Source organism: Amaranthus tricolor, chromosome 3, assembly GCF_026212465.1.
Source record: "Amaranthus tricolor cultivar Red isolate AtriRed21 chromosome 3, ASM2621246v1, whole genome shotgun sequence".
In the NCBI taxonomy this organism is placed as follows: Eukaryota; Viridiplantae; Streptophyta; class Magnoliopsida; order Caryophyllales; family Amaranthaceae; genus Amaranthus; species Amaranthus tricolor.
This window is the reverse complement of record NC_080049.1, coordinates 3338637-3410319: the sequence shown is the minus strand read 5'-3', so window position 1 is coordinate 3410319 and position 71683 is coordinate 3338637. Positions and strand designations below refer to the sequence as shown.

The 71683-nt window shown below is 34.9% G+C and overlaps 4 protein-coding genes across 10 annotated transcripts in view; 2 read left to right on the top strand and 2 right to left on the bottom strand.

Moving 5' to 3' along the window:
• Positions 1-22709, top strand: part of LOC130809009 (proteasome activator subunit 4-like) — a 32083-nt gene extending 9374 nt beyond the window's left edge. For both annotated transcript variants that reach the window (XM_057674607.1, XM_057674606.1), the window contains 29 exons: positions 186-302; positions 416-483; positions 585-686; positions 771-987; positions 1141-1374; positions 1478-1605; positions 3215-3332; positions 3404-3610; positions 3700-3855; positions 3988-4064; positions 4177-4394; positions 5684-5900; positions 6058-6137; positions 9172-9289; positions 9373-9543; positions 10568-10736; positions 10834-10877; positions 10961-11003; positions 11098-11243; positions 11355-11449; positions 12927-13819; positions 16502-16780; positions 16981-17076; positions 17585-17763; positions 17850-17931; positions 19046-19167; positions 19944-20030; positions 22291-22444; positions 22545-22709. In XM_057674607.1, the coding sequence (XP_057530590.1) occupies positions 186-302; positions 416-483; positions 585-686; positions 771-987; positions 1141-1374; positions 1478-1605; positions 3215-3332; positions 3404-3610; positions 3700-3855; positions 3988-4064; positions 4177-4394; positions 5684-5900; positions 6058-6137; positions 9172-9289; positions 9373-9543; positions 10568-10736; positions 10834-10877; positions 10961-11003; positions 11098-11243; positions 11355-11449; positions 12927-13819; positions 16502-16780; positions 16981-17076; positions 17585-17763; positions 17850-17931; positions 19046-19167; positions 19944-20030; positions 22291-22444; positions 22545-22586 (4659 nt within the window). In that variant the 3' untranslated portion in view covers positions 22587-22709. The remainder of the gene's footprint in view (positions 1-185; positions 303-415; positions 484-584; positions 687-770; positions 988-1140; positions 1375-1477; positions 1606-3214; positions 3333-3403; positions 3611-3699; positions 3856-3987; positions 4065-4176; positions 4395-5683; positions 5901-6057; positions 6138-9171; positions 9290-9372; positions 9544-10567; positions 10737-10833; positions 10878-10960; positions 11004-11097; positions 11244-11354; positions 11450-12926; positions 13820-16501; positions 16781-16980; positions 17077-17584; positions 17764-17849; positions 17932-19045; positions 19168-19943; positions 20031-22290; positions 22445-22544) is intronic.
• A 5295-nt stretch (positions 22710-28004) lies between these two features.
• Positions 28005-34208, bottom strand: LOC130808727 (uncharacterized). 2 transcript variants are annotated; one of them, XM_057674199.1, is made up of 2 exons: positions 33832-34208; positions 28005-32925 (listed from the first exon to the last, which is right to left on the bottom strand). In XM_057674199.1, the coding sequence occupies exon 2, from the start codon at positions 30650-30652 to the stop codon at positions 28145-28147; it is 2508 nt and encodes an 835-aa protein (XP_057530182.1). In that variant the 5' UTR covers positions 30653-32925; positions 33832-34208; the 3' UTR covers positions 28005-28144. The 2 variants fall into 2 exon arrangements, with proteins under 2 accessions (XP_057530182.1, XP_057530181.1); XM_057674198.1 differs by having other exon boundaries at positions 28005-31871.
• An 8374-nt stretch (positions 34209-42582) lies between these two features.
• LOC130807341 (protein DNA-DAMAGE INDUCIBLE 1-like) lies at positions 42583-66737 on the top strand. Of its 3 annotated transcripts, XM_057672525.1 has the most exons (17): positions 42583-42800; positions 42884-42949; positions 43059-43091; positions 43165-43298; positions 45377-45488; positions 45923-46039; positions 52076-52141; positions 53414-53476; positions 53556-53600; positions 54531-54592; positions 56586-56679; positions 57029-57121; positions 57372-57441; positions 57517-57587; positions 58573-58627; positions 59213-59238; positions 66233-66714. In XM_057672525.1, the coding sequence occupies exons 2-17, from the start codon at positions 42884-42886 to the stop codon at positions 66356-66358; spliced, it is 1233 nt and encodes a 410-aa protein (XP_057528508.1). In that variant the 5' UTR covers positions 42583-42800; the 3' UTR covers positions 66359-66714. The 3 variants fall into 3 exon arrangements, with proteins under 3 accessions (XP_057528508.1, XP_057528510.1, XP_057528509.1); XM_057672527.1 differs by having other exon boundaries at positions 42583-42949; positions 45380-45488; positions 66233-66737; XM_057672526.1 differs by lacking the exon at positions 42583-42800 and having other exon boundaries at positions 66233-66715.
• Positions 66738-68038: 1301 nt separating this feature from the next.
• Positions 68039-70725, bottom strand: LOC130807342 (uncharacterized). Of its 3 annotated transcripts, none has more exons than XR_009040573.1 (3): positions 70220-70725; positions 69263-70146; positions 68039-69155 (listed from the first exon to the last, which is right to left on the bottom strand). XR_009040573.1 is itself a non-coding variant. In XM_057672528.1 (2 exons), the coding sequence occupies exons 1-2, from the start codon at positions 70237-70239 to the stop codon at positions 69387-69389; spliced, it is 780 nt and encodes a 259-aa protein (XP_057528511.1). In that variant the 5' UTR covers positions 70240-70725; the 3' UTR covers positions 68039-69386. The 3 variants fall into 3 exon arrangements, 1 of the variants encoding a protein (XP_057528511.1); XR_009040572.1 differs by having other exon boundaries at positions 68039-69139; XM_057672528.1 differs by having other exon boundaries at positions 68039-70146.
• Between the last annotated feature and the right edge of the window lie 958 nt (positions 70726-71683).

The window sequence follows — 71683 nt, the reverse complement described above, 5'->3', positions numbered from 1 at the left end:
AATTCCTACACATGCAAATGATTTCGTGATGAAGGTAGACATTTGAAGATGGCATATACATGAGTACAAGATGTTTTGAGGCTTGTAGCTTGAATTTCAGGGGCTTTTTTTTAACAAAAGAGGAATATTTCCTTTTCATTATCATTCTTGAAAAGATTCACATGCTAGCTCTTTGATATTTCCAGGTTCCTGTGGCAAATGGGGCTAGTTCGTACCCATACTCTGTTAGTGTTCCAAGAAATACTAGGTTCTTGTTTTCTAACAAGACGTCCACTCCATCAAAGGCCATTGCAAAATCTATTGTAAGATCTTGTCACTCATTTTAAAGTATTCTCATTCTTCATACTATATAAAGAGCCTAGTATGTTTCATATTGATCATACTTGGCTATGCTTTAATGTTTTGTTTGATACAGGTGTATCTACTCAGACCTGGGAGTTCAGCTCAAGAGCATTTTGACAAATTGATCAATCTTTTGGAACAGTGAGTACTCTCATGCTTTCCTCATAGTGTCCAGAGTCCAGACTCTATTAGTTACATTGAACAGAGTGCTTATTCGAGAGTCACTTTTGTTGGTGTTTCAGATATTATCATCCCTCTAATGGTGGTCGCTGGACCTACTCTATGGAGCGTTTTTTGTTGTATCTGGTTATTATGTTTCAGAAGCGCTTACAGTATGAGCAGAAGTAAGAAATCCACCCTTCATTTATATCATTTATGTCAATAGAAAGGTTCTGTTAGCTCTTATTTCTCTAAAATGCTTCATGCAGGATTCTTAATGATTCCAGAAGGCCAGAGCTATATTTGGGAAAATTGGAGAGGGTTTCTTTTGTTAGTACTGTGTTAAAGCTGATTGATCGTGGCCAATACAGCAAAAATGATCATTTATCTGAAACGGTTGCTACAGCAACTTCAATTTTGTCTTTTGTAGAGCCCTCTATTGTCCTTCCCTTCGTAGCTTCTCGATTTCATATGGCTTTGGAGACGGTTAGTAGACTTGCTAGAAATCTTCCATCAGCATGGGATATGATACTTCCCTTTGCATATTTTACATGGAATAATAAATATAATTCTCTTTCTTAGAAAAGGGCAATGAGATAGTGATATGGCGTTCTTTTATTCCTTTATCTTTTTTTCCAGATGACAGCCACCCACCAGTTGAAGACAGCGGTTACATCTGTAGCTTATACAGGCCGGTCTTTGTTCTTCACATCTCTTTCATCTACAGCAGAAAGACCTGATGATTCTGATTATCCAAACTCAATAATTGATCTATTAGTCATCTCATTATCAAATGCATTGCTGGGAATGGATGCCAATGATCCTCCAAAGACTTTAGCAACCATGCAATTGATTGGTTCCATCTTTTCCAATGTAAGTGCAATTTTCAATAAAATTCACTGTTTTTTTTTTTAATTTTTTTAATTTTTATTCTTATTGTAACTGATAGTTTTACATCCATGTTAAATCTTTTCAGATGGCTGTCATCGAAGATAGTATTGATAATAGGACGCCGATCTCAGCTATCCGCTTCTCGGAGTGGCTTGATGAATTTCTCTGTCGCCTGTTCTCATTACTCTTACACTTGGAACCAAATTCTGTCACGTAAGAATGCTTTTGTCGTATTATTTATTCTCATTTGTAACATCCGATCCAGATATTTCATATTGGATCTTGCAGTTATATGTGAGAATATAACACCGCACTAAAGCATGCCAGCTCTCTATATTTTCGTGAAAAAAAATGTGCATACCTTGTTGCTTAAAAACGGAAAAAATCGTAATAGGAGCATCATTGCCATATCTTATCAAGATGTGAACAACTTTAGCTATTCACATCCTTGGGTTCAACTTTGCCTTTTCGTTCTTGGAATGGGAGTTTACATAATGATTACCGGTAGTAGCTAGTCACACTTGCTTGCGAGTTGCATGTGATTTTTGATGTTGAAAATGACTTCTTTTGATAAAGATGAGACTTGCATATTGAATAATATTTGCAACGGAAATTGAATAAAAGATTCTTATTGAAAAAACCTTAATTTTACTGATTTTTTTTAATTTTAAAAAGGGATCTTTTATATGGTCAATGATGGCATTTTTTCTCAAAAACAATTTAAAATTTTAATAAAGAAAAACTGCAAACCACATCTACTCCAATCTTGCATCCTAGCCCACCATTCCATTGCTTACCCCAGCCGCTGGCAGCCCACAACCAACCGCTCTAGCCACCAATTAAATTAGCCTTCCCCCACCTGTGAGACAATCCCTTCCCCTATCCACGGGCACTGCCCGATCTTAAAAACGCCAAGAATACAAGGAATTGACAAAGTTGAGCCCATAACAGAAATATCCAAAGTTAGTTCTATTTTTAGAAGACGCTAGATAGACTCTCATACCATACGGTTTTTAATTTTAACTTTTGTTATAAATTAATTTTATTCGGTGATATATTTGTTTTATTTTTAGCAAATTTTATACTAAAATAATTTATGTCATTACGAAACTAAAACTAAACATTATATTAGAAAATGAACTCAAACAACATATAGCCCAAGAATGACCATCATTCCATTACTATGTAAAATTGCTGTTATCGTCGTTATCATCTGATTGTGACGAATTTGATTACAATCATCCCCTCCAAATGTTTAATACATCGGCCACGTGCATGAATGATGATCATCATCAAAGCTATGCATTACACTGCAAAAATATAGTATAGCTTGTTCATTAGAGCAGATAGTTACTTTGTTATAAAACTAAGTAATCATAATGTTCTTTGTTGTTATCTCTAACCATATCTAGTTTAATCCACGTGAAGGGTGAAATTCCACAAATTTTGATCTTATTTTTGAGTGTTGAATTTGCTTTAAAGTGATATTTCAAAATAAATGTGTAAGAGCATTATAAGGAGTTTGTATATATTTAAAAAAAATATCAATTTCATATGTCCATGATTCGTTTTTGAAAAATTATATAATCTACTTCTCATGTGTTGCTACATTTTCTTTCCGTTTTTAGAATATGATCTTTAAGTATTTTAGATCCGTATAAAAATGAGCACCATAGCTTTGTTTATGCATTGCACGAGATTCAAAACAGCTTTAAATATAATTAAGTTATGAGTCAGCTCATGACCTGTTGTTTCTTTTGTGAAATTCTTTTGCGTGAGAATGTACACTAATTGGGAACAAATAAATCGTTTACGGTACTAGGAATGAAGGACTTAATTCTGTCGCTACCTCCGGTACTTTTCTTGTTGAAGATGGTCCATATTACTTCTGCATGTTGGAAATCTTGTTCGGAAAACTGTCAGAATCACTTTTTACTCAGGTCTTGGCTTTGTATCCTTCAATGTTGTACCCTAAAAAGGACATATTACTCCAATTATTCCATGTTTGCAGGCGTTGAAGAAAATTTCCAAGTTTGTGCAAACGAATATACTTCCTGGGGCTGTTGCAGAGGTTGGTCTTCTTTGCTGTGCATGTGTGCACTCAAATCGAGAAGAGGCTGTTGTCCATCTTGTTGAACCAATGCTCTCATCAGTTATATCATCTATGAACGGGATGCCTCGAACAGGCTTTGTCAGTGGGACTTTTGCTTCCTCTTTTGTAAGCAAGGCTTTTACTCTATTTTCTCAAAAAAAAAAATCTAATTTATAATTGGATCTTTGTTGGCTAATGTGATTTTGATACTTTAGGAAATACCTTCAATTTCTCCAGCTCTTGAAGTTGCGATTGATTATCAGTTGAAAGTACTGTCAGTTTGCATCAGTTATGGGGGTCCTCATCTGTTGCGATGCAAGGATCAGTTCAAAGAAGCTATCAACCTAGCATTCGAATCACCATCTTGGAAGGTTTCTTTTGGCTTCATGCTTTGTATTGGGTGTATTAGTTTTACGTTGAGTAGCTTATTCACAACCATGCTGGTCAAAAGTGTTTTTCTCTTGTTCTCAAATTATGCGGGTTTGTTTTTGTTTGCGGGACAGATTAATGGAGCTGGTGACCATTTACTCCGTTCTCTCCTTGGTAGTTTGGTGCTTTATTATCCTATCGACCAGTACAGGTGTTTCCTTTTTGGCCTTGGACATTCACATACAAATGCACACACTTATGAATTTGCTGATTCCTGCCGCCTATTATTAAGGTAGTTCACTTGACACAAATTGAGTTCATAGGTGTGCTTTGCAACATCCCGATGTCCCTCTCATGGAGAAATGGATGAGCACAAAAGATTTTTCAAGTGACAAACCACTAATCGGCCCAAAATGGCATGTCCCAGTGTTGGAGGAAATTTCATATGCAAACGAGCTTCTATCCCTCCATTTTCAATCTGCGCTTGATGCACTAGATTCACTAGTGAGAATATGCCCAGATAAAATTCATATTAGTGCAGGTGATGACTTTTCTTTCCTTGATAATTTCACTTAATTTCTAAAGGCTTGTTCTTGATAAAGATTTTTAAATATCATTGATTTCTACTTCAGTTTTTCTAGAATTTTTAAAGATAGGTGTAGCCATTGAAAAAATGGACTCTTCTTCAGATGAAGTTGACTCAAGACCCAAACTGGCCCATCAGGAACTTGACTCAAATCAAACACGCCCGAAGTCAACCGAACCCAAAATTACGCAAACTATACCATTAAAATATGCTTTAACTACTAAAAAGCATACCAATTTTTTATTGGTTTCATATTTTGTTAGTCTGTTCATATCTATTCTAATTATTTGTAATTTTTACCTTAAAATTGTTTTCTATGAATTTTAATTTTATTTTAAGATTTATCTATCTAAATCTAATAGTCTTGACTTAAACAGAATAACAATGACAATGGCTAAGCATTAATCTCTACTGAGCTACTCGAACCAAAACAAATCAATGACAATGTCAGCTTGACACACATTTATGTGTCATTTTTTCCAAAACTATATTCACCTCTACTTTGTTTGCCTTGTTTATTCGTCTAATATTAAGTCAATGTCTTTTGTCACCCGTGTTTCATCAAAGTACTCTTTCAATCTATTTATGATCTCTTCATCTTGGATTGTGATGTTGATTAACATACTTCACTGTACTAAGATTCTTTCTAAGCGCTTGTCTCCATTTGGTCATCTTTTAATGATTTGTCTCCTCTTCTCTCAAGTTCAACTTGTCGTTTACCGGTACACTTTGAACTTTGCCTCACGTATCCCATGTTTTGTTTAAATTCTGACTTCCTTGTATTTTTGCAATATTTTACTCACTCCCACATTTTTAGTCTTTTTCTTCATTACAACCTTCTACTTAGCTGTATGAATGATACAATTCATCACCATTATCCAAGTTGAATTTTCATCCTCCTTGCTTTTTCAATTAATTTCTTCAAAGACTATATCAACAATCAACATTCCCCATTTTTTAGGTTCCACCATTTGATTCTTCCACCTTTTGAATATAAGTATTCCAAATGTTATTGCTATGATGATTCAATTGCCGCATTTAGTTGAAGGCTAGCTTTGTCCTTTTCAAAATTATAGGTTTTGAATTAGATTGACAGTTGTTGTCTTTGGTATGACCAAAGTTTTATTTTTGTTTTGATTCCTTTAGTTGTAAATCACGAACGTTTAATTGATTTTCTTAGAAAACAGATTTAGAGGCTCATTCATTTATGAGAGAATATCTGACTAGTAAGTGGCGTTGCGCAGGAAATGAAAAAGACTACCTCAAGGTGACTCTTTTGCGGATTGATTCCTCATTGCAAGGTGTATTGTCTTGCTTGCCGGATTTCAATCCCTCTCTTGTTACCGATAATGTTGAAGACACAGTGCAAGATCTATTCTTGCTCGCAGGCGCTGCTGGAGCTAGAGTTGGCAGCACGGAGATGCGAGTGAGGGCAGCACAAGTTATACATGCAACCTGCCGGTAGTGTCCTAAAACATTTTCGTAAACTTTATGAGATTACTTCTTCCTTTCATAATGGTTAAGAAAAGGAAAATGGATAACTATAAATAAACCCAAAAAGGAAACTTGCATAAGTCATTGAGTTATTGTGCTAAACCTAATTGATGGTGTTGCTCAGATACTTGTTGGAGAAAAAACCGGATGATAGCATATTACTAATTCTCATTATCCGTGTTATGGATGCTCTAATCAATTATGGTAAGTGTTTAGATATGTTGAAGGAGGGTATATGATGTTATTATTAGTCTTTTGTTTACTGACCTTTTGATGGCTAAACTGCATTTCAATGAGCTAAAATGAATTTCTATGAGCTAAATTGGATTTAATAATGATTCTGTGAGAGATTTGATTCGCGAAGTAATTTGTGATTTGTGGGTTTCTCTTAAATATCTAGTATCTTATTTATGATTGCATTCCTTTTGTTTCTTTTGTTCTTGGGGAATCAGGAGGCAACTATTCCTAATCAAGAGGGAATTAATTTTAAAAGAAATGACCAAAATGGTATTGAAATAGGTTCACCCATGAGTTTGCCTACAAAGTGATTACGGGGGGGGCCTGTAGCACCTCTGATTTACTTAGAAAAAAAATAAAGAATAAAAAATAAAGAATAAAGAAAATAGGAAAAAAAAAAGTACAACCCTTAATTATAGTGGTGGAAGCTAATACCTAAATAAAGAGTATTACTGTCATACTCAACTGCAAAGTCAAGTGTTAACGGCTTGTGAAAGTCCTTAGCTATAAACATAAATTTGATTGATATAAGTCGTAAAATTAATTTCGAATAACCAATTACATGACATTGCATAGTTTTAAAACCTACTATAAATAACAACAACAATGCCAAAGTCGTAAATCATCAAAAGACCATCATGGTTGAAAAATTGATTGCAAACACTTGTAAAATAATAATTAATATAGGAAAGTATCCCCAAGTAAATCACATTCTTTAAATGTTTGGTGTTCCCTTTAGATATAACTCAACAAATATCCTAATTTGTACTAAATGTAGTCTTTTATATACAAAGCTTAATTAAACAAAATATTGTGGCGTACTCATTGTCATTGTCACCTAGCCCTCACCACAAGTAATTAACATCAATAAATCAACAATACCTGAATATTAATACATAATTACCAATAAAAAGCATAACTATAACTATAACTATAAGGCCCAATCACCAATAAATGCCAAAGTAAATTAGTCATAATTCTATCTAATATTGAAAGGGGTTAGCGCTAAAAACATATTTAAGTTAACCTACAAATTAAACTGATAATAAATGAATTAAGTTATAAATGAGGCACAAACCTAGTTGTATGAAGAGGGAAAGTAACAAGGGTTTCAACAACTCGACACCATACTGGAATAACATGAAGGTTTGTATTTGCAAAGTTACAGAACAACCACTGTTCATGTCAAAACTGCTTAACTCCTATGCTACAACACACTCTGAGTAATCTTGCTTCAATAAATCTGCAATTTTACTTTTTATAGATTGTCCAAGCTATATTTATTTTTCTTTTCTAGCTAAACCTGAATCACACAGCAAATTCCAGACAAAGCTCTTAGTAGTCACTGCACCTAAGAAAACACTATACGGGAAAGTTGGAATATGTGCTTAGGTCGCTAACTTTTTATCATGTTGGCAAACATCCCATCTACTTGTAAGGCTGACTCTCCATTTGAACTCGTATTTTCTAAGAGTTGCCTAGAGAAAGAAATGTACTTAAGAAGAAGCCTCGGGTAGGATAGTTACGAGTTGTATATTGTTGGTCTTTTCCCAAACTAAAGACCTCTATCTTGGAGATATGCTGTCAGATCTTCTCTGTTGCTCCTGTGGGCTTAATAATGCTGTTAGACCTAACTATTCAGAGCATAGAGTGCTACTTCTTTCCAATCATTAAGTGATCTACAGAAGGATGAGTTCCTCTACATTGAAATACCAGCTCCTTCATCCACATTCTAGTGTAACATATCTAATTGATTCTACCCTATAAAGAGTTCAGAACAGAGCGCTTAAGGTTGCTCGGTGCTATGCAACACATATTAACCAGATTTTTTTCATTCCATTCTATATCTCAAAACCAACAGAACTAAAATTATCCAAACCCATTAAGAATGTAAATGATCAAGGGGATAAATTTTTTTTTTACTCCACCAACCTAATCTCTCTATGGTTGTAATTTTTTTGAATGAAAAGACTCTTGATGACCGAAAAATCTAAAGTTATATTGTTTGTGCATCAAATTGCTAAGATCCCAAAAGGTCTAATGCCAAGTTCTATGATTGGCGCTGAATTGTTGACTTGAAAACCATCAATTAGACACATGCTAGTAACCTCAACCTTTCAAGTTGGTGTAACGTTATCACCACATTATAAACAATATAACAACTTTTGAGAAATAGTGTCAACAAGCACCTATAATATTGTGGCTTGAATTAAGTTAGGGAGAATTTATAATTATGTTTAACTGAGAAAAAGGAGGTCAATAGAAGAGAAGTAGAAAACCTGATTGCACTAATTAGTAGGGCTTACATGTTGGATATTTGGCCAGAAAAATGACTAATGTTCAGTTACAAATTTATAATTTCAAATATTTAAATTTAACTTATAAGGGGGTTGTTGAAAATATGGTGGTTGGTCACAAAACTTGATATGCATAAGGTGCTTGTTGACAAAGTTTTTAAAATTTTTTGTTACTTTACTGTTCAGAGTATTGTGACATATGTTTAGAAAATTTGCGTATTTCTAAATAACCCTTTTAAGGAAGATTTGAGTCTAGACTTGCCCCATATATCATTCTCATCCTATGCCACAATGAGGGAATGCGAATTTTCAATGTGTTTTTATATGTTAATTATACTAAACTTTGCTGAATAAAATTAATTTTCCTTAACAAAGTTAAACTAACTTTGCTTTATTTTTACAATCATAACCTCTTTATCCAATCTAGATGGGGGCTTGAAGACTCTTATAGTTCTTTTTCATATTATAATGGATTTTGTAATATGACTCATTTTATCACTTATTAGTTATGTGGAATTGCATTTACAATTAAAGTTTAATTGGAAACAACCTCTTTGTTATCACAAGGGTAAGATTGTGCATATCCTACCCCCATACTTCATCTAAGTGGGAGTCTAGGTCTCTAGGTGGGAGCAACTCTATAGCATTGGTCAATGAAATGTTGTTTACTATCTTAGGTTCTTTTCTTTATTTTGTTGATGCAGGAAGTCTTGAATTTGATGAATGGTCAAATCATAGACAAGCATGGAAATTGGAATCTGCTGCCATTGTAGAACCTTCTGTTAATTTTGTGACATCCTCTCATTCAAATGGGAAAAGAAGGTTTATCTTTTTCTGAATGCTCTTTTAAATGCCATATGGTCTCAGTTTTCTTCACTCAAATTTTGTTTAATGTTTGAATTCAGGCCACTCTGGGCACTTGCTGACAAGGCATATATGCACAACACATGGAGAGCTTCACAGTCCTCTTTTCATTTGTATCGTACCAGTGGAAACGTCTCTCCATCAAGTCATGCAATACTTCTGATGGATGATCTTCTAGACCTTGCTTTATATAGATATGAAACTGTTCGCTCGTGAGTTCCTTTGGCCTTGTTGTTCCCAATAGTCACATTAATAATTCTTTAGCTAGAAAATTCACAATAGTACAATTCTTGACACTTAACTCTTCATTTGGTACTTCTCAAATATTTGTTTGGATTGAGAAACTGTGGATGAATTCCTGCAAAAAAAGGGTGTTGTATTCTTGGTTGCTTGAAAGTGCTGAGATATGCTATATATTTTTTTGTTTGGAGACATATTCAGTTTGTGTCTTTATGAACCATATAATGTGATTCTTTTTCAAAGAGGTTTTGTTTATTTTTCTTTTGAGGCTTCATGAATATGCAATGACTGTAGAATCGACATCGGTAAGGAGTTAACGACTTTTGGTTGGAGTTTCACATGAATATTATACTCCTTATTAGTCCCTTTTCATTTTGCAGAAATATTAAGAAAGTGGTTGTGACCACTTAAGGAAGGAGAGAGAAATGAGACATTTAGGGAGATTTAGCCAAAAATATCTTACCCCTAACCCAACAATAGGAACCGAGACATTTAAAGGTAAAAAAATAAAAAAATCTAACCCAAAATAGTTATGACATATTTAGGGTGACTTAGCCAAAAAGAGAAGTGGGACTAATACTGAAGGGTTCTCAGTAGTGACTTCTAGCGAATTTAGTTTATTAGAGATTATGTTTGGCAATTTGAAGGGTAATATTTTTCAAAAATTGTGTCAGATCGGCATAACTTTGGCTTGATGTTGGAAAGTTTTTCCGTGTATTAGGTTTAATATCTTGGAGTCTGTTACATTAATTTTGATGTAGTTGACTTTGAGGGATCATTGGCCTACTGATCTTTATTGTTGGGTATATGTTTAAGTTTATGGTAAAGTGTCTAAATGTGGAAGTGTTCATAAAATTTGAGTCTTCTTTTGTTTGTTAGTCAACTAGCTCTCATAAATTTATAAATGTTAGGGAAGAGAATCTTGTCCATTATTATATGTACCAGTTTTTCTCTACTGTGCATATTCTTTTTTTTCTAAAATAATATGGAAATCAGGCTTGCTGCAAGGAGCCTCCTGAAGATGTTAAAGAGATGGCCGTCTATGGTCTCAAAGTGCATGGTTGTCCTGACCGAGAAATTAACAAACCCTAGCTCACCTGAATATGCTGTTCTTGGATCTTGCACCATTCTTTCCGATCGAACGCTTCTTAAGCATTTGACCATGGTAGTTAACTGTTTACTTTGCTATAAAAAAAAAAAAAAAAAAAAAAAAAAACTTTCAAAAGTTTATTTTCTAAAATATTCTTCTGGTAATTTTTCAGGATTCAAAGGCTTTCACTTCCTTCACCATTGGTATTCTGAAAAGGTATTATGGTATATGTAGGTTCATCCATGTGTTTTCAAGTTCAGTATTTGGGTTTTATCTTATTTTTGTGTTCACCTGTTTAGTGCACATCACGAATCCTTGAAAGCTCAAAAAGCAATCACCGAGGTAATCTCGTGCACATTAAATTCTTGGATTTTCTCATCTGCTTTTCTCTAAGTAATGCCTTTCGTTACTGAATCAAATTTCTGATTGACCATAGCTCTTTGTGAAATTCAACATTCTTTTTTCTGGAGTACCCAAAAACCTCTTCAAGGCATCAAATAGCCAGTCAGATGGGCAACTTTTTGTTGATTTGATTTCTCAGATAGGGTCTATGAGTTTCGATACAAATAGCTTGCATTGGAGGTACAATGCATTTATCTTGATTGTCAAAGATATATTGCTGAATTTATGAGAGCTTCATTATCATTATGATCCCACAAACTCACTTCAGCTTTGTTGTTACTGTACCTACAGGTACAATCTAATGGCCAATAGAGTCTTCTTGTTAGTGGTGATGGCGTCTAGGAATAATCCACGCTTCTCTACACAAATTTTAAGCGAAACTGTTGGTGAGTGAGCTTTAGTTAATTTGTTTCCCGTTGTATATGAATGGATAGAAACAACAACAACAACAATGTCAGTGCCTTGAACCTTACAATATGAGGTGGTTGCATGAAACAAAACAAATCAGCTAACAAAGATTATTCAACTGTTTTGAGTATTAATTTAATTATCTAATACTAATATACAACTTTTACATCAATTTTAATTATCATCTACATCTATTCTCCTCTTCATTCCTATTTGTTGTCATGCTCTTGTAGTTTGGGACTTCCAAGTCAATAAGTCATTCTTTACTTAGTTATCCAGGTTATCTTTGGCTTGTCTCTTTCTTTACTTAGCTCCTCAATGTTCCAATGTTCCACTCTTTTGACTTTTGCTTTTTTGTCTTTGCACTTGAGCAAACCAACCAATATAGATAGTCTTCTCTCATTTTTTTTTCTTTATTATTAACAAGTTTTAGACCCTTTTTTCTGTCTTCATTTTGAATTTATCCTTTAGGATATGTCCACTCAACTATCTTATCATACACATTACAACTACCTTTGTCTTTCTACAATGATATCTATTGAAAGCCCATTGCATATAATTTTGTTGGTTTATTGATAAAGAACTTACCCTTTAACCTTGGCGACCCACCTTGATCACATAACTTTTTGATTGTAGTTCTCAAAAAGAATTATGAACACTGAATCTTATGTTTAACATTGATCAATATTTCATTGAAACAAGGTACTTCAAACATTCACTTGGAAAGGGCCCGATTATATTTAACTTTATAACACCTAGGATATGAAAAATGATGATGTTGGCAAATAGGGATGGACCCAACCTAGATTCATGGATTCATATCCGTTTCATAGGGTCTCGATCTCAATTTTTTGACCCCAACTTATCTAGGTCGCATCGGTATCCTTTGATAAAACTGCGGATCTAGGTTTTGATTTTGTATTAAATTTTTAGGAATATCCATAGACCTTTTTTCTTCTTTTTTAAAAACTTTTTTCACTATTATAATCATTTAAATTTTAAATTAATAATAAGACTTGTGTTTTAGTTAAAATGTGACCTTGTTTACTTTTGCATTCAAATGTGACTTACTAACTACGTGAGTTTGTGATCTTTTTGGTTGATTATTAATCATAGATATCCAATGAAAATTTTGCTTTCTAAAATAAATAAATACGATCACTTTTACTTTATTTAATTAGAGCAGTATGCCAGTATATGATATATTAGTATTTGCAATCTGTCAATGGCTAATTGATATTATTTTACTGATGTATGCGGTAATTAGTTCACCCTTATTATATGAGTGGTCTCATGTGTTTTGTTAATTTAGTGGGAGAGAGGGTGCGAATGGGGTTGGGTATTCATGTGTAGTCTTTGTAAATGTTGGTCGCATTTTTTTGAATCATTATTGTTCTATGTTATGTGAAATTCTGGCACATGCTAAGTTGCTAACCACATCTTGTTTCTTTGCAGGACATTTCTTAAAGAACTTAAGAAGTCAACTTCCTCAAACGAGATTTCTTGCAATTTCAGCTCTCAATACATTATTAAAAGAATCGTCTCATAAAATGTTAGCTGAGTCATCCCCAGAAAATGTTGAAGGTGTCATTCAATCTTCCATTGAAGGAGCTTTAGTTGAAATTTTTCAAGAAGAGGGATTCTTTAATGAGACCTTTAATAGCCTTTCCCATGTTCACACAATTAGTGATGGTGATACTACATCTTCTAGGGGGAATTATGGAAATGCTTCCTTTCAGAGCGTAGCAGACAAATCAATTACCTTTTTTTACTTTGACTTCACAGCTTCTTGGCCACGAACTCCTAGTTGGATTTCTTTGTTTGGAAGTGGTACTTTCTATTCAGACTTTGCTCGATTTTTCAAGCGATTGATTCAAGAGTGTGGAATTTCTGTTTTACAAGCTCTAAAGAGCCCTCTGGATCATTTTGCAAGTTCTCAGGATAGATCAAAGCAATGTGTCGCTGCAGAAGCATTTTCTGGTATTTTGCATTCTGATGTGAATGGTCTTCTTGAGGAATGGGATGATTGGGTAATGTCTAAACTGCAGGATATTATCATGGCACCATCAGTGGAATCTATACCTGAGTGGGTATCTTGCATACGATATGCTGTGACCGGTAAAGGAAAGCATGGAACACGAGTTCCACTACTACGACAGAAAATAATGGATTGTCTGCTTAAACCTTTGCCTCAGACTGCAAATACTACTGTTATTGCCAAACGTTATGCTTTTTTGGCAGCTGTATTTATAGAAGTGTCGCCTCCTAATATGCCAGAAGCTGAACTACTGCAGCACCAGAGACTACTAAATGAGTTGTTGCTTAATATGAGTCATTCATCTGCACAAGTAAGTCTTTATCTTCTTTTTACATGTTAGATTTGTCTCTTTGTGCTATCACTTGCATATACTGTAGACGACAGAAAGAGGTGTTTCTATTATGAGCTTTGCGAGGTGCTAAGGTTAAATTAGTTCATCTGTGCTAGGATTCTCTATACCTTGTTTAATTATTATGGACTGCATTTCTATGTTTCTTAATATACATCTTTGTAAATGATGTAATATTTACGTTGGAAATTATCCATCTCATAAGGAAGGGTCTTTTTGATAATTTATGGAGTATTTACTATATTACGAGTTGTCACTGTGATAGTGGCTAATGCAGAAGATAAAGTTGTTGAGCGCAAAACAAATCTAATAACTTATTATTGGGAAGTGGTAACTTTATTTGAACAATCTTTAAAATCTCGACATAGTACTTGTACAAATGCCCAAACTTTCAAAATTGTTAGAGGATGCTGTTACCATTCTCTTCGATGCAAATCTCTTATGGACATCACTTGTCTTGAAAATCTAAATTGACTTTTAAGTATGCTTAGTATCAACCTGAAAGCTATTGTCTTCTGAATTCATTCGTTGTAGATTGCATAGCTTGCAAATTTCTTCTAGGTCTCCCTTGTCTTGAAAATCTAAGTCAGCTTTAAAGTATGCTTACCATCAACCTAAAAGCTACTGTCTTCCGAATCCTTAGCCTCCGCCACTTCATCGTTGTTTGCATAGCTTATTTGATTTTGTCTTCATATTCATTTACTACAGTTCTTCTCTTTTTAATTTTTTAATTTCATCATGGTAGTTCAGTAGTTGTCTTCAGTTTTCAATTTGGTTAACAATTTTTCTTGCAGTGATACTTGTATTGCTCGTCTTATGTTATAAGTCATAACTTTGCAGCCCTAAGATGTGACCAAATCATATATATGTGGATTTTCTTGATAACATGCTTTTACGTCATTCGTAGTGGTGAAGTGAACAATTTTTGTTGTATTCCTTACTCTTTCTTATTTTTCATGTTGTAGATCGAGCAAAATTTTAGTTTTAAAATGCGTCTCTAAGGACATCCACTTTTATGTTTTCGCTTTTGGGGGATAAAAATTTTAAAATTTTGAAAAATGAGACTAAATAATTTGTCTTATTCAAAGAGAGACGAAGAAAAAGAAAAGAGATTTCGAGGTTTTCGAAGAGAGAGAAAAGGGAAAAAAAAAATAAGGACTTGCTTGGAGGCCTTAAATTTCACTCTTGCATCTCTTCAGGCTTTTTTCACTTGGGGAGCTTCCTTTTTTTTCACTGTTGCATCTCTTTAGGCTTTTTCATCTACTTCTTTCTGCTAGTTTTTCTTTAATTTTTCCTCTTTATTCTTTGAAATGAAAGTATTAAGTGGTTCAACAATGGAAAAACAAGATGAGAATTACAAGAAAAGATGAACTCAATTGTTTATGAGGTATCTTGGATACCTCCCCCTCAAATAAAGTTTATTTATAATTAGATTGAACAATACAATATATAAATAACCCTCCCCTATCTTGAGAACAATTTTCTCAAGATCACAATACTAATTCTATGAAGAACACTCAAGTTTCTTACAATGAAATAGCCCTCTCGCAAGTTCGTGTGTTTGTGGTGCTTTTTGTTTTATAAATGGTGTATCCTTTTATAGGCAAGGAGTACATCATTCTAGAACCACACATTAATCACCATTACACCACACAATTTACACCCACTATAAACATAATAATTAAGTATGACAATGAACATGGCAATAAACAGAAAATAAATCACCCTTCAATACCACCCACATAGCTGAAACTGATCAGAAAGCATCCTCGGTGGAGTGCTTGAACGAGCCCACATCATGCTCAACGAGCACTCAAACCAGAATGCTACTGCTTGCCCACTGAAGTGCTGCTCAAATGAGCATAACAGTCGCTCAAACGAGCAGCCTTACTGCTGCCTTCTGTTCATTTCTTCTCACGTTGCCTCGATCGGGCAACCATTCATCCCATGCCTTGACTTGTACAAGGCATGGTTCCTCACCTCAATGGAACCTCTAATGCTCCATGTTAAACACCTCATGAACCGTTCCACACTTCAATTCACTTATACTCGACACATCCTCATCGTTCCTCTCCAAAGTACAAGCTAAGGCATGTTCGATTAAATATTCAAAGTCATGAATTTTGGCACTTACATTAACATTCTTCTTTGAATTTTTGTCTTTGATTTTTCTGTCTTCTTTTTCTTTTTTCTTATTGAACAATGTGATAATAATAAGACATAATGTTTTAGAATGTGGGTTAAAGTACCCTCTTGTGCTATTATGCACTATATTAGTGGCTTAGAGCAAATATAATTATGTTTTCGATCTTATATGCAATTATAATGTGTATTTGATGTTGTTTTATGTATCAAATACGCTTAAGAATTGTTTTATGAGATTTGGTGCAAAAAAAGTGTGCCTCACCAAAACTCTGCTTTCGCCTTGTTCCTTGCATCTATGTTCTGGGACCCTTTTGTGCTTTGATGTGGTTTGCGCCTTGTAAAACTGAGTCAAGGTTTCGTGTTTGTTCAAGTTTATTACTTTTACATGCTGTAAATATTTGACTCATAGTTGGAAGAATCATTTGTCTTTGCATCTTTTCGTAGCATTGTCTCTGCCTAGAAGTTCTGACTATCAAAGTGCAAACTTTTGTCGGACAGGTAAGGGAAGCTGTGGGTGTTATCCTTTGTGTATTATGCTCAAATGTTCAGCTCCATAGATTATATGCCCGTTCTTATCCTGACCTAAGTGGAAGCCGTAGTGTGGGTGAAGAGATAGCTGAGGGTAGTTGGAGTCAGCTTCTGTTGGATCAAGCTACTGAATGTGCCATTAGAATTCAGAAAACAACTCACTCCGACCATATTGATGCAGATGCAGATGTATTCCAGGAAAATAGGATCCCAAATGATTCTGTAGAAGATGTAAAGAGGATGGAAACGGTATATCATTTCTTCTTCGAGAATAAGTATCAGCTTGCTGTAACTCTATGGATAAAGTTGTGTCGTGGTTGGGGGAAATCAAACATTACAACCTCTGACGTGGAAGTCACTGGCTTGGATTTATCTAATTGTGCGATCACATGATTTATTGCAGATTCAAAACTGAGTATAGTCTAATTTATTGTTTTTACAATGTGCAGTTGTTCCATTTTGTCATTGCGTTGCTGAAGTCAGGCAGAGCCTTGTTTTTGATGGAGACAATTGTCGGCATTCTTTACCCTGTGATTTCTTTGCAGGTGTGCTAAGTGATTTCTTGTTCTCGTTGCTTCCTGTCTTGTATGGTTGTCTAGTGTCCTCATTTATTGAATAATTTTAATTCCCTTTTTTCAGTTTGCATCATAGATAACTCTTTCATCAAGACGTTGGTTCTGTTGTAAATAATGACAGGTTGTCAAACATCAGTTACATTGAAAATAGTTTTTGTCTGTCCTGTACTTCTGACTCTTTATCTCCTGTCTTTTCTTTTCTCTTTAAAATCTTCTCATCTTTAGAGAGAGTGAAAAGTAAAGGGACCTTTATCGGACATTTATCAAAAAAAAAAAAATAAAGAGACAGGAAGAATCTTATTTCCTAAATATGTATAAGAAAAGAGTGGGAGGTAGAAAGACCATAATAAAATGTCACTATTCCGTTTTTTATTTTTTTTAAGCATTAAGAAGACATTGGGTGAAGTCTGAACTAGAGTTGTGTATAAAAGCAGAGCATGTAAACTTGTTAAATGAAAACCTGTTTTGGCTTTTGAAGGATATATCAAATAAAGATTTATCAACATTGGCAAAAGCTGCTTTTGAATTGTTAAAATGGACTATCTTTGAAGAACCACATCGTAAAAATGCTGTTGCTGTTATCCATAAGTCAGCTAATGATTCTAATTGGCGGACCAGATCTGCTACATTGACATATCTCCGTTCATTTATGTTTAGGTAATGTTTTAGCAATCTCATGCTTTTTATTTTCTGATCTATATTTTTTTTTGTTGATTTCATCTTTGCTCTTTTGTTCATAACAGGCACAATTTTGTCCTTCCACATGCTGAAAAACTACAAATTTGGACTATTGTTGAAAAGTTACTCATAGATGGCCAAGTAGAGGTAAGTTTCCTTCCATGTACCCATGAATTGCAATATGTAATTTTGTATGGTAGATCGAAGTTGATGCATGTATTCATTTCCTGCGATAAACTTTTGAATAGTTTCAGCAATCTGATGTGTTTTATTACAGATTTGTTTTTAGTTTTCTATGCATTAAGATGCTCAAACAAGGGTTGATTAGTATGCTTCTCTACTTTTTATTAAAAAAACATGGAAAATTCTTTACAAAATGGTTGTTTGGATTCTTTTGTATTTAGGTTCTTAAATGTTTGATCTTAGTGGTGGTTGTTTGTGACAATCACTCTCTGAAATGTGCTGGTTAGTGAACCTATGTGGATAAGACTACGCAAAGAAGGAGACATGAAACACACAAGGAGGGCGGTAAACAACTAGTATATGTTTCAACTTCAAGGTGTGGTATGGGAACATGGATTTGTTTCATCCATACTTTTTAGAAGACCTGCTTCCGAGATATATGTACAAACTGTTGTGCTATATATGCATCTTGTACAAGAGATAGCAAACTTTTCTCGATACATAAGTCAGTGGTTCACAAGGCCTTGATAACATACCAAATAATAACCTAAGCTTAAGCTGATGCAATTTGACTTCTATATTTTCTTTGATTTATGATCTAATGCTTTAACTTCTAATGATCTATAACCCCATTTCATTCTTCATATCTCTACTACTCAGTTTTTAATCTGTTAACCAATGTCAACCCATCATGTTCATCCCACTTAGTATAGTTGTGAGTGGGGACAAGGAAAAAAGTAAATGTGTTTTTGTACTTTTAGTGGGGGAGAAAAAATGTTTAGAAATACCAGAAGGGAATTTAAGAGTGGAAGAACTTTATTGTATGTCTGAAACTGAAAGTGGGAAGAACACTATGTGACGGAGGGATCATACGTCAAGGCAATGGTAGCGATTAGTGACCTTGAAATATATGCCTTTTGTTTAAGTGGCATTTGTATTTATGCTTTGAGCAATCAGTCTTTACATAGAAAAATAATCTAAATTTGTGCTCATGGATCTAGTTTAAAAATTAATTTTTATATAGTACTTTTTGTAGCTTGAATTAAATATCCTTTTTTGGTTCTGCTAATGTTTATAGGTACGAGAACATGCAGCAGCTGTTTTAGCTGGCTTGATGAAAGGTGGGGATGAAATTCTTGCTGAAGACTTCCGTGGAAGGGCATTTAGGGAGGCAACTCTTATTCTTAAGAAAAAACAAAGGTGAGATCTTTGAAAAGCTGCCTTTTCTTTTTAGTGATAGTGTGGTATGCTGTGGGCCTGAGTCTGACCGAATATGAGGCCGCACACTCTAGCTTTGCACAGCACAAAATATGGAAGTTAGGCAGCGCATGACCACTAGCAATTTCAAGCATAAGCCCCACTAGGATCATGGGGTCCTTCATTTTTAATTAAATATAAATTTTAAGAGAATAGAACCTATGATATAGTCTGCTAGCCTGACTTGATCTGCAGCGTGAATGGGCCTTGGCTCAGTTTTCCCTTGCCTGCTATGATTGCTTGAAGAGCCTTGAAGCTCATGGCCGTTTTCAATCCATCTGTTTCTAGCTCTAAATATGTTGTAGTATCTGAATTCTGAATACATTTTTGAGAGCCATCGAAGTTCCAAGTCTGCTGTGTCCTGATGATGGCCATCATCTCTTTGTACACGTCCCATTTTTGGTATGATGTCTTAAGTAGAACCGGCTGGATAGAAAAGAAAAAAGATTCATGCTTCTTTCTTCTTCTATAGGGATTCGAGCATTTGATATATTGTTTTCACAAACTCATGCTCCCCGTCTCCTCTAATATACTGCTACTGCATAAAAATAGTCATGACATTACGGCGTTGCTATTTTATCCTGTACCTTTAACACAATTAATTTTGGATTGCCTATTTTGCACCGATGCTCTGAGCACTTTAGGGTTCAGTGTCTTTGTTTGTTGGATGGGTTATGTGAATTCTCTCAGCCATTTTATTTTTCTATGTGAAATGGCAGAAAAACAGCATATTCTGTTGCTTTTGTTCATGGTGCTGTGCTTGCGCTGACAGCTTGCGTCCTGTCTGTTCCATATGATATGCCAAGGTAAATGTGGAAGTTCCTAATTTTATCTCTTGATTATTGCTACTACCTACCAGACATTATTATCCACTTCTCTATATTTGGTAAACCGGAGATATCTTGTTTCTGGGATATGTTGTTTTCTTACCCTGCATTGGAATGCTTCTTTTTTATCCTTTGGTCTTACTAGATCATGTTTTGTGCGATACAGTGCATTGATAAATCATAAAACCATAAATATTTTTGTGATGGTAAAAGTTGATTATTTAAGGAGGGGGGATATTTGCTGATAGCTGGTCAATTACGTTCAGAACTAGAGGTGCTTAACGGGGCGGGTCGATCCAACGGGTCAAGGATCGGCTCACATTTTGACGGGTCATTAGCAGGTCGGGTCAATAATGGGTCGTGCCATTACGGGCCGTGGTTTAAAGGGTCGAACCAGGTCGGATTATTATAGGAATCGGTAGGAAAAAAAATTTTACCACTTTTTTTTTATATTTTTATATGATATTATTATATACATAGGTGGGTCGACCGAACGGGCCAGAAAGTAGAATAAAAAAAACTATTATATGAACTTAGAAAAAAGGGGTCAAAGTGGGTCGGGTTTAAATGGGATTGGACCCGCCCCGGCTGTTTAAATTTGACATAACCCGGCCCATTTAGATTTTTCTCCGACTCGGCACGTTGAACACCTCTATTCAGAACAATGTTAATGTGTTCCTGAATTTTAGGGCTACATGAGGAGGCCAATCTGAACTTTAAACAAGAAGCAAGATGATTCACAATATAATGCAATTTCATGCAGTTTGGAAACATTCCTTTGCTTTACAGAAAAATCTTTGAGTAATAATTTACATCGTATTCAAATGATTAATAACAATGTCAACGCTCGAAATATAGAATAAGCATTTGACTAAACTATAATTCATTTTAAACCAGAAATCCAAACCTATATAAATAGGCAGGATTAGTATTTACTAATCCTACTATTCGTAAAAAGTCTTTCTGCTTGCTCTTTGCAGTTAGCAGGGAGATTTAGAAAAGTGGATGAATGGGGAATTGGGAATACCATATTTTCCAGCTCACGTGCGTAGAAGATTTGTATTAATTCATAGGATAGCAGAGATGTTACAGAAAGAGCTTATTCAAGAGCTGACTCAAGAGGGGGGAGGGGGAATCCGTAAGTTAGTGGCAGATCTTGGCCGTAAGTTAGAGTGGGCTCATACTATAATCTGACATTAAGAAAGGTGCATGAATTGGTTAAAGGATTCTATGCCATGGAGAGCATGTGAGAGCAGAGGCCAGTAGCTCACCCGCAAAACACCTGGTAATGATCAGCACTCAGCACACACCAATAAGTATGCATTTAGCGCATCAAGCAAAATTTCACTTGACTATCTCATTTCTTATAATTAGTGTTTAATTATTTGGTTATATCCAGTTATGGTAAGGAACATTGCAGTAATAGTTGATTAATTATACAAAATGTTCAATTAGTTGTATGTTTCAAAGTTATCCACTAAATTAATAGTGATGTCATAAGCATTAATTTTACTTTGAGCCAAAAAACCCTAAACCGAATAAAGTAGTATATCATTTATCTTTCTTTTTTGAAATTCTTTTTATAAATGTTGTAGTATATATTTTGCAGTGATACAATATGCTCCAACTTTGATGATCTTTTTCAATAATTTGGTTGATTCTGGGTAAAGCAGTAGCAACCTGAACATTTTTTTAAAAATGTTTGATGATTTTGAATGTCGTCTTACAAGTTTTGGGGAACTCTTTTGATCTTTCTGTTTAAATTTGGCATGGAGATTAAGAAAAATGGATGAATGGGATTATAATAGTTGCACGTTCATAGAGTAGAAAATTTTAAGAGAAACTACTACAAATTGGATCCTAGTATCACAATTATATGGTTTTTTGAAGTAAAAAAAAGGAAAAAGAGAAACAGAAGATCTTTTGGAGACGGCTAAAAAGAGGGATAGTGAAAGATCCTTGGGTACAAACTTAGTATTAACTTGTATTTTCATAGTACTAGCATAGCACCTCAAGTCTGCTACAATGGCAATAAAAACTTTAAACATCATGGGTTGAAGCCATTTCATCAGCCGGCTTCACGACTCTGCTAGAGTTCGAGAAGAGAGAAGAAATCTATAGTGAGCCACGAGCATATGTACATAACTTATTGCTCATTCCGTATTCGTATAGCATTATATTCATTTGATACTTGTTGCTTTTGTTTGGTCTTTTGACTGGAGTGAATATTTTGCTTCAGTTGGCTGCCAGAGCATGTTACCTTATTGGCTCGCTTTGTTGGTGAGCCGTCACCTGTGAGATCAACTGTTACTAAAGCTGTTGCGGAGTTTCGACGAACTCATGCAGACACTTGGAATTTCCAGAGAGAACAATTTACTGAAGAGCAGTTGGAGGTATCTGAGTAATCTGATTTTAAAGATATAAAAATTTGTATTGCATAAACCATACAACAGATGCTGGTTGATATTTCATTAACTGCTTACCGCGTTGCAGGTTCTTGCTGATACTTCATCTTCATCCTCGTATTTCGCTTGAAATTTCACAGTTAGGAAGAGGCTATAGATGGTAATTACTACTTGTGTTAGGAGAAAGATGACAATTTAAATGAAGCTTAAGAAGTTTTGTGTTAATGTTTTTATTGAGGATAAAAGTTGTGTATGTGTGTGTGTTGGTGCAAAGTGAAAGGCCAGCCATTATAAGTTTTAAGCACCCTTTTTAAGTCTTTCCCACGCCACTTGCAAACGTGCTAAACACAACTCATAAAACTCAGAAATAGATTGAGCACCTATTGCCTAACTCTACCTCTAAATGAACTTTTGGATGAAAGATTTGAGTTTTCAAAGGTTTTGATCGGGTAAAAAATGAGGAGGGCGAAGGTTAATTGTGTTTTTTGGACTACGATAAGTTACTTCATTTGGAAACACTCCAATGAATTGTATTTTGAAACGAATACTACAATGAAGATCATCGCTAAAAATGTGATGTAGAGTTTGTTACTATTAATTTTCGATTTTGATCTACGATTCTATGATATAAAGCAAATGAGTAATTCGGGTTGTAGATAAGATTGTGGAGTTCGAAGGACCCTACAATTGTAAGTGAAATTATATTTTGAGTGGTAAAATCATAACAAGATCCTACAATCTTACAATTCAATTAGCAACCTTATAAGAGCGGTGGCCATGCAACTCAAGTTGATTATTTTTTTAGTGCGCAAGGGAGATCGGGCCTCATGCTTGGATTTTAAGGTGGTTTTGGGTATAGAGATGCCCACACAACATAGACTTCTAGTACTGGTTTTCAGGATGAGGAAGAAAATCACAGAAAAGAAGGTCAAGTCCAAGGGTAAGATCATGTGAGGGAGACTCAGAGGAGATATGGTCACAACCCTGGCAAACGAGATAAGTTTTTTGGGCTTCCCAAGCCAGTCAGAGGATGCGAATGAGATGTGGGTGAACATGGCGAAAACCATAAGAAAAGTGGCAGAAGAGACCTTGGGGGTAGCGTTGGGTAAACCAAAAGTGTTCAAATAGTCTTGGTGGTGGAACGATGAGGTGGAAAAGAAGATAAAAGATAAAAACAAAATATTTAAGGAACTTATGGTATGCACGGAAGAGGAGGATAGGATTGAAAAGAGAGTGAGCTATAAAGAAGCAAAGCGGGCGGCCAAAAAAGCTGTAACGAAGGCAAAAAACCGTGGTTATGAGGACTTGTACGGGAAGCTTGATACCAAAGAGGGAGAGAAACAGATTTTCAAGTTAGTAAGGACTAGGGCCAAACAGCGGCAAGACTTAGAGGCAGTGAAATACATCAAGGATGAGGAGGGACGAGTGCTCCTGAGTTAAGAGGGGATCAAAACTAGATGGCTCTAGTACTTTTTCCAGTTGCTCAATAAGTCAAGGGGACCAAAGGACGCGGATAATCAGATTTTGGATGCCCAAAGACCACGGGAATACGAGCCAGCGAGGAATATTACCACAGGAGAAGTAGGAGAAACTAACAAAAAGATGGGGAGAACAAAGGCAGTAGGGCCAGATAACATCCCAATTGAGGTGTGGAAGGGTTTAGAAGAAGAGGGCATTCGTTGGTTGACAAACCTTTTTAATATTATTTTGAGGACACATAAGATGTCAGAAGAATGGAGGAATAGCACACTAGTACCTCTATTCAAGAACAAAGGCGATGCGCAAGTATGCGGCAACTATAGAGGCATCAAACTTCTAAGCCACACAATGAAATTGTGGGAAAGAGTGATAGAGGGGAGACTTAGACAGGAAACGGTGATTAGAGAGCACCAATTCGGTTTTATGCCAGGAAGGTCAACCACTGAGACAATTCATATTTTGAGGAGACTGATGGAGAAATATAGGGAGCGAAAGAAAGATCTACATATGTTGTTCATTGACTTGGAGAAAGCGTATGATAGCATACCACGACGTGTCATCTGGGATGGCCTCAAGGCTAGAGGTATCCCTTCAGTGTACATAGAGGCCATACGGGATATGTATGACAGCGTTTCGACTAGCATTCAAACACTGGTCGGGATAACAGAGTCGTTTCCAGTTAAAGGGGGACTACATCGGGGATCGGCTCTAAGCCCTTTCATTATTACTGTCATAATGGAAGAGATTTATAAATCTATTTGGGAGACGGTACCGTGGTGCATGATTTCCGCGGACAACATAGTGCTGGTAGCAGAAACTAGAGAAGAGGTTAGTAACAAATTGGATGAGTGGAGGGAAGCTTTAAAAGGTAAAGGTTTGCGCATTAGCCGTACGAAGACCGAGTATTTGCGCTGTGACTTTAGTGGGACATCACTGGTAGGTGAATCAGAGGTGTTCATCGACGACCACAGTTGTTAAGAGCACAACCAAGTACAAATATTTGGGATCAATCATTCAAAGGGATGGGGAGATTGACGGGGATATAAAGCATCGTATACAGGCGGGTTGGCTTAAGTGGCGAGTAGCCACCGCAGTGTTATATGATAGAAAATTCCCAAGCAAGTTAAAAGGAAAATTCTACCGGACGTCAATCAGACTTGCTTTGCTATATGGAACCGAATGTTGGTCGATAAAGAAGGTTTTCAAACATAAAATGGAAGTCACAGAAATGCGTATGTTGAGGTGGATGTGTGAACACACATTGATGGATAGAATTAGGAACCAAGAATTTAGGAACAAAAAAGGGGTAGCTCCTATATTTGGTAAAATGCGAGAGAATAGATTGAGGTGGTTTGGTCATGTGCAAAGGAAGACTTTCGACGCCCCTGTGAGGAGGGTAAAAAGCATTATAGTAGAGGGTAAGAGGAGTCGAGGTAGATCAAGGAGAACTTGGGATGAGCAAATAAGAGTTGACTTGCATGAGTTGAACCTCTCTGCGGACCTGACTAGGGATAGAAGCAGTTGGAGACACCATATACACGTTTTAGATTACTGATGTCCGTCTAGTTGACCTTTTAGTGCCCTTAACCGCTTGCCATTATCGTTTGTTTTCTTTTTAGTTCTTTGTTTTCTTTGGTAGTGTTCCTCTTTTTATAGGCCTTAAGTTGTCTTGCACGTGTTTTTCATGACTCTTTATCTTCCTCGAGCCGGGGGACTCCTTTGCCCGCGCTCTCTTTTATGGGTATGAGCTGCTACCGTCTTTCCCTCCCCAGACCCTGGCCTTAGTTTTCTAAGAGCGGGATATACTGGTAGGATGATGATGATGAATGTCAATGATATGCACCATGTTTCACTAATTTGTTTCACATATGCACTTATGTTTGAAAATATTTAGTAGCTTTGGTTTTAAAATCTTTTTTTTTTCCTTTTTTTTTTTCTGATATGGGGTTTAAACTAATTATTGAATGACTTTTTATATCATTTTTCAAAAATGAAATCAAAAATCTTTATATCACAATTTAAAACTTTTAAAATAATAATCATGACTAGTTTTATTTGAGTATAAAGATTATAATACGATTCTATAATCCTACAGTTCAATTAAGCAAACTTAATATTAATGATATGCGCATTTTTTACTATTTTTTCTTACATACGCACTTATGTTTAAAAATATTTCATAATTTTGATTTAAAAATTAAAATTATTTTGTTGATATGATGTTTTAAACTAAGTGTTGAATAATTTTCTATATTATTTTTAGAAATGAAGTTGAAAACTTTATATCAATGTTTTAAACTGTTAAAATGAACAATTATGACAAGTTATATTTTGAATGATAAAATCACAACATGGTTCAACGTCTTACAGTTCAATTAAACAATCTTAATAAAAATGATACTAATTTTTTCACACACACCTATGTTTGAAAATATTTCATAATTTTGATTTAAATTAATTATTGAATGATTTTCTATGTTTTGTTTTTCAAAAATGAAGTCAGAATAATTTTATATCACAATTTTTTAGTTATTTTGTAGGATTATATGATCGTATATACAATTCGATCCTACCCTTATGTTCATTTCAAATAGGATCTCAATAACCTTGACAAAATATAGAGTAAATAAGGATATCAAGAAAACTCTTATATTCAATGATGGTTCAGTGATGTTAATTGACATCACTTAAATAAAACCCAAAAATAAATATTACTAAAAAAACTAAAGTCAATACAAAACTAAAAAAAAATATGTAAAAGTCACTATGTTATAAAAAAATGATTAAATAAGAAGGATCTTAAAAGAAGAAGAATTTTTATTTAGTCACTATATATACAAAAAATGATACTATGTTATAAATTTAGAACATTCTTTAAATTTATGTCATAGTATATTTTCTGTGTAACATAGTGACTTTTGCAATTATGTCTTTCTGGCTCAATCGTGATCTTAGATTTTTTTATTCTATTGAAACCAAGAGTGTAAAATACTTCTTATTCTTCTTATTTTAAACACCCTTATTATTCGATCCCTCCCCATTCCATCAATATGGTTTTTCTTATTTTAAGATATTATACATATGGAGTCACACATCTCTGGACTTCCCTTAATCCATTACATTTCTCTTATACTGAATTCATTTCAAACACCTTACACTATAACAAATTTCTTATACGCATGATACAATATAGTTAATACTTTACAATCCTTTAAGTATAAATAGCTCATTACAATTCAAATAATCATTGAAAATTTGCTTAAAATAATCTCAATTATTATATATTGGCTAGAAATAATTTCAACTATCACTTATTTTTTAATAATTCCAACTATTATCATAGTTTGTTCATAGCATACCCCTTTACCTCATTACTGGTTACAATGATTTTAATTTCTTTTTCTTTTTTAGGATTGTTATAGTCTTTAATTCCTACATCCCCATTAATTGTGTATACAACCACTTTCCCCATTAATTCCCTCCATAATATGACACCTAATTCCCTCCATAGCCCAAATCTAATCCCCAAATCAAATTTCTAACCCTAAAATCCATTGAAGCACATAAGAACAACCGCAGAGTTGGATTGAGGTCGTTCAATGGCATATTCGTTTTCCCTTTCTTAATCTGTTTGCAATGAGGTTATTTTTTTTTTTGTTAAATCTGTTGTTTTTGATCGGTTTTTGTATGTTGTTTTTTCGTTTTTTTTGTTTAGGATGGTGTCTTAATAAGTTTACTGCTAAGTTTTGGTTTGAGGATAAATTCAAATGGACAAACAATGACTTAGATTAAATTATATTGATGGTCAAGGTTGTACCATATCAATTGACCCATACCTGATTTCTTGGTTTGATTTAGAAGATTATTTTGAGAAATATTTTCAGAATTTGGAAGAATGGGAAAGATACTTTTGAATTTGAAAGAAAAAGCAAAATTGTCAATATTCAATTTAATTTTTTTGGATTTTAAGATTTATCAATGGAGGGAGGAGCAGTGGCGGACCCAGGAATTTCAATTTGGGGGGGCAAAATCCGAACGTCACGTCGTTCGAATAATTTGATCGTCGTCCGAATAATTTTTTTTTAAAGAAAAATAGAAAAATACAAGAAAAATAGAAAATTACAATTTACAATATCAAATCCGATGTTAAAAGTTTTACAATCCAAAATATTAAAAAAAAAAAAAAAAATACAAGCGTTCAAATAAAAATTACAAATTCATCCTTCGAGTTTTCATATTTTTAAAGCGATCAATAATCTTTTCATCAGAAACTTGTAGAAACACTTCCTTCTCAATGTAAGTAACCAAACAATCATTCACTAGTTGATCACCCATGCTATTTCTCAACTTATTTTTGACAAACGTCATTGCGGAAAACACTCTTTCTACACTTGCCGTAGCAACAGGAAGAATCAACATCAACTTGATTAGCAAATGTATAAGAGGAAAAGTCTCATGTCTCCTTGTTTTAACAAGCATCATGGAAAGAGAATTGATATCTTGCAAATCATGAAATCTTTCATCATTTTGCATAGAATCCAAGAAGACATCAAGTTGAAGATCAAGAGCCGTTAAATCAAAACATGAAAACTCTTCGGGATATAAAGAAGCAAGTTTAAGTATCCTCTCTTTATCAAAAGATGAAAAGTTACCTCTAGGACTCAGGGAAGCCATGCATGTAAGTAACTCCATGTTCTTCTCATTAAAACGGTTATCAATCTCTTGAAGATGCAAATCAATTACTTCCAAAAAAATGTCAACGCGAAAATGATGTAGATTTGTTGCTTGTTTAGCAAAACGTCTTGATCTTCCTTGAGGTACATATTGAGCATCCATAGATGGAACATCAATCTCGTGTTTAGTACAAAATAAAATGACTTTGTCTAAGAGACTATCCCATCCTTGATCCCTCATCTTTTGCAACACATTCGTTGTACTTTTAACAAGGCTAATGGCATTCACAATATCTTGTTCCTTTCTTTGTAAAGCAACACATAAATCATTAGTGTAGCCAAAAATAGTCAACATGAAATGAGCCATAAAAATAAAATCAAAGGACTCCAAAGATCCTAAAACAACTTGAGCTTTGAGCTTATCATCCGGAGAGCCATTTTCTCCAATCTCCTCAAGCACTTTAACAATTGAAGGAAACAAGTTGATGATACTTATTAGACACTTGTAATGAGATCCCCAACGTGTATCTCCCGGCCTACTCAAACCACGTTCTTGATTCAAACCCGATCCACTTTCAATTTCCCCCACTTCCAAAGCTTGAGCCACTACTTGAGCTTGGTTTTTTCGAATAAGGTCTCTTCTCTTACAAGAAGCTCCCACCACATTTAACAAGTTTGCAAGTACGTCAAAAAGCCAAGTACAATTAACATTCTTTTTAGCAACCGCAACTAGAGTTAGTTGAAGTTGATGAGCAAAACAATGAATGTAATAGGCTCTTGGAGTATCATTCATAATCAAAGTCTTGAGGCCATTGATTTCACCCCTCATGTTACTTGCCCCTTCATACCCTTGACCTCTTATCATGGAAGGACTCAATGAATGTTCCATAAGCAAGGACATAATGGCATTTTTAAGAGACAAAGCGGTAGTATCACCCACATGTAGAATGCCTAAAAAGCGTTCCACTACCGATCCATTTTCTCTATTAACAAACCGCAAAACAAGAGCTAGTTGTTCTTTTTGAGACACATCACTTGATTCATCGGCCAAAATAGAAAAGTAACCATCACCAACCTCTTCTATTATGCGCTTAGTAGTCTCTTTTGCACAACAAGTGATAATGTCTTTTTGAATTTTGGGAGATGTTAATTGACAATTTTTGGGTGCATTTTGGAAAGTATATTTTCCTATTTCCTCAACCTTCCCCCCCAACCACTTCAAAAGCTCAAGAAAGTTACCTCTACTATATGACTCCTCACTTTCATCATGTCCCCGGAATGCCAAACCTTGGCCCAAAAGAAATCTCAAACAAGTTAAGGATGCATTCAAACGAATATGATATTCGTTCATTTGAACCTCACTCGCATTATCAAATACAAATTCAATTGATGTCTTCTTTGCATCTCTTAGATTCACATATTTCTCATAAGCAATATTATGAGCACTTTTAATTCCTCCAACATGCTTCTCAAGCCTATCAGGTTTACTCCACGCTCTAAACCCTCCGACAACAAATGCATCATCCCCCTTGTTAATTTCAACATCCCTCTTGAACAAATAACAAACAAAACAAAATGCGGCATCCATTTCAACACTATATTCAAGCCAATCCCATTTTTTGAACCAATTCAAACTAAAACGGCGTAACCTACCGGAGATATCTCTTTGAGGGAAATCATGTGTTTTTGGTTGGCAAGGTTTTTTGAGAATATATGCTCTCCTAACCGGATTTCTTTCATTAGGGGGATAATCCATTATGTTTTTCCTCAATCCCGGGTCATGAGGAAGAAGTTCAACATCATACACCCATTCATCATCCAATGGTTCATCACAACTACTTGAACCACCTACTTCCATATTAACATCTTCACTTGGAGGGGAACTTAAAGGAGGACTTAGAGGGGAACTTAAACGAGAAGATTCATTGCCTTCGTTAGATGTTTGTTGGGATTTCATTCTTTTAAACAATAATTCACGAAGATCGGGTTGTCTTCCCTTTACTTTTGACTTTTTCGAACAAGGTGAACTTGAATTACTTGACATTTCCTAATTAAATTAAAAATATGACTCATAATTCAATAATCTCACTTACCAAATGCAATAATCTCATAATTCCAATGCAAAAATCAGTTTATAAACCCACATCAAATTTTATAATTCCAATGCAATAATCTCACTTACCAAAAATCAGTTCATAAGAGAATAATCAACAACAAATTATGTTGAAAAACGTCATAATTCCAATGCAATACAGCAATAATCTCACTACCCATTGGCCATTGCAAAAAACGTCATAATTTTGTTGAAAAAACAACAAATTATGTTGCAATTCACCCAAAACAATCCAAATTTAGAATTTTCATAAGAGAATAATCAACAAAAGAATAAGATAATTAACAAAATTAATAAAATTAAGTTAAGAGAAAGTGAGAAACTGCGTACCTGACTGGCTGACTACCTTCAATGGTAACTCGGGAAGACGACGGGACACGGGTGACGGGACTGTACTTAAACAGAGGGTTAGAGCCGGAAGAAGAGCAGGAGAAACAGAGGGACTGTACTTCGTCAGCAAGGAGAAGAGCAGGAAGAAGATTGAGCGATTAAGCGAAGTCGAACACTCAGAGTCTCAGACGAAGACGAAGACGAAGCGATTAAGCGAAGACGAAGGTCAAGAAGCTCACCAAGTCACCATTGACGAAGCTCAGACCGTCAGACGAAGATGAGCGATGCCGATGCCGATGAAGCGAAGAGCCGAAGACGAAGAGGAAAAGGCAGGAATGACCGAATGAGGAAATTTAGGGTTTGTTTCTGGGTTTCTCTTTCTTCCGCGGTTCCGCCTCCAAACCTTCTTTTCAATTTTTTTTTAATTTTTTTTTTTTTTTTTTTTTTTAAAAAAAAAACGGATTTAATTTTTTAAGATTGGGGGGTCCACTGCCCCCCCTTGCACCCCTCTGGGTCCGCCACTGGGGAGGAGTAATGGGAAAGAAAAAAAAACATCTAAAATATACACAGAAGTGTTCCAAAAACAGAAAGTGCACCATTTCCGATTTCCTTTAAAACACAACTGATGAACAAATCAACGCCAAGAATTTGGTTTTAATCAAATTTACATTCTCATGTGTAATTATATTACATAGAAGAAACTAATGCATAATCTGGAAAACAAACATTAACCAGAAGCATTAGGCAAATCAATATACACAGAAGTGTTCAAAAAACAGAAAGTGCACCAATTAATGATCCACAAAAGCAGCATTTGTTTCTGATAGTGGATTTGCATCAACAAAAATGAATAAATTTCATTAGAATATTTCTAAAACAAAAGGAGACAATAAACTAATTTTCCACCAAAAAGATTCAAAAAATTAGATTATGCAAATCAAAGCTCAAATAATGTCAAAAGAAAATTGGACATACAACTAAAATCTTGTAATCGTACAGCTTCATAGAATTAAAAATCATGAGTTTATTAACAATTATAATCTTCACAATATGGATGATTGCATCATATAATCTTCAAAATCTAATTATTGTTCAGAACAATGTCACATGATACACTAATCTTGTGAGTCGCAAATCCAAAAAAGGAATTATGGTTGGTTTTAGAATATTTTAGGGTAATATTTTAAATTCATAAAGCAAATTAACTGGCGAATTATGTTACACCGATTTAAAATCCTCTTTCAAGATGTAGATTTACTTGATTTCCTGAAGCTAATAATCAAATAAATCATCTATCAAGTCCAAGAGAAATATTCATCAATATATTCTTTTGATAAAAAATAAATAAAGCAATTGAACTTGGTCAATAATCAATAAGAAAATTAAATAGCCCAACATCAAATTTCCAAATTAAAAATTTGAACCAGTAATTCAATCAACAAAGTGACAGCGGAAAACCACAAATTGGATGACAAATACTTCATGTATAAAATGTCGAAGGAAAAACTCATGGTTGAAACTCAAAAGAGTCTTCAAGACTCTAAGACCTTTTACAAGATTTGGGGCAAGAAATGGGTATGTAGACCCTCTTTATACCTGTTGTTTAATATTTAAGTGAGATTCGAATTCGCGACTTTTTTCATACGTGGGCTTTTAAACTTAAGTTCATGGTCGAAGACAATTGTAAAAAGTAATAATAAATTAGACAATTGTGCGTAACATTGACCAGAAATCTGACCTTTTTACAATTATATTTGGCCATTGTTTGGTACAAATTGATTAATCCAATCAAATTATTATCAAAATAACGAAATGGATGAACAACAGTTTCACCCACAGCCTTAAGTCCGGCAAAGTAAATTACAACATCAAACCTGTTATATGCACCAATAACCATTAAAATTATTTAAATTTTATCCAAGATTTTAATGAAATTATACCTCAATGACTTCAAACAATTATAGAGCATTATTTTCAGTTTTCAAAGAAAAACCAATAAATTATAACAAGTCTCTATAGAACAAATAAAATACTTATTAATGTTAGATTTATTATATCATATATACTTGGAATAAAAGTTATATTGTTATTTTTCTCTTGTGCTCAAGCCATGATTTTTCTTAAGGAGATAGGTTTTTTGAGGTTTCATATTTCAAATTTTGATTTCAATTAAATGGCATTGTTCCACAGTTTCTGTCTAATTTTGATTTCAATGATCAACTGAAAGTTTCTGTCAAATTGTTGGATAAAGAATTCAGCCAGAGAAGAAGGAAAGAAGTGAGCAGCTACTAATGGCAAAAACATATCGGACGGCAAATCAAGCCATTAAAATAAATTTGATGTTTTGATTGAGATGTAGAGTATAATTGTTATGATTATGACTATTACGACTTGAAACCAATTTGAAGATGAACAAGAAGCCAAACGAAAATCAAAAAGATGCAGTTTACACACATGACATAGCAACCTACTGGATTTCATATGAACCACAAAATTGAACAGAAATTGAAAATTAGTCAAATGAAAAAGCAAAACTATAATGAAAATCTGATGAGAATCAAAACTAAAATGAAAAGCAAACGAAAACCCAAAAAATTGGGAAAAAAAAACCAGATCTTCAATTGGAAAAAGATCATTTCAAGCAAGAACCCATGGACTTTTCTAAGATATTCAACTGATGAACGGAAAATTTTAAAAACCGAATCTTCAATTCAGAACCCATGAACCCAAAAACAAAAAAAAAAAAAAGAAAACAGGAAAAAAAAAATTTTAAAACGTACCTAAAAGTTCACATCTTCAACCGGCTGCACAACTCTTCATCTCAAATCGAATTGATTGATCCTGAATGAAAAAAAAAAAATTACATTAAACTCTTCAACTTTGATTTTAGATAGATTTAAGATAACCGAAAAGAGATTGAAGAACAAGATCCATTTTCAATTGTAGAAAACTGAGGTAGAAATGAGATTCTTCAATTTTGACTAATTTTAGAAGATAAATTTTTAAGATAACCGAAAGGAGATTCAAGAACAAGATCCATTTTCAGTTGTAGAAATCTGAGGTAGAAATGAGATTGAAGAACAAGGTGAGGAAGAAATGCGGGTAAGATAGTAGATTATTGAAACTGAAAGGAAGAAAAGGAACAGATGCATCTGAATTACACGCGGCAGAAGGTGAGCAAAAGAAAGAATCACTGTTGTTCATTACTGTTCATAAATAGAGAGCAAAAGGAATAGTAATGAACAGTGTCAGGTTAGCCGTTTTTTTAGATGTAACTAGTTGGTGGAGCCTGTGCGAACACGTGTTCCCCCATGAAATTTTATTTTACCTTAAAATATAATTTAGAGTGAAATAGTTTACATGTAACACTTCAAGTAATTGATTGAAGTCCAAAAGTAAAAACCTTAAAATGATGACTCCCACTAAAAATTATGGCAATACCTAGATCCAAGTACATAAATTACCTAGGTTTCATGAACTTGTAGATTTCATAGTTCCCGATATATTCGAAATTTCTCCTGAGATACAATAGAGTAAGGTGGAGTTGTTAAAACAATCGTAACATAAACCGCTATTCTTATGAGCTAACATTCAACGCTACAAGTCCAACATTCAACACTACAAAAATAAAGTGAAGATAACTGAAAAACAAAGAGTGGCTTCAATTCTTCAAGAGAACATCTAACCCAAGTAAATTGGAGTAGACAAAAGTGGTCAATTCTCTTATAATTAGTTCAATTGTTGAAGGTTTTTGAGTCATTGTAGTTTCTACATTATTGGGAACCCACAGAGTAATTAGTTTCTACATCACCTTTAATACAAGGTAGAGACGTATAATTAAGAAAATCCAATTTAATACAAGATAGAGAGGGATGCATAATCTATACACACACAGCACATATTTGCATATAACTAATGCGCACTTATTTACTATGATAATCAACCAAAGAGTACTTAGATGAACAAGTGTGTTGGTTCATAATTTGTTTATGGTGCAAAACACCAAAGACAAACACTTAACAATTTAACAAGAAAGAGGTGGGCCTATTAGTTTAGAACATGATTTAGTTTCACTTTAACATGTTTATGATCAGACAAGGATTTATTAGATAGATGTATATTCAAGTTCTTCTCAATTGTTTTGTTACAATAATTTGTTACTAAAATGGTTCCAGAAGCTCAAATATGTACATTTCACAAATTCCAATTACTTTTCCCAGATGGCAAAGAGTTGTGCGTTTTATGCGATTTTATGTGCCTGGCTGAAAGAAAAGAACTGTTGAAAAAATGACCAAAGAGTCAAATGTCGGGTCACATTTAAGGGTTAATGTTCCAATGTGCGAATAAGTTTTATTCAAAATAATCCATATATGGGATTCTCAAATTGAAAGAGCTCAGCTAATGAACATGTCGTAAAAGAATCCTTGCAAGTTATAAGGAATTGGTGTAGCAAAAAGAGGATACCGTTTACGGATAGTGATACCTAAACTTTCAATAACATTAAAATCCTCGCCTTCTAGTAACTTCCAATCAAAGTGATGCACAAAAATTGCTAGCATGAGCTCTGCATCATCTAAACCAAATGTCATTCCAAGACAAACTTGTCTTCCTGCTCCAAACGAAATGAATTCACACTAAAACTTCTAACAACAAAATGATACTCATCCACCTAATTACTATCAACCTGAGATGCAATTAGCTAATTAGCAAAATTTAAATTATTACAACCAAAGTTCAAATGGTTAAAAACTACTAATTAGCATAGAAAAATCCTAGTATAACAAGTCAACATCAAGCTCAAAACTTTACCACTAAAATAGCATAAAAGACTTGGACAAACAAATAAACAACTACACATTAAGACATTGATATAATTAACCAACATATTAAAACAGTAACTGAAAACTATTTTATACAATTTTTTCTAACAAATCCTATCTTCATACTGAAAAGCACCCAGTTATTATCATAATAATCACAATTATAATCAGCAAATTAAACACACAATGAAAGAAGAAATATACACCCCAATTAACAATTAAAATGTAAAACTACCTTATCGAACTGAAACTTCCTAGCATTCACTTAATTGAACCGTCCTACCATCCTTTTTCTTCCCAAAACTAACTAATTGTTTTTCCTTCTACATTATGATTATGATTACTAAAAATACAATAATCTAACTCCATGCTTTGTTAATTAGAGAGAAGAAATGGATGTAATTTATTGGAGTAAATTGTTGAACAATGAAATCAGAAAACGAACCTACTTTGACCATTCTTTTCGTATGTCTATCTTCTTACATTTTAATTTCCATATCCATTTCATTTAGTTATAATTTTCAAAGACGACATTATTATTATTATTATTATTATTATTATTATTATTATTATTATTATTATTATTATTATTATTATTGCTGTTATTTATTATTATTATTATTATTATTATTATTATTATTGTTAGATTATGTATAGCAGTTTTATATATAGCGATTATATGTATGGCAGTTATTTAGCATAGTAACTATTATAGCAGTTATTAGAAGCAGTTTATAGCGTTAGTAGAAACAGTTTTTCAAGTAGTTTTTTTCCGAACTCCTGTATAAATAATCAACATTACAGTTGAATGAGATAACACAGAATTATTAACCCAAAATAAGGGTTAAACTAGAAAACATGGTATCAGAGCAGCAACGATTCTAAATCGTTTTTGCAGCCTCATCACATATCGATCAACCTACCTTTAAAATGAAAAAAAACCCAAAAATGAAAGATGAATCAAGGACTGTCGTAGTACCAGATCAACCAGTCACAATGGGACAGTTGTTGCAACTGTTCAAACAGTTAAACACCAACACACTGCCTACAAAAAACACGACTAGCACCCAAATTCTCTCAATATCAAAGAAATTAACAAACCAGAATTACACAAAATGGTCAAGGCTGATGCACTTAGCCATTAGTGGACGAGATCGTCTCAGTCACATCATCGACGACCCACCATCCACAAACGACCCAGCGTACAACCAATGGACCAGACGTAACTCGATTGTTATCTCAATTTTGGAGAATATAGATTCTGATCTAGTTAACCAGTACCTTGATTTCCCAACAGCCAAAACATTGTGGCAAGGGATTGAGACACTTTACAATAGTGGGAGGGGCGGCCTGCAAATATTCGATCGAATAGTCAAAACCAACAAGGAACAGACACAATTGAAACATATTACAACAAGTTATTCATGCTATGGAAAGAAATTGACAAGAGGCAACCAAACCCTATGAAAGATCCAGGCGATATCATCATCTATAATCAATTAATCCAACAAAATCGATTGTACCAGTTCTTAGCAGGAATCAATCAAACGTTTGACAAAGATAGAAGAGACCTCTTACTCTTAGACCCAATCTCTACAGTGGAGGAGGCCTATGCGAGTCTAAGGAGAGAAATAATGAGGCGTGGAATCATGAAGACGGAGCCCTCATCAGATCTGGAATCACCGGGCACCGGTGGAGTTTGTACGGCTAAAGGAAGGACTTACCGGCGGGAAGATGATAAAGCTCACCTAAAATGTACCCACTGTGGAGGTACAAGGCATACAAGAAACAAGTGCTTTAAACTAATAGGGTACCCAGAGTGGTGGCCAGGCACAAAGAAAAAAGGGGAAAGAAAACCGGCACGATTTTCGGATCAGAACTGGACCGGCAAAGCAGCAGTAGGATGGAGTACAGAAGAACCCCCATCCATGGAGGAAGGGGAGAACCAAGGAGTAGCCATGCAAATCACAAGTATTAGAGAAGGAAATGGAAACAGCACAAGCAGAGAAGAAATGGAAACGGCGCACAAGGTGTAGGGTTAAGGGGAGTGTGGAGTGTGGATCAGTGGCCCAAGTCCCTTATAAAGGGAGGAGGGTCACGTGCCTCACGTGATACCACATACCCTTTTAATCAACTTTCGTCTTTTTTTAGTGCTTTATCTTACGAAGGGAATTGGATTTTTGATTGTGGTGCCACAGATACAATGTCATATGACCCGAATGATTTTTGACTCATGACAAACCTAGGAAAGACATCATTAAAACAACTAATGGGGAAGGGATTAAAGTGAGCGGAGCTGGAACTATTTTTTTCACAAAAAATCTCACTTTAAAAAATTGTTTATTTGTACCTGGCCTGTCACATAAATTATTGTCAGTGAGTCAACTTACTAGAGATCTTGATTGTACGGTTCTCATGAAACCCGGGTGTTGTATTGTGTAGGATGCTTAGACAGGGAAAATTATTAGGCGTGGTATTGAGAGAGGTGGACTATACTACTTGGAAGAGGAGACTCAAAAAGGAAAAACGACACTTGTTCGCAGGTCAGAGGAAAGACAACTATGGACTTGACATCGACGTTTGGAACATCCATCTGTAGGGTATCTAGAAAAACTTTTTCCTAATTTTGTAGGGCTAAAAACTGAGTTTAAGTGTGAAACATGTATTTTTGCGAAGAGTCACAAACACTCGTATTCTAATAGTTTGAATAAAGTTGATATGCCCTTTATGCTGATTCATTCTGATGTGTGGGGTCCTACTCCCGTCGTAAGACTACACGGTTTTTTTACTTTGCTATATTTATTGATGATTGTACCCGCATGAGTTGGATTTACTTCCTTATACAGAAATCTGAAGTGTTTCATGTGTTTGTTGAGTTCTATAATATGATCTGTACCTAATTTCAAACCCAACCACGCATGCTCCGAACTGATAATGGTAGAGAATACATTAATTCTAACATGGAACAATTCCTTAAACAAAAAGGCCTTATACATCAAACATCTTGTCCTAATACACCTCAACAAAACGGAGTGGTAGAACGGAAAAATCGCACACTTCTTGAGATGACCCGTGCTATTATGCTTGACTATCGTGTTCCCACTTATCTTTGGCCGGAAGCCATCGCTACTGCCAATTACCTTACCAATAGACTTACCACAAAGAGCCTCCAATACCACACACCCTTAGCCACCCTCCAAACCCACTTAGAGCCTCCAATACCATACACCCTTAGCCACCCTCCAAACCCACTTTTCTATACCCTCTTCGCATACTCTACCTCCTCGTATATTTGGGTGCATAGTATTTGTTCATTGTCCAGCAAGGGTACGAAAAAAATTTGAACCGAGAGCAGTGAAATGTGTTTTTATTGGATACGGTAGAAATCAGAAGGGTTATTGGTGCTATGATCCCTTCACTAGAAAAGTCTACACCACCATGGATTGCGAGTTCATCGAGAATGAGTACTACTATCACCACCTTCGCCGTCAGGGGGGAGAAGTATCATGACGATCTCAACTGGCTAGTTAGTCCGTGGTTGCCCAACCTTGACCCAAAAGATCAAGTTGACAATGCTACAGAGTCACCTTACCAAGATGTTTTGTCCACTCCTCTACTGCTACCAATCCTGTCTGACCATCAGGTGAGTCATACAATCTTGATAATGTTGTTTCAGAAGGCACTAACAATGATAATGTGATTGTTGATACTTTGACTGAGGAAATTGTCGCTTCAGAAGGCAACACTAACAATGATAATGCGATTGTTGATACGAAGTTGTCACAGATACAGTTGAAACAAGGGGTCATGATGCATCATATATGTTACCACCTCGCTCCACTCGAGGAGTTCCTCCAAGAAGGTATGATCCTGAGTATGAAGCAAAACGTTCGAGATATCCCATTGAGAAGTCGTCTGGATCAGGGACTTTATCACAGAGTGCCTTGGCATTTAAGGCAACCTTAGATACAACCAAAAGCCCAACCATAGTCGAAGAAGCCCTAACGTCCGCACATTGGAGAAAAGCTATGAAGGAAGAGATTAATGCTCTCAAGAAGAATGGTACATGGGAAAAATGCATCTTACCGAATAAAAAGAAAGTCGTCGGATGTAAATGGGTGTTCACGATCAAGTACAAATCAGATGGCACGATTGAAAGATACAAAGCTCGACTCGTGGCAAAAGGATACACTCAGACGTATGGAGTTGACTACTCAGAAACCTTCTCCCCAATTGCTAAACTTGATACAATTCGAGTTTTGTTCAGTATTGCAGCAAACTTAGATTGGCCCCTTCACCAATTTGACGTAAACAATGCCTTTATTCATGGAGAGCTACAGGAGGAAGTTTACATGGTAGCTCCACCAGGGTTTAAATCAGGGTTCTCAGAAAATGAGGGGTGCAGATTGAGGAAGGCTTTGTATGGGTTGAAACAGTCTCCTAGAGCATGGTTCGGAAGATTTACCTCTGCAATGAAGAGATTTGGTTACAGGGAAAGTAATTCGGATCACACCTTGTTTCTTAAACGAAGAGGAGGGAGAATAACATGTCTGAACAATTTATGTCGATGACATGATCATTACCGAGGATGATAAAGAAGAAATTACAAATCTGAAGGAAAAACTATTCCAAGAATTTGAGATGAAAGACCTGGGTAGACTGAAGTACTTTCTAGGGATTGAAGTTCTTAGATCAACCAAAGGAATTTTCATATGCCAGAGGAAGTATGTATTAGACCTGTTAACTGAAATAGGGGTGTTGGACTGCAAGCCTATCGAGACACCAATGATGATGAACCATGGACTACAGATGATTGAAGGAGGGAAATTAGTTGATCGGATGCAGTATCAACGCATGGTAGGGAAATTAATCTACGTAGCTCACACAAGGCCGGATATTGCATATGCAGTAGGAGTAGTCAGCCGATTCATGCACAGACCACAGGTTCAACATATGGACGCAGTTCATCGGATTCTCAGGTACCTCAAAGGATGCCCTGGAAAGGGAGTTTCATATCAGAAGAATGGTCATCATAATCTTGTGGCATATACAGATGCAGACTGGGCAGGTGGTAGAGATGACAGGAAGTTAACTTCAGGCTACTTTACTCTGGTGGGAGGAAATCTAGTCACATGAAGGAGCAAGAAACAAAAGGTGGTTGCTATGTCCAGTGCAGAAGCTGAATTCAGGGGTGTAGCAAAGGGAATCACAGAAGTTCTATGGCTGAGAAAGTTACTAACTGAACTGGGATTCACTCCTAAAAGGAGTTGTGAGCTATACTGTGATAATCAAGCGGCTATCAACATTTCAGAAAATTCAGTTCAACATGATCGCACAAAACATGAAGAAGTCGACAGACATTACGTAAAGGAGAAATTAGAAGCCCAAGTAATCAAGCTTCCACATGTTAAGTCAAAGGATTAGCTAGAAGACATTCTTACAAAGGCAGTTGGAACTCAGTTCTTTGAAGAGGTTCTATGCAAGTTGGGTATTAGTGACCCTACAACCCAACTTGAGGAGGTAATAAGTAGGCAAGCAGCGTACTGCTCATTACTGTTCATACATACACAGAGAAAAATGAATAATAGTGAACACTAGGCCCGCTAAATAAACCCGACCTGCAAGACTCGATCCGTTGACCCGTCGACTCATATCTTAAATGGTGTGTCATTAAGTTAAAAAAATTGCAAGTTATGGGTTGGGTATCCGAGCAGCCTTAATCAGGTCGGGTCGGGTCATGGGCCGTAAGGTATTATATATTTGTATTGTGTATTAATAACACTGTCTTGCAATTTGCAAATGCACACCTAACACCTACTGCCAATTACAAAAACTGTAAAGATTTTTTGCACATAATTACAACAAAAGAACTATTGGAGATCAAAATCAATTATTATTATCATTACCAAAAAAATTCATCAAATGCAGACTTCTATATACTTCTATTAAGTTCCTACTATGAGAATTAAACAAAAAATAATGCAGACTTATATGTGCTCTATACATGGGAGTAATTTCAGCAATTTTTTGTTCAAAGCTCAAAAACAGTGAACTATATGGTAACTAAAGATAAAATAATACTAGTTAAGATACGGTGATATGACATTGTTTATTTGTATAACAAATTTGAATAGTTTATAGATGATCTTAAATATGAAAAATAAAATTGTCTTGTAAGTTCTCAAAATGAAAATTGTCTTGTAAATTAAATATAATTAATTTATTGATTCTCTATTAAATTACGTATAAATTATTTTTAATAGATCTTGTTGTCTTTGTCGTTCCCTCATAAATGCTTATTTTACTAGTTTACTTCTGAAGACTTTGTATATTTGATCTAATGCTATAATTTAGTATATAGTATAATAAAATATACAATCAAAAATATCCAAGTAGTTACTTTGTGTCTTCTTATTAGCATTAATTGATAACTAACATACTATTTTTAGAGCATTGATGCATGTTAAATTGACAATTATTTTTTAGAATTTATTATATAAGTACAATATTTTATTGTCATAAAATCTTTAAAAATACTAACCTTTTTTAAACCCGCTTAAAAAAATATTAATTTAAACAATTAATTATTTAATTAATTGACACATAATAATATGCTAACAATCACGTTTGACAAAGTCGTGGTATACCAAAATTATTAAATTAACTAAGAGGCCAAATACAAACATACGGCAAGGAGATGAAGATTACTCCCATTAGTTTGCAGAAACTGAAACAAGTACTCCCGTTACTTTGCATCCTTTTTAATTAAAAAATTATTACTCCTAAAAGGCAGTGAAGCAGAGTTGAAGTTGGAGAGAGGCCAAAGCAAAGCTAATCTTGTTAGTTGTTCCAAACTTCCAACAAGAAAAGAAAAGAAAAGAAAAGAAAAGGATAGGAGAGGTGAAAGGCGGAAGTTTTCCTTTGTACAAGTAACCTAACACCATTATCATTGTTTTGATTTTCTTTGATTTGTACTTTGATTAAACTGAAGTTCTGTAATACTATATCAAAGATGAAGATTACTGTTATGACTTCTGGTGAGCAGATCATCACTTTAGACGTCGACCCTGATGAAGCTGTAATCTTTTTTTAACCCTAATTTCATTTTCTTTTGATTTTTTACATTTTCATTTGCAATTGCTGCGCTTCTGATTTTCACTTCTTCAATTCAATATTCAATTATGTAGATCGAAAATGTCAAAGCTTTGCTTGAAGTCGAGGTGATTTACGAAACTCTTTTTATTTTTTGTTATATAATTTGATTTGGAATTAATTTATTAATTTGGATGACAGAGTGGGGTGACTCTGCAGCAGCAACAATTGCTGTACAATGGCAAGGAGATGAGGAATCATGAAAAGTTGAGTGCACTCGGTGTTTCCGATGGAGATTTGATTATGATGCTTTCTAATGCCAATTCGCTTTCCAGGTCAATAATCTTTCCTTTTGGAATTTCTTTTTTCGAATTTAGATATTCACAATTGTATTAGAATTTCTCCCAAACTAAAATTCATATTTTCCAACATACTTTTTTTACTGAAGCTAAAAAAGCATGATAAAACCGACTACTAGTGTCAGGATCGGTTCTATATGACGTTTTATAATTTATACACTTACCCCCAGCGGAGTCTGATTATGACATTTTTTAAATATTTTTTAACACTCAACGACTTTCAAATAAGTAGCTATTTGTGAATTCTAGCTTTTGTAATTGATTACTATAACTCATAATACATAGATTTGTGCATTTGGGATTTCAGATGTTCGAATGAGTTTTGAGTACGATATTTTGGATTAGGTCAATTATGAGTTACGTGTTATCTGAATATCCCGTCAATGTGATTGTACATAATATAATGTTTAAATAGTCATCAATCAAAACATTATTTATGAGCTAGATAAGTTAGGCTTTACTTTGTTATTGGACTGTTAATTTTTTCAATCTTTAGTTAAAATTGCTTTACTTGATTAGTCTAACTTTGTTATTGATCAATTTTTGTGATACTTGATGGATCGAACTTGATCAACTACAAGTCTGACTTATTATTTATTGATTCGAATTGGTACAATATTGGAATATAAATATTTGTAAAACATATATGCACATTAATATGTCTCTATTAATCTTTAAAATATAAAAATCTGTATAAAGTAAATTATACACCTAAATATTGGGATAAAGTCGGAATGAGAGTAGGGTTAGGGTTGGATTCAAGTCGGATTGTCGGATTTTTTTTTTAGATCCACCTCCAATCCAACTTCGATTCGGAGTCAGATTTCTTTTCTTCGATTCGAATCGGATTATTTTTGCGAGTCGAGTAGGATTAGGATCAGTTTCGAATCTAACTGCCATGGAAGTATATCATCTATTTTTGACTTAGGAAATTGTGCAACTTTTTTCTTCTTTTCCAACCGAAGTACATATCCAGTTCTTTTCTAGTAGGTGAAGGACAATGTCATTTATGCTACCAATGCATTGTGTTGCGAAATTAATTGTGCATTGTGCCTTGAGGACTCATTTTGCTAGTGTTTGTTTTAATTATGTCCTCACAATCAATGTTAGTAAAAGCAGGAGGAACTTAAGCAGATTGAATTTGGTGGAAGACCATCTTTTTGAGGGAATGCCACTTCTTTACCATAGCAAAAATTTTTTCAACAACTTAGAACCTTGCGAATGAAAACATTACTATTGTTGGAATTGGAAACATAAATGTAACTAGCAAATTGATAATTCATGTCTTGATTGAAAAGTGTGGTAGGAGCACGAGGTTTTACTTTTTAGAGGTAAGGTTCTAGTTAGAGAATGTCAAGATGGTCCTTGCCATTTTTTATAAGTGAAAGGCATGAGATCCTCCTCTTTGTTGCCACCATAGATGTATACCATCGTCATTATACCTCATAGGGTGTTACGTGACAATCAACGTTATTGCTGCCTCCATTGGTTCAAATTCTTAAATTGCAACCGGTTGGATATATAACTTGACACATAAAGAAATGAGATGTATTTTATGTTTCTTAGTCAACTATTGTAGCATAACTTTATTTGTCTTTTAATGAGGATGATAAAAGCTTAGTTTTTAGGTAGATTATGGACTTGGAATACGAATAACTTAGCATGGCAAGGGAAATCCATTAATAAACCTACTACAAAGAATCATATGATATAAGAAATCATGGAGGATAGAGCAAGGAATTTCCGGTTAATCTCCCTACTTTGTTTGCGTTTTTCTTGATTCTCCCTCTTTAGTAGGATGTATGTTATGCATTAGATTATTACTCCTTAATAACTGTTTGGTTCACCAATTTACCTTAAAGACAAGTTCTTCTTAGGAGAAATTAATTTTGGCTAAAATTCTTTGGGTATTCTCTAATGTCATTTTACCATGCATATGTAATACTGCCTTAATCACAATTCCAATATTCTTTTTATATTTTTGAAGTGCAAATAGAGCTCGTAGTATGTATTACATTTGTATACATTTATTCTAATGCATATGTTTGGTTCAGCAGTCCATCTTCTAATGACCTGGGCCTCAATCCAGAGGGATCTGCTGTTAACCCTACTGCTTTTCAACAGCACATTCAGCGTGATTCTAATCTGATGGCTCAGCTATATCAGGTATTATTTTGTATAGTTCATGAGCCTTTAATTGATGAGTATCCCTCCACGAAGACAGAAAAAGTCACGCTTTTGATTGTTTTTCTATTGATTTGTCAAATTGTGGCTTTGAATATTCTTCTATCAATTTGTCGAGCTGTGTAATTGCGAGTTTCATTTAGTTGGCAAATTATTATACACTAGTTTCATAATCTAAGGCATTGATGGCACTTTTTAGCATTTTCTTTGTTTGAAACCCCCTTTGGAGTTGGCTTAAATCTAAGCTTTAGAAGAAGTTAATCCTTTCTTTTTTTGTTGCGTTGGAGTTTCAAGGAAGCATCAATCTAAGGGGAATTTTATTTTTCTGTAGTTGCTCGTTGTATTGTCACATAATGCAGAATTTTGTGGGACTTTTTTTTTTTTATTGAAACTCAATTTGTTTTTAATATTTGCAGAGTGATCCGGAATTGGCACATGCAATATCTGGGAATGATCTGAACAAACTTCAGGATATTTTGCGGCAACGCCATCGTCAAAGAGCCGAGTTGAGACAAAGGGAACAGGAGGAGCTGGTATGTATATTTTGTTTATGGTTCTTTCTCCGGTTTTTTGCATTGCATTATGGCTGTTCAATAGTATTTTCCCTACATTTTTGGATAATGGAATGAAAACACCTTCGTTACATACACAATGCCCGTTATGTAACCACTTTGAGAGTTGCTACGAATACGATGTTAAATCATGTTATATAACAGTGCATGAGTTTTCATGGTCAAAACTTTGTGTTGTCCGTTAAGTAATGTGTAATGCCCGTTATATTATTTTACCGTTACAACGATATTTCAACGTTACAACATATTAGTCTCCCGTTAAAATCCCATTAGTTCTCATTAACTTTAATTTTTTCAAATCATTAAAATTATGATTACTCGTAGTTTTTAGTCGTTGAACAAAATAATTGACTAATAAGTTAATTAACTATAAAAAACTAAAAGTAAATTAACTATTCACTAAAAGTACCTCATATATAGCTTGGGGTATATTATTGCATAATAATAGTACAATCACAAAAATGCAATTATTAGTTCACTTCTTATGTGATTTGTTTTCAAAAATTCACACCGAATCGGTCGCAATTAGCGTTATTGCTCCGTTATAGCCGTTTTCTGTGACATCGTGACTGTTTCTGCAAACGCATCAGGCATCAACGATCGCAATTTTTTACATGATTGAGATTAACCGATTAAGGCTTTGAAATTGTTGTTAATGTGGATGTTTTCGCTATACTAGTTTGCCTATAATCACATAACAGTTTGCTTATTTTACTTTGACTATATGGATGAAAATTGTAACTTCAGTTTTACATTGGAAGTTTGTATGTTATTGGATCTCTATTTTTATTAATATTAGAGAAAAACTAACAATAGTTTATGCTGTTACTAGAAATCCAATAAATTCAATTCGAACATGAGTTATTTTGGGGGAAATTCTATATGGTGGCAAAGAGGTTTGGCGAAACGCTAGTGGTAACACTTTTTCATGATTTTTCCACAAAATAGCAACAAGGTTTTAAGTTTATTAAAACCGTAGCAAAAGTTGTTAAATATTTGTTAAAATTGTTTGAAAAGACATATTTACCCTTACTTTTACTTTTATTTGAAATTAAATTATCTCCTGGAACCCAAGTTCGCAGTTGGGAAACCAATAATAACTCAGTTTGTTACAATAGGGCAAAAGAATTTTGCAGTATTTACATCAAATAAGATCAAGCAAAACATTCAACTTTCATTAAGAAAAAACTAAATGCTTCACTAAATTTTGATGTCAATACAATGGGACGAAACATTTTACAAGCTGGCTAATTTCAAGCCTGATTTTTTGGAAATCCACGGCCTGTCGAAAAAACTGTATGATCCAGAATCAGGTGATGTCATCTGGAACTGGAAGGCGCTAACGAATATGTTCGTCAATGATAAACGTTTACATTGGATGGTAAGAGCCATAGACTTGTACATATGGTTATCAAAGTAATTTGTTATCTGATTTTAAAAGACACATTTGTTCTGTATGCTGATTCATTCTTTGATGTTTGTCCCACCCACCCATTCTCTTAAGGGCAGCACTGTTGTTTGTTCTCTTGGATTTTCAATGTAAGGCATATCTGTCTTGTTATCATCACAGAGAAATACATTAGGCTTCAAACGCTGTTCCCAAGAGTCATCATCAAGAAAAACGTCAATATCAGGAGGTGACAACTTATGATATCAGTGGTGATTAATTAGGGTGAGGGTGATGCTGAAGGAGGGGCACGGGTTGGTGGATTCCAGTGAGTAGATTGGGGTTGTTGTGGTGGTGGTGGTCGGTGGGTAGGTGAAGTTAGGGTGAGGTTGTTGTTTGGGAGATTTTTTTTAAAAAAAAAACAATTTTAATTACAAAAACAAAAAAAGGCAAAATCTGAAAAATAAATAAAAGATAATGGAATATTCAAGTTTTAAACGGAGTTTGCTACGGTTTTAATAAACTTTAAACAATGTTGCTACCATGTGGAAAAATCATAAAAAAAGTGCTACCACTTACGGGTGTACAAAACTGGATACCGGGTCGATCGGAATCTGGAAATCCGGGTACCCGCTTTTTCCGATACCTAAAAATGTGACCCAGTTTCGACCCGGTTTAAACCGGGTTGGAAACCGGATATTTGGTTTTGTTTATTCCTAAAACATGCATTTTTTTTTCCTTATTTCTTTTAGAATTACTTAACGTAATAGTTATAAAAGACAAATCATGGGGTAAGAGATAGGGAGAGTTAGAAATTAAAATACAACCATAAGTCAATTGAAATACAACCATAAAGTTACACATCAAACTATTAAAAACTAAAAGCAAGTGTTTAAAATTTAATTGTTGAAACTTCAAGCTCCCTTAATCATTTTCAACAAACATCAAGGGTTTCATCAATTATGACCTTCGGATGCTCCAAAATCAATGCATTACCTAAACTAAGTTATGAACAGTATAAGGTTAAAGGAACAATATTTTTACACTTAAATATTAAATATTCAATTGAATAATAATTAAAATTTATACTAACCTTCCTCCATTTCTTCAAGTGCAAGCAAACTCTCCTTTATTGCTAGAGTCCTAGAAATAAAAAACCAATCTTGTGTGCAAATAAGGGCGTCGACCATCTTTGGAGTTAATGAAGTTCGAAATCATCAAGAATACGACCACCAGCACTGAAAGTAGATTCGGAAGCAACGGTAGAAATAGGTATAGCAAGTACATCTTTAGCCATCTTTTGAAGAATGGGATACCTTTTTATTTGATCTTTCCACCATGGTAAAATCTCAAAGTTAGAATTATGAGGTTCACATGCATCTTCTAAATACCTATCCAACTCACATTTGTTTATATTAGTTAATGAACAACTTGTCTCAATTTGATATCTTGAATTCATTAGTTCAATACGGTCCACCTTTCCCATTCCTTGAGTCCCACTTTGAGTAAAAATCAACGAGGTTGAAAAGGTCGAAGTGGAGGAAGTAGCTCCACTTGTATTTGGAAGAGAGGAATAGAAGAAGCATAAGAATCAAACAAACTTTGAAAAACCATTTTAATCTTTAGTGACAAGAGAGTAGCTTTTGTGGCATCATATGAAGCACACACAATCCAATCAACATAATTCCACTTATGCCTAGGATTAAGGAGAACAGCTACAAACACTAAAATATTGATATTATCAGTGTTTCCATAATATTTGTCATATTTCATCATCATATTGGTAGCCATTTCCTCATACCCTCATCGTCGGCACTTATGTTGTAATCAAGCAACAATCTAGTCCCAAAAACACTCAAGAAAGGTAAGAATATAGACACTTTCTTCCAATCCTCTTCAGTAAGAGCACCACCAAATTCCTAAGTAACTTAACTAAAGCAGAATCTTTCATGCATAAAGAAGCAAATGACTTTTTAAATCTGATAGCAGATTCAAGCATTAGACAAGTTGAATTCCATCTAGTTTCAATATCCAAAACAACAAGACTTTTGCTCTCCTTTTTCTCCTTTTTATGCATTCTTTAAACTTTTTAAGCCTAGCAGGAGAAGACCTTACGTACTTCACAATAGCTCGATGTTTCAAAACGGACAAATCAACTTCATTTAAACCAGCTTTCACAATCAAATTCAAAATATGTGATGCACATCTCATATGTAGGTATTGACCCTCCAACAAACCAGTATCCCAAATGTTAAGTCTTTTCTTAAGGTAATTGGCCGCTATGTCATTTGAACTTGTATTATCTACGGTCAATGCCATGATATTTTTCAAACCCGAATCAATCAAGTATTTTTCAACAGCTCTGCCATTAAGTATTCCCTTGTGACTGACAATAGGACAAAAGTTTATGATTTTCTTTTGCAAATTCCAGTTACCATCAATAAAATGTGAAGTCAAACACATATAACTAGAGTTTTGCCCCGATGTCCAAGTGTCAGTGGTTAGACAAATTTGTGACTTGAAGTTCTGAAAAAACAATTTCACCTCATTTCTTTTTTCAATGAAAAGATTATAACAATCTCTAGTGGTAGTGCTACGAGAAGGAATCTTAAATAAAGGATTCAAAGCCCTACTATACTCCCGAAATCCTTCACGTTCAATATAAGCAAAAGGCAATTCATCCACAATAAGCATTGTAGCAAGTTTTTTCCTACACAAATCATAATCAAATTCTCACAATTTCGGAACACCAACACTATCAACACTACCATCCTCATTAACTCTTCTTGCAATTTCAAATTCAATTTTCTTTTGCTTGATATCCAAATTTGGAGGATATTTTTTGCATCTTTTAGTATGATTAGCCGAAAAAGTTGTTCCATTTTTTCTATGACAACCAATAGAAGTTTTGCAATACTTCAATGAGCAATTGTTGGATCTAATTCATTAACTGTGTAATGATCCCACCATTTTTTCCTTTTACTCCTCGAACTAGTAGTTGCACGATGTTGATTTTTCTGTTTTTTATGTGGTGTTCTTGTACTTTCATCTTCATCGAACAAGAGATCAACACTCTCTTCATATTGAGTTCCTTCATGCAATTGTGAAATTCCATTATCATCAAAAGATGACCTCATCTTCTATACAAAACAATAAAACATACCAATATATTAAAAACATCAAAGAATTTGCAAGTTTACATCTAATGAATTTGTTATTTGCAGGTTCACAGTTTGTGAGAACAAGTTATCCAATTCAAGAAAAACATCAATTAATTTTGTTGAAAGAAAGTAGTAGAAAGAATTTAGAATGGGAATTTATCTTAATTTACTAATTTCAAACTTAGGGTTGCAAGACTTGTGTACACAAAATAATGAAAATTTGTTCATATCAGATCAAAACTCCATCAGATTACCAGTAAGACAATAATAACAATAATCACGTGATGATAGACAAAATTAGTATTACTAATAATTCTTTAGACAATCATAATCGTACTGAGCATAAATGAAGTATCCAAATATTTTCAAAATACTTTCAGCAATTCTTTGTAAAAAATAACAAAAAATGGTGAACTTTGGAGGAAAAAAAAAAAAAATTACCCAGTTGAAGACCTTTGGCCGTGAATTCGTGGACTGTTGATTGTCGATGGTCGTGGAGTCGTGGACTGTCAAGCTTACCCAGTTGAAGAAGAAGGGGAGTGAAATATTAAAGGAAGAAGAAGTTTTGAGGAATGGAGAGTTGGAGACTGGTTTCAAAAGTCTTGAGGAAGAAGAAGGGGAGTGAGTACTCACCGAGTAGCGACTGCGCAGATATTAGAGTTACAATTATAGCTGGATAAAAATTAATGGCCCAATAGGGCTTCCAAAGTATTAAAAAAAATTATAAACCGGATATTGGGTATTCGCATTTTCATAAAGAGAGATCCGTATCCGACTCGAATACCCGATATTTAAACCGAATACCCGGTCCGGATTATCCGCATTTTGTTAATCGGGTAAATTATCCGGTTTTTAAAACCGGATAGCGGATAATTTGGGTTGGGTTTACCAATCGGATATTTTTGAACACCCCTACTACCACTCACGTTTTGCTGAACCTCATTGCTACCATATAAAATTTGTCTTATTTTGGTTGCTTATTTTCCTCTATGTGTTAGTCAACTTGTTTGGATAGAGCTATGTTTGGAAGTGCTTCTCGATCCATTGCTCATGATTTAAGGTTTTGACTGATAATATATTATGCTTATGCAATTACATTTCTTTAAGTACATTTCTGTTTCGATTACCTTTGGAAACTAATAGTAACTTACCAACTGGCTTGGGGAGTTTGCTATTAGTAAAGGGTTATGAGTCTATAGAATTGAGTAAATCTTCACTGCATGATAATTTATATTGTTGTTTTGTATTGTTTCCACTCTATAATAGTCTACCGAGTATTAATGTATGAATTATACAAAAAAAAACATAGATATTCTCATAGGAATGTTCTTATTGCTGGAGCTAAATAAATTTAAAGTACTAGGTTATTATCTGCCGTCATTTGCAGTTTTATCTTGTTAAGCTATTGTGTAAAGATGTTGATAAATTGATCTTTTGTTATTTTTATAGGCATTGCATTATGCGGACCCTTTCGACATTGAAGCACAAAAGAAAATTGAAGCAGCCATTCGTCAGGTAGACTTTTATTGATAAGGGTTCCTTTATGCTCTGATTTTTCACATTAAATTGTTTATTATTTCAATGTGTGTGTAGTAAGTAGTAACTAGTGTTACCCATATGAATGTGGAAATTTTTTCGCAGTAACTACTATTCATCTTATAAATATAGTTTTCACTGTATATTGGTTGCCTTTAGGCTCTAATATATTTTACAGTTGAGCAATATTATGTAATGTAATGGATTTGAGGCCATTATAAGGTTATGAGACTTTGTCCCCCATTGGTTGTATGGGAAACTATTGTGGGCTTATAGAGTAAATGTACTCTCTTACCTACTAGACTAGTCTTTTGGGTGAATTTTCTTGTTTATTTTATAACAATGGTATCAGAGTCGACTCAGAGTGGTAGCCTAGGTAAGCTAGCTGGACCAATGTGGCCATGAGGCCCATGACCAATGAGGATCCAAATCAAAAGTGGTTAATCCAGCCTTGAGCCCGTGACCAACAAGGGACGTTGGAACTTATAAGGGTTCGAATATAATGGACTGGATTTAAGACCGTTACAAGGTTATGGGACTCTATTCCACATTGGTTGTATGGCCAACTAATGTGGGTTTATAGACCGAATGGGTTCTCTCACCTACTAGGCTAGTTTTCTGGGAAGTTCTCTTGTTTATTCTATAGCATATTAGTGCTCCATTTTCGATCCTTGATGTGTATATCAATTTGAAGGACTCCTATCATCACTTTTCTACTTCTAAATGTAGTTATTGCTTGGGCTTGACCCTTGATGTGTATGTCAATCTGAAGGACTCCTATCTTCACTTTTCTACTTCTGAATATAGTTATTACTTGGGCTTGCATTCATGTGGGTTTACATGGTTTTCATAATATCAAAATGAACAGGCTCCATATTTTAAATGAACGTATATATTTATATTAAAACTTATCATATGATGTTTTCTAAGTGAATTTAAACAATTCCATTAAGAATATATCATTTGTTTATTTGAAACATGATAATATTATTTATTTGAATATATTGATTTTGAACATAGTGATTGTCCTTTTTTTTAAGATAAAGGTATCATAAAAATATTCATGGTCATTTCGATAACCCTATAGATGTGCATGGTATTAGATCCATGTGATAAATCTGCTAGTAATGATTTTTATTATTCTTGTGTTATTTTGCAACTTCTCTAGATTTGGCTATGCATAATATATGTATGAAAGCCTTTTGGCGGTTTCTTATTTTGACTCTTTGCTGCCTCACTTATCTTCTATAGAAAGGAGTTGACGAGAACTGGGCTACTGCTCTTGAATATAACCCTGAAGCTTTTGCTAGAGTGGTATACCTTTTCATTTCTCTAATGCTTCTATTTAAATGTTGACATACTCAAATATCTAATATTTTTATTTAATTCACAGGTTATGTTGTATGTGGATATGGAAGTAAATGGTGTTCCATTGAAGGTAGATGCAACTTCTATCTTCCTCTTGATTCCATTCCCTTTAAAATTCTTTAGCTTCAATTTGTTCATTGGTTTGGTTGTGGCAAGTCCAATGTCCAATAAATACTTTAGTTCATTAAGTCTTTTGATGAGGTTCATTAGTAATTTTTTCTTCTCAGCTCTCAGTCAAACTTATGGTACAACATAGTGCAAAAACAAGGCCACATTACATCGTATCGGCCACATTCTAAAGGATTTTAAAAAATTGAATTGATATTTCCCGCATTGTAAAGGTGTATAAAGACTACGTTTGGGCCGTGTCAAGGGCGTCTCATGTTGTCGGTTGATATTCAGCGTTACTATAACCGGATTTATCCCATCACAACATCACCATGTCGTTACCGCGATCGCGACTGTTTCCGCATTTTGCACTATGGGCACAACTACAAAACACACAAAGGAGATTCTAGGGCTTGATTATAACTCCCTTGTGTTCCAAATTTTTTTGTTTTTGATCTGCATTATGTGTTAAGTTATGTAAAGTCTCCAATGAAGTATTTAGGAGTGCGGATTTCTTATGGTTGCATGTGAAGTTAATATGCATATTTCAGGTTGATTATTCCCTTATGTTCCAAATTTTTCTCTTAATCTGTGTTCAGCTTTAAGTTTTATGAAGTATCATACATTTGATGGTGATTTGACACATATTTCAATAGAATATTTAGGAGGGTTTTCTTTGGATTGCGAATATGGAAAATTTGTATATAGTTGTCAAAGCGCCTATTTTTTTAAAAAAAATATCTAAAGTCTAGTCGCTCCTTCCCTTCGTTTTCACCAACATTCTTGCTCTGTGTCTCTTCGATCTCGGTTTGTGCTCTATGGCTTTCTATTTGGACAAGTTAAACATGTGACTTCTAAATGCTCACAAGTACTTTTTGGTTTTGTTTATCAGGCATTTGTTGATAGTGGAGCCCAATCAACAATTATATCTAAGAGTTGTGCTGAGCGGTGTGGGTAAGTTTCTTTGTGTAAATTTGCTTTATTTGCTATGCTTCTAGTGTCACTTGCACTACTCATGTATATATAGATCTCTGACTGCATACCGAAGTATGTATCTACAAGCACCAACCACAACGAGTACCTACTGTAAGCTAGTTGGGTTAGACTTAGTTTTAAAAGTGTGCTTTGGATGTGCCTTGGTGCGTCTCCAAGGTATGCTCTAGAAAATCACTTTTCTTTGTATTGACTCATCTAATTATGAAAGGCGTGCTATTTTGTGCACCATGCTCCTTTTGCGCTACATGCGTTTGTTTTTGGGAAAAAACTTTTATGTTGCGTTTGGGAACTACGATTCCATTTAGAAATCTATATTTGTCTAAAATTCAATGTGTGGCAAATCAAAAATTTTAAATTTAGATTTGAGTCAATTCACCTTTATATAAAATGTAGTTAAAGTTGAGAATTTGAGATTGGTTACTCAAACCTTGTCCTTATCAAATTCTTCATTTATGATCTTATAATTAAAATCTATAATTTGAAATGAATTACTTGTTCCCAAACACAACTTAATTAAAAATTGTTATAGAATAATTGGATAGAAAGAGTCAAGTCTTCTTTGAAGAGAGAAAGAAAAGGAAAACGGATTTACTCTTGTTTTCAAAAAGAAAAAGAGAAAAGGGATTTAAGAGTTTGTTTGTTATCATAAAATATTGCAGGACTTTTCACACAATGTCTCAAACACCACTAAGTACTTTCCTTTTTTGTATTTATTTTTTTTTCGCTTCTTTCTTATGAATTATTCGTCTTTTTATTTTCTTCTTCTAGATTCTTCATCTTTTTCTTTCTCTTTTTCTAGCTCCTTCAATATAATGTCGTCCTTCAATATAATGTCGTCTTTCTTCTGGTATTTTTGCTTTCAGCTTTCCTTTTCTTCGTTAAATGTCTACTTTCTGCCATTTTTTTATTTTTACTTTTCCTCATTTTTCTCCTTTTAGTTTTCCTTTTTGATTTTTTGCCTTCTTTCTTTTGGTTCTTTATTTTTCTTTTTCTTTTTTCTTATGTGTTCTCAATCTTTTCATCTTCTTAATTTTTTTTATATCAATGTGATAACAATCAGAAATAGAACAATTAGAATGAGAACAATTAGACATAATGCTTTATATGTGAGTCTTGTGCTATTTTAGTGGCTTAGCGCAATTTAGATATTTTATGCAATTGTAATATGAATATTATATAGTTTGAATATCAAATATGCTTTAGAATTGTTTTATACTACCTCCTATTCATCTAAAATGTCCCATTTACTTTTGGAACACTATTCATCTATCACTCTTAAAACATAGCCATTTGAGATCTTATTTGATTCATTTTGATGTAAAGATTGTTAATATCAACTTTTTATAATTTTTAATTATACGTAACTTGATATATTAAGGATCGAATAAGTGCATTGGATAGAGTGCATAAAGTAAATGGGACATTTTAGATGAATAGGAGGTAGTATGTTTTTTGAGCTAAACATTGCACCTCACCTACGAAAAGCTTGCACTTTCGCCTTGCTTGCGCCTAGGCTCTAGGACTCTTTTGTACTTCAATGCGCCTTTCTCTTTTCAAAGTAAGAGTTAGGGAGTATTTTCCTTTTTTGTGTGTGCGCCACTGCGTTGGGGTGCTGGGGGATGGTGGTGTTAAGGTTAAGTTGCTGTTGTGAGCCAGAAAAAGGATTCAGCATATGAATGGATGGCAGGTATATTGGCCTTATGATAGAAATTTAGGTTATTTTCAACTATTGAATTTCTGTGCAGCAGACTAGAGGTCTTGGTTTTGCATAATATTCTTGTTTAGATTCTATCATCATGTCTGCTTATTCGACTTGATTGAGAATGTGATAATTCTTGGTGTTTTATCAAGGAGTGATGCAATCATGTCATAGGATTACAAATTACATCGATTTTTGAAAATTCCAAGTGTCAAGACTTAATGCTCACTCTGTACCTTTATCTGACTTCAGACTGCTGAGGCTGTTAGATGAACGATATAAAGGCATTGCTCACGGAGTTGGTCAGACGGAGATATTGGGTCGGATACATGTAGCTCCTATCAAGGTAGTGAAAGAGAAATCTCTTATTTGAAATTTCCCTTTCTCTTTTATGTATCTGTACACATGTAACATGTCTGTGCATTAACCCCTGCTGCTTCTCTGAATTCAGCATTGGTTTTACTTTAAAAAGACATTGAAATGTAGGATTTTCTCTTTCTAAATGTTCTTGGAAGTTGCTGCCTTCAATTTCCGTTGAAGTTGAAAAAAGTTGATCGGAATCTAACAAAACCTGTCCACTATTTTACTTGAACTGCTGTTACTTATGCTTTTGAATCTGTATTTATCATGTATATTCATACTGGTCGCTTAATTTAATTTGATTTTTCACTATCATTCCCTGTGATCTTTGGAAGATTGGGAATGTGTTTTACCCTTGTTCCTTTACAGTCCTAGATTCAGACAACATGGAATTTCTCTTTGGTTTGGATATGCTTCGTAAACATCAGGTATTACACTTTGTTGTATTTTTATTGGGGTTATGTTTTATGTAGCCCTAAGGGCTATATATAGGGCATTAATTATATTAACTAATATAGCTTTAATTTGGGACTTTATAACCAAATCACGTGTGGATCAATAAAATTAGCGCTTTATATTTTCATGTTTAGCTCCTTATACATTGCTTTGTGGATATTAATCATTTTCCTTTTAATAGTTCCTTTTTAAGCTTATAAGGAAACTGACCACGTTTTGCAGTGCATAATTGATTTGAAGGAGAGTGTATTAAGAGTTGGTGGGGGAGAGGTTTCCGTGCCATTTTTGTCTGGTTAGTGTTCTTTGTCCATTTCGAATTAAAAGTTCAGTCGAAAATTATTTATAAAAACATATATATTGTTTCCAGAAAAGGACATCCCTTCTCGTTTTCTGGATGAAGAGAGGTATTCAAAGCAAGCTTCTGGTTCAGGAGCTCAGGTAATAATTCTCCTTATGAGTTCATGTAACGTATAGACTTCGTAATAAATACATATGAAAGGGTCTTAAAAATTGGAGATATTGAAGACAAAGTGATAGTAAATTGCTTACCTTGGTTTGGTCATGTGCATCTGAAAAATACCTTAGCTATAAACAATAGCGAATCTTTTGATGGCCTCGAAGGGGCTCGGCCTCCCTGAAAATTTTTGGGGCATTTTATATAACCAAGATATTGTCTAGTATTTATAATAATATATGTGATTTAGTGGTTAAGAATATAATGTTTAAACAAGAGGTTGGGAGTTTGAATATTGGCCCCCCTAGTTTTCTGTTTGGATAATAGCTTTGGCCCCCTCTAACTTTACAGCCTAAGATCCGCCACTGGCTATAAAGGTGGATAGTTGGAAATTTGAGGAGCTTAAAATATGCTAAAGATGACGTACATGAGTGAAGAATGATATGAAAAATTGGAATTTGCTAGAGCATATACTATAAACAAATATGAACGAAGGATAATATTTTGATGATCATGGAATTATTTTGTTAGTTGTTGATTAGTACTTTCTTTGGTTTTCAATTGTTGCTATGGTCACCGTAACAACTGTTGTTCATCAACTGATCTTAATTGGCATATACTTCTCTATGTATAGTGTAAAATATAGTCAAGTGGGATCTTGTTTGATTCGTCTTAATGCATATTTTCATAATATAACTTTTTAGAATTTTTTAGCGTATGAAATTAAAGATATTAAAGATTATAAATTGTGCATTCAATAACGTGAAAAACAGAAATGTAGTAACTATTGAAAAATCAGAGGAAGTATTAGATAAGGCCAAATAAATATATTCGTTGTTACTGCTGATCTCTCACATTGCCTTATGGTTCATGTAGCTGACTACTAAGTCTTTGACATCGTTATTGTTGTTGTTGAGTTCTATTTGCCTCGTGAATTATGTGAGTTTCAACTAACTTGGATTCCTGCAGGTTTCTTCTGGAAGCAAAGGCAGTATAGATGTCCCGACCGGAAGTCATTTTTCCGGTGAGCTGCTCTTGTTACTATTTTTTTTTTTTTTTGAATTATAGGATAGGTTGAGAAAGAAAAAGGACCAAGTAATAATCGAACCTAGGACCTTTGCCAGAGAAAGTGTCACTTGCTCCAACTGAGACAAGACCCGATTCTCATTCTTGTTAACCGTATCTTATATTCTTATGCTTTGAATTGCCTTTTAAGTTGCAAGGGGGATTCCAGACGAGGAACCTTTTGATGGAAAATGCAATTACCCAGAGCTAGAAAACCGTTCTTTAGATCTAGGGGCCATACTATATTCAAGTGGCCTCTAAAATCTAAATTGTTATAAAATCTTGGAGATTTTCTGAAAACTTAACAGCAAGTCTTAAATGTTAAACTGTGCGCTTTTTATTCTTGGTGGCTTACTGGCTTAGGCTAGTTATCTGGTTGCTTGTAGTTGTGTCACTTTGTATTTGGACAGTGCTATTGTGCTATCTATTGAATGACACCCTCATTAACTTTAGTCTCTCACTGTCTTCCTTATCTGTTTCCATCTGTTGCTATTGTCAAAAAGGATGCGTTCACGACCCTAATTAGATTTTTATATCATCACAGGAGGTGCTGGCGGGAACCCTGGTCAGGTATATGCTCTGGAAGTTTTCTTGTATTTTTTATTTCGCCTTACACTTTGATAATATTGGACCCGTGTTTGCATTAAATCATTTATTATGCAATTATTTGAATTGCGTGTTATATTGACGCCTAAAGTACATTAACTGACTTTTAATGTGATAGACAATATTTTTTTAATCTGCGTGGTGTCTTGAGTGTAGTTTTACACTATTAGACCTCCGTAACCTCCTTGAGATTTTCCCATTTAACTCCGTTGAGCTCTAAATCTCCTTCCAAAACTAACTCTTACTCATCCTATAAAAACCCAACATGACATAACTTCTTCACCCGAACGCAAAATCAGTGCCAAACAAGTATGGAGTAATAACTAGTATTCTGAATTAGAAAACACCAAAATCAATAGCAAAGCAAGTAAAAGTAAAACAACTGCAACCTCTTTCAAAATTTGATTTGTAAGAACACAATTATTTTGTTTCATTCTTCAAAGTACCAACTTTTTTTTTGAAAGCATAAAGTTGGGAGAAAATGGAAGGTATGACGGATGATAGAAATGAAGGCAGAGGGTACACTGGAGTCTTATGAAGAGGATGCTTGTAATGTTGAGAGTTTTTGAAAGTTTTAAAGTATGGGTGATACTGTAAATTCATCCCTTAATGGGTTATCTAACGTTTGTCTACTAGTAGTAGAGGACTGAACGTGTAAAACTCAGGATCACCACGCGGATTATAAAAATCTTTGTCTACCACGTGAAAAGTTCGAAAATTGGAACAAGTTTGCAGCGGAAGATCGATTATGATTAACTTGTTCAATCACTTAATAACCAGACAGTCAAGGACGGACCGATTTCTCGGTCAACTGGCCGATTTTATGATGAATTCTAAGTAATCTTTAATGATTATTTATCCTGGAAGAAGACACTGATTCCCCTAAGGAATGCAAGGCCTTAATCCTCACAATTCTCGCAATGATCAACGTGATCTTGGAGAAGTATGAATCTGTGAAGGCTTGATACACTCAACCTCTCAAACAGAAAATGGCAAACAGAAACGAACAACTTGTTCTCTGAATGATTACTAGAATCGTAGATGAATTAAAACTGAATAATATGTGTCTGTTACAAAGTGGAGAAGAGCCTTATTTATAGAATTGGCTTTCATCCTTTAACGGCTTACAATCAAGAATAAGGCGCCTAACTTCTAACGGTCATATTAGACGTCTTAAAATAGAGCGTGATAATTCTACTGTCAGGATTTAGGAACACCCAGCTGTTCCTTATCTTCTGTCAGCGTTTGGGAACACCCAGCTGTTCATTATCTTCTGATACAGGACTATGTATACTTTCTTCAAGGCTGGATTATGTATGTTCATAGTATTGAGTAACTGATCCTCAGCTCTTTGTACATTAGCTTCCTTAACTTGAGCTGGTCTAGGTTCAGTATGCTGTTCCTCAATGCTTAAGTCTTCATTGTTCCCAGTGTGCTGATCATATGCAAAAGGTATATTTGTTCCATTCCCTCCTTCAGTTCGAATTGTCCTCAATTCAGAATCAGCATAGTATGGTTGCAGATCCCTTATGTTGAATATGGGAGGGACTCCATTTTGCTCTAGCAAATTTGTCTTGAAAGTATTATCCCTAATCTGGAGCTCTGGTGCAGCTGAGGGGTGCTTGTTGACCTCCTGTTGATATATAGTGGTAGTCTTCTCAGTGTTCCTTTGCATTTTCTTATTGATGCTCCTCATTTGTTCAGTGTGTTGTGTAGCATCTCCATGTGTTCTGTAATGCAAAGAAAAAGCAATTAGTGATACAGATAATATAGCATTTATTCCATATACACCTTCAACCCCTGTGTATACAGTTCTGAAATTTGGGTCAGTTTGATACTGTCCCTCAATCATATTGTTCCCCAAAGCCTTAGCATTTGGTAGAGCTAGTAAGTGTGTTGTCTTTCTTAATGTGTCTGTCACTACTTTAGGTTTACCATTCTTATGCTTAGCAGCAAGATTAAAACTTTGCATGAACTCAAGCCACTTAGTACGTTTGGCATTAAGTTTATTCTGTTCCCAAGTATGTCTAATGGACTCATGGTCTGAATTGTCAGTAGACTGTTCAATATTCCCAACATCTAAGTGATTATTCTTCTGTCTGACTTTCTTGCTGAACAAAGACATACTACCTGTTGCTTCTTGTGAAGACAAAGTGGGCTTACTACCTGCTGTCTTCTGTGGAGGCACAGTTCTATGAGGTGGCAGGGGCGTAAGGGCCTTCAATTTCCCCTCATGTCTCAAGGTATAAACATTAGTGTAGCCATTATGTAAGGTCCTTTTGTCATGCTGCCAGGGTCTACCTAAGAGCACATGACAGGCAGTCATATTTAACACATCACAAAGCACTTTATCTTTGAAAGACCCTATAGCAAACTGGATTAAGCATCTCTTCTTCACAAACCCACTGGCCTTGCTATCCAACCATTTCAGCTTATAAGGGTTTGGGTGTGGCTTAGTTTCTAAATCCAAGGTCTGAACTAAATCCTTGCTAACACAATTAGTTTCACTCCCCCCATCTATGATTAAGTCACAAACTTTGTTCTTAATTTTACATTTGGTTTGGAAGATTTTCTCTCTTTGATCATTGGGTTTGATCCTTGGTGTAGCATGAAAGTTCCTTCTAATTAACAAATTTTGCATATCTGGTTCAGGGTAGACTTCCTCTCTGTTTTCTTCCTCCTCACTGCTCTCAGTTCCTTCAAAAGTCTCTAAAACTCCTTCATCATTCACAAAATATGAACCATCAGGATCCTCCTTAGATGTGGAAGGCCAAACTACCTCTTCCTCCCAATTCCTACTGACTAACATAGCCCTAGGTTTGCCTACTTCCCTAATTGCTGCCCACTCCTGCACAGTGAAGGCTCTAGCATTGGGACACTGATTCTTTATGTGACCATGTCCATGGCATTTGAAACAAACTACCCCCTTCAAGTCCCTAGGGTCCCTATCTTTGGTAGTGTTGATCAAGGGTGGAATCTTATCTGGTGCAGTAGTCTGAGTGACAATATGTGTTGGTGCTGTAACACTTCTTGGGTGGTCTGTGCTGGGTTTCTTCTTAGAATATTTCTCTAAAGTGAGGGCATTGCTATAAGCTAGGCTGAAGGTAAGGTTTGGGGTCAACTCTAATTTTTTCCTCAAGTCTTCCCTTAAGCCACCTATAAACTTCCCAATCTTCTTCTCCTCAGTCTCATTAGTGTAACAAACAACAGATAACCGTTCCCATTCTTGGATATACTCAGACACAGTTCTATTTTCTTGTCTTAATGTTCCCCATTGTATGCATAGCTGCTGTCTATAATTGCGTGGGACATACTTCCTCCTTAAGTGTTTCCTCAGTTTTTCCCATGTACTGATTCTTTCTCTATCCTCCTTCTTTGCTTCTGTACTCCTTCTAACCATGTAGCAGCAAGCTTGGTCAGTTTAATCTTAGCTAGCTTAAATTGTTGTTCAGGTGTGGCTTCCTTAAAGTCAAAGTATCTTTTCATATTGGCTTCCCACTCCAGGTACACCTCTGGGTCTGGAGAGTGTCCATCAAAACTAGGTAAGTCAATCTTCAAAGTTTTATCCTCATTGTTCCTATGGTATTGTGGGTGCTGTTGAGGTCTATCCCCTTGGTTCCCCATGTTATTGGCTACTGTAACAGCTAATGTTGGAGTAAATTGGTAAGGGTTTCTATTTTCTCATCCACATCCATGTTTTCCAAGTTTTTCACAAACAAGACAATGGTAAGGCAACTAATATTCAGAACCTGCAAGAAGGTTTCCACAACAATATCTCCAGAGACCAAAACAAAAGCACAATTCAGATAATCACCAGCCACAATCTTTGCAAGAAACTTTCCCAATCAACAAATTTTCAGTAACAACAATGAATGCACAGATACACGACCCTAATTTTACAGAGTGATATTCAAGAATCAGATTGTATATACCAAAATTTTCAAAAGAAACGTAATGTTCAGAAATTTGCAAAAAAATGCTTGTTAAATTCTTATCGGTATCCACAATCAAACAGTCAAAATGGAATTATAGGAATCAATTTAAGCGAAAACTCAAAAATTCGATTACCAGATAACAATTTTACATGCAAGCAATGATAATAAAATTAGATTTCAGAAATCTTTCCTTCAATCAAATGCGTGTGATGATTAAATCGAATTCTACAATCTTTAACACAGAATTTAATATCAAGGAAGAATTGAATTTATACCTGTGATTACCGATTGAAACAAAATGCGAACAAATACCTGATTTTTCGATTTCCCTTTTCAGAAAACGCGAAATTACCAATTACCTGGCTTCCTTTGTAACCTAACTTCGTGTCCCTATTCGAACACGGCTCTGATACCAAGTTGGAACAAGTTTGCAGCGGAAGATCGATTATGATTAACTTGTTCAATCACTTAATAACCAGACAGTCAAGGACGGACCGATTTCTCGGTCAACTGGCCGATTTTATGATGAATTCTAAGTAATCTTTAATGATTACTTATCCTGGAAGAAGACACTGATTCCCCTAAAGAATGCAAGGCCTTAATCCTCACAATTCTCGCAATGATCAACGTGATCTTGAAGAAGTATGAATCTCTGAAGGCTTGATACACTCAACCTCTCAAACAGAAAATGGCAAACAGAAACGAACAACTTGTTCTCTGAATGATTACTAGAATCGTAGATGAATTAAAACTGAATAATATGTGTCTGTTACAAAGTGGAGAAGAGCCTTATTTATAGAATTGGCTTTCATCCTTTAACGGCTTACAATCAAGAATAAGGCGCCTAACTTCTAACGGTCATATTAGACGTCTTAAAATAGAGCGTGATAATTCTACTGTCAGGATTTAGGAACACCCAGCTGTTCCTTATCTTCTGTCAGCGTTTGGGAACACCCAGCTGTTCATTATCTTCTGATACAGGACTATGTATACTTTCTTCAAGGCTGGATTATGTATGTTCATAGTATTGAGTAACTGATCCTCAGCTCTTTGTACATTAGCTTCCTTAACTTGAGCTGGTCTAGGTTCAGTATGCTGTTCCTCAATGCTTAAGTCTTCATTGTTCCCAGTGTGCTGATCATATGCAAAAGGTATATTTGTTCCAAAAATTCATGATAACCTCGTGGAATCTCCCAAAATTTTATAGTTGCACCATAGGAGTAGCTCAATGTAATGCATAATAAGAAAGTGAAAATTAGGCCTCAATTAGTCAAAAATCCTAAGTGGTTAAGTGAGATGCTCTGCGCTTCAATTAAAATAGGGAAATTATCAATGGTACCCTTGTGATATTGCACTTTATTTTTGATACCCCTGTGTTTTTTCGATTATCAATGGTACCCCCAACATATCATGCTAATTACGACTGTGACACTTTTTAAGTTTTTTCAGTTATCTTACCGTTAAATCTTTATAAAAAACAACTATGGTTAGTTTCTTATTTATTTCCTTTGGCTCTTCCTTTTCCTCCTCACTCATACTTGCTTACTCTGTCTTCATCATCAACTTCCTAGGTTGAGTACGCCATTGCTAAAGCTCTTACAAAGCGTTTTCTTCATCATTGCTGCTTTTCTTCCCATTGATAAGTTTCCTAATCCTTCTTCCGTTGTTGTCCGTACTTGCAACTTGTTGTGTTGTTTGGGTTCTTGCCCTAAATTTTGTGATTAATGGTGCAATTGTTCTGGTTGTTTGCCCTAAATTTTGCAATCATTAGGGTTTTGTTCGTGAATTATGTGTTTTTAAAGTGTTCTAATTTTTCGCCCTAAATTTTGCAATCATTAGGGTTTAGGACTGAATTTAGGACTCAGAACACTTTAAAAACACATAATTCACGAACAAAACCCTAATGATCGCAAAATTTAGGGCGAAAAATCAGAAAAATTGCACCATTAATCACGAAATTTAGGACAAGAACCCAAACAACACAACGAGTTGCATGTACAGACAAAAACGGAAGAAGGATTAGGGAACTTTTCCAATGGGAAGAAAAGCAGCAATGATGAAGAAAACGCTTTGTAGGAGCTTCAGAAATGGCATACTCAACCCAGGAAGTTGATGATGAAGACAGAGTAAGCAAGTATGAGTGAGGAGGGAAAAGGAAGAGCCAAAGAAAATAAATAGAAAACTAACCATGGTTGGTTTTTTAAAAGATTTAACAGTAAGATAACGGAAAAAAACTTAAAAAGTATCAAGGATGTAATTAGTATGATATACTGGGGGTACCATTGATAATTGAAAAAACACAGGGGTACCAAAGATAAATTGCAATAACACAGGGTTACCAATGATAATTTCCCATTAAATTACTATGTTACATTCCAAGGACAAGCTGGGCAAATTTTGCTTCGAAAAATGTATCATTACAAGTATTAAAAGTGAATATAGAGGAAGTAAGACATTTTACCCAAATGAGAAGTGTGGTGTAATTGCAACTTCAAGGAAATGGTGGTAGTAAATTAGTATTGGGTGAGATAAATAGTCATACTCCAAATATGTGAGGTTGAGGCATAAGCCTTTTATCACTTACATGCACTTTTTAAAAGAGTAAAAGAATGAATTTGGTTTAGCTAGTAATTTGAGCTAATTTACCATAGAGGAAATTTAGTTTAACAAGTAATATTGATTTTCAATGTTTTGACTTTTGATTGTAAAGCATATACAAATATATTGATGCTCAAAAACCAAATCCGACTTACAATATATGCGATCCAAGTAGGTCCGCCATCTAACCACACCTCATTAACGGGCTAATTTATAAGCTACGCCATTGTTTTCTGTGAAATAAAATGAAAGCAAAATTCCACTAGGACATGTTTGTGAAATCTTTATATTTGAGAGCTTCAATGACCATTTTTGCATCACCCTCAAAGATCACACATCCTTTCATCCATGATCATATGCCATTTGCACGGCCCAGGATGCTGCACTAATTTTCGCTATATTTACTCGATGTTCTCTCGCTTTAGGGTTCTGATTTTGATGCCAAAGTTGCAAGGCTTGTTGAGCTAGGATTTGAAAGGAACGATGTCATACAAGCCCTCAAGCTTTTCAATGGCAATGAAGATCAAGCTGCTGGGTTTCTCTTTGGATGACCGCAAATCGCCTTTATTCTGTATTGGTTTTCTGCATTCAAAATTTAAATCTGCATTTTTAACTTTCTTTAAATTTTGCACTTAATATACTTATTTTCACTTTTAATCTCTATTTTACTTTATGAATTCAGTGAAATGGAAAAAGTCATGGGGACCAAGAAAAAGTACATGTTTAAATGGCAAATGGATTGGTGCTGTATTTTTTTCTTTTTCTTTTTTTGGTTGAACTTATCTTAAGGCATGTTCTCTTTGTCTTATTTGAAATTTGATATGAGATTTAATTTGGTCTGATTAAGTCTAATCTGATCTGATATGAATCTTTCTGATCGGGTCTGATTTAGTCTAATTTGATCTAATATGAATCTTTCTGATTTGGTTCGGTCTGATCTGATTTGGCTAGTCTAATTTAATCTTATTTGGTTTCATATAGTTAATGTTATTGTAATATTTTTATTAACAATAAATAATAATAGTTAAGATATTATTATTATTATTATTATTATTATTATTATTATTATTATTATTATTATTATTATAATCATTATTATTATCATTATTGCTACTACATTACTATTTTTTTTGTCAAACAATTTTCTATTAACACAAAGTAAAATAATTACAATCAAGGTATAAACCCAGATGTCCAGGGTTCTCCTTATTAGTTGTATCAGTGTGTAAGTGAGGCCCACCTTCTATGAAAAGTTTTCCCACCTCACTCTTCATGTGCACGAGAGATCCTGGGATATCTTAAAAAAAAAAGTCACACACAACGGTAAAAGAGCTTGGCATGCATAGCTACAACAAACTGGATAAAATTAAACAAGCAAAGCTAAGCTAAGAAACAAAAAGCCAGCACGAGCTGTCCCACGAAGACCTTGCTGCATCAGTCACCACATGGAGAAACAAGCAGCAAGTACAAAAACAAGAAAAGGCTTCACTATAGACTTCTCAGCCAAAGTGTAATAGGCCGAGTTAGGGATAAGGAGGCGAATCTGATTTTGGAATCGACTTTAATGGTGTCTACTACTCTCCCTACTGTTGATACCCTCTTGTGCCATACCGCATCATTCCTAACATTCCAGATAGCGTATATAAGGTTGTTGAATATTGCAGCTATGAGTCGCGATTTAACTTTAGGCATACGGTATTTTCAGAGCATGTCTTTCATGTTCCTGACATTCCAATTAATCCCTAACCAGCTTTTACGGGCTTCCACACATTGACAGCTGAAGTTGCAATTGAAGAAGAGGTGCTTAGTCGTTTCGGTTTGAGCTCCACAAATGGGGCACATATCTTCATCCACCACTCCCATGCTTTTGAGCCTGTGCTTTGTTTTTAGTCTTTTATGGTAGGCGAGCCAGACTACGAAGCGGCTTCAGGGGATACTAGCTCGGTTCCAGACTGCATTTTCCAGCATACTTTATTTGTTGTCCCCATTAGATCTTTGTAGACGATGTCTATGGAGTACTTCGGGGTTTTCATCCAGTTCCTCAGAGTCTCCTTAACTCCACACAGTTTTTTGATCACCCAGCTCGTTGTGATGGGGGCGTTGAAAAGGTCTCATCTACCACCTTTCACATACACCTCGTACCCATTTTACCCATAAAGAGTCCTGCATTGTACTGATGTGCTACGCTATTTTCCCTACTGCTGCTAGGTTCCACAGTTGCAAGTTTTGAATTCCAAGCCCACCCCTCCTTTTTAGGCTTAAAACAAAGCAATTACAAACACCAACAGGCAAAGCCTAAAAACAAAGCAAAAAAAATGCTCAAAATGAAAGGTCAACACCATTCAAGTGTTGAGGATACAGGCTAGAAATCTTATACTTGACATCGCTCTTCACAGACTTCAACAAAACACTTGGTAGAACCAACTAAAAATTCCAAACACAAACATTATGAGCCTTCTAAATCTGATAAATGAGACTGCATAAAGAAGTAGTAATCATCTTTTCAAACTTGGACACTTTCCATTTGCTTGGTTTCATAGAAGAGAGTGAGCTGATATTCATCCGAAGCCATGAATTCAAGCGGCAAAGGCATTGAAAACTCCATGGGCATCGAAAAAAATATATGATCAATGGATTCACTGACCTCACCACATATAGGACAAATATCATCAACAAGAGCGCCAACAGCCTTCAGCCTATCCCTCGTCTTAAGCCTATTGAGCATAACCATCCAAAAGAAAAATCGTGCTTTAGGTATAGAACACCTATTCCAGACTACTTTACACCACGACACAATAGGTTTAGAACCCAACAAATCTTTATAAACTATGTTATTAACATAGTTTCTAGTACTCAACCAATCGCTGATATTTTCCCGAACCTTAAAAAGCTTCACCTGCTGAGAAAAGCATAAGATCATCCGCAAAGCTTAGATGCATAAGCTTTAAAGAAGCACATCCGGGGTGAAATTTAAAAGAGGGATCAAAGCTAGCGCACTTCAACATTCTTGACAAATACTCCATGCCAATAACAAACAGGATAGGCAACATTGGATCCTCTTGTCGTAAACCATGCTTAGCTTTCAAGCAGTCTAAAGGCTTGCCATTCAAAATCAAAGAGAAAGTGGAGGTGGAGATGCATGTAAATACAATCTTCAAAAAGTGATCCGGAAAGCCGAAAGCAAACAGCATATCCGTTATGAAGTACCAATCCATCGTATCATATGCCTTCCTCAAATCCACTTTAATGAGACAGCTGGGGGAATAATGCTTCCTTGAATAATGACAGGATTATATATTGACACAAAAAGATATTATGGATAATTCTTCTCCCTGCAACAAAAGCCCCCTGATTTTGACTTATCACATACTTCAATATAGGACTAAGCTTAGAACAAATGAGTTTGAAAATGCATTTGTAAATAGTGTGACAACAAGGTATTGGCCGAAAGTCACCTGGAACAGTAAGGCACTTGGTTTTGGGAATAAGAGATATAGCAGTTGTATTCCAAGCGCGCAACAATTTTCCAGTAGCAAAGAATTCTTGAACTATGGAGGTTACATCATCACCAATAACAGGTCAAGCCGCTTTATAGAATCGACTATTATAGCCATCCATGCCAGGGGCCTTGTCATCAGGTATACTCCACATAGCCCTCTTAATATCCTGCTTACTAAATGATAAATCTAGTTGAGATCGCGTAGCATTAGACAAAATAAGGCCAGCATGAATAATATTCATGTTGATTTTCTTCCTGTCACTCTTAAGATGACATAGCAAGTCAGAATAAAAGGAAGTAAAAGCTTGCTGAATTTCTAATGCGTTGTGTGTCTGAGACTTTGGTGTTCTCATCTCCAAACTTGAGCCATTTGATTCTAGAGATCTGCTGAACATACGAAGCATAATCCTTCTTTGCTGTTTTGAGAGTGAGAGCACCCTGCACTTCATCTGTAAGAGCAGGGTCTCTTGGGTTCTCTTGTAAGAAATTCTGAGCCATTGTAAGTTTCCTTCAGCCTCCTCAAGCCTAACTTGGATAGGAAACTTGTGGAAGTTTTCCTTCAATGCCTTCCTCAACAGATATAAACAAACATTTACTTGATAGCTTCTATATCCAGTAAGATCAGTAGCCCAGACACCCTTGACAACATTAAGGAACGTGTTTTTAGTAGCCCAGAAGTTACAGAACTTGAAATGAGCTGTTCTTAGAATTTGCTTGAAAAATTGAACAATCATAGGAGAATGGTCAAAATTTCCCTCAGGAAAGAAAACAGTTTCAACTCCAGGGTAATGCACCTTCCAAGCTTCATCACTTTGCTTGTTTTCCACATATAAAATCTCCCTGAGAATTTCATATCATTAATATTACAGCAATGCATATAAGATCTAAGGGGAGAAATCTCAAACAAACGCACCACTTGCCCCTTTCTTTCATTAACGTTAGCTAAACAATCAAAGTCCCCTAACACAATCCAAAGTATGTTGACTGTCTTAGCTGCATTCTTGAGCTGCGCAAACATCTCCAATCTAATATTTTTATCATTAGAACCATACACAAAAGTAATTTCTCTAATTGTTATATAGTTAAATCTAAAATTCTACTTAATGAAACCGAAATTGAAATGAAAAAAATACACAAAACAAAGTATTATCATAGACACCCAACCAGCATAGAGAGAAGTCCCTTGATCGGCCAGGATTGAGTGATTTGGGATTAACGGCTCATTTTCAGAAATGGGTAAAACAGATTGTTCAGAAGAAGCTTGGGAAGGCTTAGACTGAGATTGAGTAGGTTTAGTCTTGGAATCGTTTCTCTCTCTTCTTTCTCTCTCTATGAGCTTCTCTCTCGCCGTGCAATATTCTTTGTTGTACAGCCATGGCACGAGGTAGAGGCCGTCCACGAGGAAGACCGCTCAGAAAGGGTTAGCCTCCCCTTCAGCTTCTTCTTCTTCTCATTATTATTATTATTATTATTATTATTATTATTATTGCTGTTATTTATTATTATTATTATTATTATTATTATTATTATCATCATCATCCTCATCATCCTCCTCCTCCTTCTCCTCGTCGTCGTCGTCGTCATCATTCTTATCGTTATCGTTATTCTTATTCTTATTCTTATTGTTGTTGTTGTTGATGTTGTTATTATTATTATTATTATTATTATTATTATTATTATTATTATTAGAGAAAATTCTAACAAACTACCTATTCTATACATGAATTTGCAAAAAACTACCTTTTTTAATTTTTTTTGCAAAAAACTACCTTATGTAATGCTTTTGTTTGCAAAAGACTACCTCTTAACGGATATGAGAGTTTGACCGTTCAAATTAACGTTTGACTCTCACGTGTGACGCACGTGACCCATTAATATTTGAACCTTCTTCATTGCTGCTTTTCAATTCAGTACTGTTCTTCGTTGTTCTTCGCTGCTGCTCTTCAAAAGATCCATACATGTCCTCTTCTTCTTCCAAAAAACCGGTTCTCAAAGTTCTTGAATTCCCTCCCTTCTTCCTTGAAACATCTTCCAGCTGAAGCATCTAACCTTTAGAGGTATGTAGTACTACTCAATTAAGTTTTTGTTCTTCATTGTTGTATTTTATTTTGTCTTTAATTTCGCTCACTTCTTCCTTTGGCTACTGTTATTTTCGGATTTAATTTCCTCTTTTTATCTTGTAATTTGTTAATTGATTATTGTTGTGTGAGAATAATGTATAATGGTTCCTAAAATTAGATAAATCAGTAAAATGAAGAAATTGAAAATCTGGAAAAAAGGAAGTTCTTCGAAAATGCAGCATTCTGAGTTGGCAAATGAGTTGGTCAATGTTAGGACAGATGAGGTGGAGCTTGAAAGAAATGATGTGGCACATGAG

What these genes read in the sequence shown, in the direction of transcription:
- LOC130807342 (XM_057672528.1), bottom strand. Translation starts at nt 70,239, where the DNA reads ATGAAAGAAAGGGGCAAGTG. An exon ending in ATGAAAGAAAGGGGCAAGTG is followed by an intron (nt 70,147 to 70,219) that starts GTGCGTTTGTTT and finishes TGAAATTCTCAG; the next exon opens with GGAGATTTTATATGTGGAAA.
- LOC130807341 (XM_057672526.1), top strand. Translation starts at nt 42,884, where the DNA reads ATGAAGATTACTGTTATGACTTCTGGTGAGCAGATCATCACTTTAGAC. An exon ending in AAGCTTTGCTTGAAGTCGAG is followed by an intron (nt 43,092 to 43,164) that starts GTGATTTACGAA and finishes TTTGGATGACAG; the next exon opens with AGTGGGGTGACTCTGCAGCA. An exon ending in TACATGTAGCTCCTATCAAG is followed by an intron (nt 56,680 to 57,028) that starts GTAGTGAAAGAG and finishes GATCTTTGGAAG; the next exon opens with ATTGGGAATGTGTTTTACCC.
- LOC130808727 (XM_057674199.1), bottom strand. Translation starts at nt 30,652, where the DNA reads ATGTCAAGTAATTCAAGTTCACCTTGTTCGAAAAAGTCAAAAGTAAAG.